We start from the raw sequence: 72,089 nt of genomic DNA, 5'->3' as shown, positions 1-72,089 counted from the left end.
AAAGGATTTGACAGTAGATTGTTAACTTGATTCATGATGACTGATAGCTTAATTTTTCTAAGTATGATGTTGACATGATCCTTCCAATCAAAGCTACTGTAGATATAACGTGATTTGACGTAATTTTATCTGTGGCCACTTGAGCCATCTTGAATGGGCACTTCTAATGTAACTCTATAGCAGCACCCAAGGGGCTTGAATTTTCCAGCTCTAACCTTAGACTTGGCGGTGACTTAGTGTCCCCATGAGTGACAGAACATGGAGCCAATCACGGAGCAACGCCCCATATTTTCTGCTGGCTTGCCCCACTACCACAGAAAGCACTGAGCTAGGCAATTTTTGGGGGGCAAAAAATGTGTGGCCCACCTGCCCTGAATGTGTGGCCCACACCACTCTTGGTGTGTCATCATAGTGGTCTATGACTGTGGTCAGACTGGCTCAGGTGGAACACACTTAAATGTGTGCCCTTTTTCAATGCTGAGTTGAATGTTATTGAGAAAACAGAGAAGTGTCAACAATTTTTTTTCGCAAACATCCTTTCTGAATTTAAAAGTAATCCCCGAAGTAATCATCTAGTTTGTCAAAAGTGTCTGTATTCCTATTACAATATTTTAGCTGGTAACGTAACGGATTACAGTTCCCGTTTTTTGTAATCCCTTCCATGTAACGGTACGTGTAATCCGTTACTCCCCAACCCTGGTCCTTAATTAGAAGTGAGACAGAACTTACAGCTGGACAACATGCTGCCAATTGTTACCATCATTGATTTTTGTGTCTTATTAGTTCAGTGGTTTTCCAGATGGTCCATTGCACCCAAGGGACTAACCAATCATTAAAACCCAGAAACTATTGCGAAACAAGCAGTTGTAATTCTTCTAACATTGCTTTTATTAGTCCGACAAGGGTCTGTAATTCCCTTTGAGCTAACAGTGCCTTGTGTCAGCAAAACGTCTGATTAGCTAGGGACAATTTACAGCTAGTTAGGAACCTGGAGAGAGAGCGATAACATTAAGTTAAATTTCCCTTTACCTAGCAATCTATAAAATGTTAGCTGACATGGCCTAATTTAATGACTGCCAGAGGAAAACTGTTGATGCACTACCAAAGTAACAATAAGTTGAGACCCCGACTGACCACATCCAAATCTTCCACTTTTCTATTCATTTCCTTTTCAAATAAAAATATCTTCAATTAACTGACAAATAATAATAACTCTGGCTCCACCTACATTTCAGTAGCTTTGTGGAACCCAGATATATACATACTGTAGACGTGGAATACCTGTTAACAAACTGACTCAACACACATGCCTCAACACACATGCCACTGCCTCAACACACATGCCTCAACACACATGCCACTGCCTCAACACACATGCCACTGCCTCAACACACATGCCACTGCCTCAACACACATGCCACTGCCTCAACACACATGCCACTGCCCAAACACACATGCCTCAACACACATGCCACTGCCTAAGCACACAAGCACACTGGTTCCAATATGATCCATTGCCCTTTAGACGTACTTTCCATCTTTCATTGATGTGTCTGGCAAAATTCCCAGTGCTTTAAAGGGACAATCCACAGTTGAAACAATTACACCTGGTTTCAATTCCTTTAATTACTTGTTGTATATTTAACCCTCTGCTCCCCCCCATGTCTTTGTGTGGGATTGTTTATTGTAGTGCTTGTGCACGTTCCCCGTGAGCGCACGACAGGTTATTTTTGTGCCTATTTATCTTGTTGTTCTGGATGCCGTTGGTTTTGCATAATACATCTCCGGTTATCACCCAGTTCTGCTCTCCTGCGCCTGACTTCTCTGCCGCCAATTACGCACCCGCTACAGGATTGGCCTTTTAAAATAAACTAACAGAAGTAATGCATTCCAATGTAACTTGACATCAGAACAATTTATTGTCCTTGGTCATGAAAACTTTTATGAGCAGAAAACCGAGAGTACGCAAAACGGTTTTGTTTACTCTGTTGCTAAGCAAATACCATTTTTGTTGTAATGGCCAACTGTTTTCTTTGTTTTTCCCCACAGTGGTGTGCTGTGCAGGCAATCATGCAGGTATGGTGTAATAATATCAGATATTGTGATTATAAACTGGAGCATTATATCTACTGTGGAATGAGTCACCGTATTACACTTGTTAGGAACTGTAAATGCAATTGCTGTAATAACCAGGACAGGATAGTATATTATGAATCACTTCCTGGTTGAGATGCCCTGGGGGAAAGCTAGGTAAATCATGTTTATTTTCTAGATTACATATTTAGAATGGAAGCACACTGGAGAGATAGATGAGACAGCAGAATCTACATAATGCTCTGGGACTGATTTAAATTTCAGGAGGATGCTGGAGAGTCCATGAATAGGACAGGATGCCTACTGTATGTATTGCATAGGCAGCATACCCATGAAAAGCTCATTTGAATTCCCCACACTTCGGATGGTAAAGTAAAAAGAAAAGGTCCCCCTTTTGCATTTTTAGGCTTTATTCAGATAGTAGAGGGGGGGATGGAAGTAGAGCTGGAAAGGGGGACAGGCTAATTTTAAAGACTGGAATGGAACAACAATTACAAGGTGCCCGTCCTCTTTTGCTCCTCCCACGGGCCTCCTCTGGTGAACACTGGTCCCCAGTGTCATACATTTGTGTTAGAACCAGGTGTGTTGCTACTAGATCCCAAGCTCTGCACAAAATAAAGTTAACTTAACTTGAATTGGCCATATGATGGATTCAAGAGCTGTTACTTACATTTGTATCTTCTCATGAAGTGAGAATAAAAGTCGTAGAACAAACGTCAGTAAATGGCTGTTTTATGTAAAGTACAAATTCAACCAAGTTGAACCAAAGTGGGAAGAGAAGGAGAGATTAATAGGCCTCCAGCATCCTGAGGCTCTTGTCACGGTGATGGACTGTGCACCGACGCAATGTTCAGACCACCAACAATTCTCAGACTGCTCCAGTTTCCCTGCACTGAACTGGAGAGAACTTCAGCGAGCCATAAATCCATTTAGAGTATTCAGTCCGTTTGATCGTCAACTGTGGATCAGTGTTCAGTAGTGACAATGGTTGAGTAAGCAATGGTTTGAGGCTGTTGTCACATTTTCACAGGGGATCTAGGCTAGCATGGGGCAGAAAGGGATGAGATCCAGTATCTGCTCCAGTGAACATTCACTAAAGAAATTAAAGTGTGTCTGATGTTTTCAGATCTCAAAAAAGGTCTAATGTCGAGTTCATGCCCCCATGCCATCTGTTGTGTATCTCCAGCTACGTGCTCCAATCCCAAATGAATTGGACAGAAACACACCATCTAATTACATCACATTGTGCAGTCTCAGTACATGACATCTGCACTGAAGTTCAGACTCATCAGAAGGATGGTCTTTTCACCTGAATGTTGATTTTGCACTCAACAAGACAACACATTGGATCTACCTACAGTCGGCAAACTTAATTCTTCCCCTGTGTATTTTAATTCATGGAGATTTCCATGACCTTGTACCTAGTCCACTCTGTCTTTGCTTATGGGCTTAGGGACATTTTGTTTAATAGAAATAGTAATAAAATCTATGACTATTGACCTCTCTCGGCCCCATGGCAAAGAACCTGTTTGCGCTTGATCTCTGAGGACTTGGCCTCTATTTAAAAGGTATTAAACATGCTTGATAGTTTCAGCAACAATTACATTAACTGCTATTAGAGTAATTCATTGCATAAGCTATACCTGTATATTGGTTTGAATAGAAATGCCCTGCAGCCAGACAGATATATTAACCAGACCTGGGTTTACATACTATTTAAAATAATTAATAATACTTTATTTGGGCTTGATTGAGCTTGCCTTTTGCAATTGAACTGATAGAATAGTTGTGAAAACCCCACCCATCTGGCACTCCAGGCAGACTAGAGCAAACACTAAAAGTCATGTTTTTATGCTGTTTTTCTGCTTTTCAGCCACTTGGGTTAGAATAGAATAAACTACATTGTCAGGATGCAAGGATATGTTTACTTGATTTTCCCAACAGTTTACACTATAATGGTGTATGACAATGTATGGATTTCTTACATTTTCTCTGAGATGATGCTGCTGGCATCAATGTCACCATTACACCAGCAAACAATCATAATTCAGCACCCAATCAAATCTCTTGGCCAAGCCAATAATGTGTGCAGTACTTGGGGCTCTATCACCATACATGAGACAAAGCGACTTGGTGTTGCCAAAATAGCACGTCACATCATTACAGTGGAGCCTAGATGGATTAGATGGATTTGACATTAAAATCATCACAGTTCTTCAAATATGTTTCTTCACATGTTTTCTTATACAAGAAGACACACAATATGGGAGACCTCTCCATGTCACCAATTTACCTTCATACCAGCTGGGGGAAATAATGACTACTCTCCCACTGGGAAAACACTGGTTGAATCAAAGTTGTTTCCACATCAAACTGCACGCCAAACTGAGGTGGCAGATGCTGGCTAATCAATGAAGTAATCCAAGGAAGTAATCAGATTAAGTTACTCATTTAGAGTATTCCAATGGTACTCTTAGAAAAAAAATGTGCAATATTTGAACCTAAAAAGGTTATTCTGCTGTCCATATAGGTGGACCATTTGTAGAACCCTTTTTGGTTCCACAGAGAACACTTTTGGGTTCCATATATACTGAACGAATATATAAACACAAATGCAACAATTTCAACAATTTTACTGAGTAGAAGGAAATCATTCAATTGAAATAAATTCATTAGGCCCTAATCCATGGATTTCACATGACTTGGAAGGGGCGCCACCAGATCCACCGTACCCGACATCACCATAACTGATGTTTTGAATGGTATCGGATGTGGAACTGCGTTAGTGCTATCAAATCCACAAGCAGCATTATACCTAAAGCGGACATTGCCATTGGCTGCACAGAGTCGCTGCTGTGAACACTTGAATGTGAGATGCAGATAGAAATACTCATTATTTCGTTTAATAATTTTCAATTTGAGTGTCATTATTTCTATAATTTCTCGTTCTGAACTTCTAGTGAGAGTGAGATGGGTGTGGATGCGTGACAATTATCAAGAGCACCTGCTCACTGATATGACAGCCTTATTCTAAAATTGATTATATTACATTTCCCCTCATGAATCTACAAACAATACCCCATAATGACAAAGCAAAAACATGTTTTATGAATTGTTGCAAATTTATTAAAAATAAAAAACAGAAATAACTTATTTACATAAGTATTCAGAAACTTTGATATGAGACTCGAAATTGAGGTGAATTCTGTTTCCATTGATCATCCTTGAGATGTTCCTACGACTTGATTGGAGTAACCCTGTGGTAAATTCAATTGATTGGGCATGATTTGGAAAGGCACACACCTGTTTATATAAGGTCCCACAGTTGACAGTGCATGTCAGTGCAAAAACCAAGCAATGAGGTCGAAGGAATTGTCCATAGAGCTCCGAGGCAGGATTGTGTCATGGAAGGGTTCTGGGGAAGTGTACCAAAAAATGTCTGCAGCATTGAAGGTAACCAAGAATTTTCCATCATTCTTAAATAGAAGTTTGGAACCACCAAGACTCTTCCTAGAGCTGGCTGCCTGGCCAAACTGGCCAAACTGTGTTCTTCAGGGAGGTGACCAAGAACCCGATGGCAGAGCTCCAGAGTTCCAACCATCTCTGCAGAACTCCGCCAATCAGGCCTTTACGGTAGAATGGCCAGACGGAAGCCACTCCTCAGTAAAAGGCACATAACAGCCCACTTGGAGTTTGCCAAATGGTACATAAAGGACTCTCAGACAATAAGAAACAAGATTCTCTGGTCTTATAAACCAAGATCGTAGCTAGCTACATAGCTAGCTACATAGCCATCTTTGTATCAAAGATAATTGTGTAGTCTAGAGCGATTTTCTAGGTTAGCTAGCCAGCTATTGTCGTTCTTTTAACGCAACGTAACGTAATCAACACTGCTAGCTAGCCAGCTAGCCACCGAATAGCAGCACTGTAGCAGCACTGTAGAAACTATTACACTCAACGGAACGACTTGATTAGTGTAGTGTCAACAACGCAGCCACTGCCAACTAGCCTACTTCAGCAGTACTGTATCAGTTTAATCATTTTAGTCAATAAGATTCTTGCTCCGTAAGCTTAACTTTCTGAACATTCGAGACGTGTAGTCCACTTGTCATTCCAATCTCCTTTGCATTAGCGTAGCCTCTCCTGTAGCCTGTCAACTATGTGTCTGTCTATCCCTGTTCTCTCCTCTCTGCACAGACCATACAAACGCTTCACACCGCGTGGCCACGGCCACCCTAATCTGGTGGTCCCAGCGCGCACGACCCACGTGGAGTTCCAGGTCTCCGGTAGCCTCTGGAACTGCCGATCTGCGGCCAACAAGGCAGAGTTCATCTCAGCCTATGCCTCCCTCCAGTCCCTCAACTTCTTGGCACTGACGGAAACATGGATCACCACAGATAACACTGCTACTCCTACTGCTCTCTCTTCGTCCGCCCACGTGTTCTCGCACACCCCGAGAGCAGCTGGTCAGCGGGGTGGTGGCACCGGGATCCTCATCTCTCCCAAGTGGTCATTCTCTCTTTCTCCCCTTACCCATCTGTCTATCGCCTCCTTTGAATTCCATGCTGTCACAGTTACCAGCCCTTTCAAGCTTAACATCCTTATCATTTATCGCCCTCCAGGTTCCCTCGGAGAGTTCATCAATGAGCTTGATGCCTTGATAAGCTCCTTTCCTGAGGACGGCTCACCTCTCACAGTTCTGGGCGACTTTAACCTCCCCACGTCTACCTTTGACTCATTCCTCTCTGCCTCCTTCTTTCCACTCCTCTCCTCTTTTGACCTCACCCTCTCACCTTCCCCCCCTACTCACAAGGCAGGCAATACGCTTGACCTCATCTTTACTAGATGCTGTTCTTCCACTAACCACATTGCAACTCCCCTCCAAGTCTCCGACCACTACCTTGTATCCTTTTCCCTCTCGCTCTCATCCAACACTTCCCACACTGCCCCTACTCGGATGGTATCGCGCCGTCCCAACCTTCGCTCTCTCTCCCCCGCTACTCTCTCCTCTTCCATCCTATCATCTCTCCCCTCTGCTCAAACCTTCTCCAACCTATCTCCTGATTCTGCCTCCTCAACCCTCCTCTCCTCCCTTTCTGCATCCTTTGACTCTCTATGTCCCCTATCCTCCAGGCCGGCTCGGTCCTCCCCTCCCGCTCCGTGGCTCGACGACTCATTGCGAGCTCACAGAACAGGGCTCCGGGCAGCCGAGCGGAAATGGAGGAAAACTCGCCTCCCTGCGGACCTGGCATCCTTTCACTCCCTCCTCTCTACATTTTCCTCTTCTGTCTCTGCTGCTAAAGCCACTTTCTACCACTCTAAATTCCAAGCATCTGCCTCTAACCCTAGGAAGCTCTTTGCCACCTTCTCCTCCCTCCTGAATCCTCCTCCCCCTCCCCCCCCCCCTCCTCCCTCTCTGCAGATGACTTCGTCAACCATTTTGAAAAGAAGGTCGACGACATCCGATCCTCGTTTGCTAAGTCAAACGACATCGCTGGTTCTGCTCACACTGCCCTACCCTGTGCTCTGACCTCTTTCTCCCTTCTCTCTCCAGATGAAATCTCGCGTCTTGTGACGGCCGGCCGCCCAACAACCTGCCGGCTTGACCCTATCCCCTCCTCTCTTCTCCAGACCATTTCCGGAGACCTTCTCCCTTACCTCACCTCGCTCATCAACTCATCCCTGACCGCTGGCTACGTCCCTTCCGTCTTCAAGAGAGCGAGAGTTGCACCCCTTCTGAAAAAACCTACACTCGATCCCTCCGATGTCAACAACTACAGACCAGTATCCCTTCTTTCTTTTCTCTCCAAAACTCTTGAACGTGCCGTCCTTGGCCAGCTCTCCTGCTATCTCTCTCAGAATGACCTTCTTGATCCAAATCAGTCAGGTTTCAAGACTAGTCATTCAACTGAGACTGCTCTTCTCTGTATCACGGAGGTGCTCCGCACTGCTAAAGCTAACTCTCTCTCCTCTGCTCTCATCCTTCTAGACCTATCGGCTGCCTTCAACACTGTGAACCATCAGATCCTCCTCTCCACCCTCTCCGAGTTGGGCATCTCCGGCACGGCCCACACTTGGATTGCGTCCTACCTGACAGGTCGCTCCTACCAGGTGGCGTGGCGAGAATCTGTCTCCTCACCACGCGCTCTCACCACTGGTGTCCCCCAGGGCTCTGTTCTAGGCCCTCTCCTATTCTCGCTATACACCAAGTCACTTGGCTCTGTCATAACCTCACATGGTCTCTCCTATCATTGCTATGCAGACGACACACAATTAATCTTCTCCTTTCCCCCTTCTGATGACCAGGTGGCGAATCGCATCTCTGCACGTCTGGCAGACATATCAGTGTGGATGACGGATCACCACCTCAAGCTGAACCTCGGCAAGACGGAGCTGCTCTTCCTCCCGGGGAAGGACTGCCCGTTCCATGATCTCGCCATCACGGTTGACAACTCCATTGTGTCCTCCTCCCAGAGCGCTAAGAACCTTGGCGTGATCCTGGACAACACCCTGTCGTTCTCAACTAACATCAAGGCGGTGGCCCGTTCCTGTAGGTTCATGCTCTACAACATCCGCAGAGTACGACCCTGCCTCACACAGGAAGCGGCGCAGGTCCTAATCCAGGCACTTGTCATCTCCCGTCTGGATTACTGCAACTCGCTGTTGGCTGGGCTCCCTGCCTGTGCCATTAAACCCCTACAACTCATCCAGAACGCCGCAGCCCGTCTGGTGTTCAACCTTCCCAAGTTCTCTCACGTCACCCCGCTCCTCCGCTCTCTCCACTGGCTTCCAGTTGAAGCTCGCATCCGCTACAAGACCATGGTGCTTACCTACGGAGCTGTGAGGGGAACGGCACCTCAGTACCTCCAGGCTCTGATCAGGCCCTACACCCAAACAAGGGCACTGCGTTCATCCACCTCTGGCCTGCTCGCCTCCCTACCACTGAGGAAGTACAGTTCCCGCTCAGCCCAGTCAAAACTGTTCGCTGCTCTGGCCCCCCAATGGTGGAACAAACTCCCTCACGACGCCAGGATAGCGGAGTCAATCACCACCTTCCGGAGACACCTGAAACCCCACCTCTTTAAGGAATACCTAGGATAGGATAAAGCAATCCTTCTGACCCCCCCCACCCCCCTTAAAAGATCTTGATGCACTATTGTAAAGTGGCTGTTCCACTGGATGTCATAAGGTGAATGCACCAATTTGTAAGTCGCTCTGGATAAGAGCGTCTGCTAAATGACTTAAATGTAATGTAAATGTAAGATTGAACTCTTTGGCCTGAATGCCAAGCGTCACGTCTGCAGGAAACCTGGCACCATCCCTACGGTGAAGCATCGTGCTGGCAGCATCATGTTGTGGGGATGTTTTTCAGGGGCAGGGACAGGGAGACTAGTCAGGATCGAGGGAAAAATGAACGAAGCAAAGACAGAGAGATCCTTGATGAAAACCTGCTCCAGAGTGCTCAGGACCTCAGACTGGGGTGAAGGTTCACCTTCCAACAACCCTATGCACACAGCCAACACAACGCAGGAGTGACTTCGGGACATGTCTCTGAATGTCCTTGAGTGGCCCAGCTAGAGCCAAGACTAGAACACTATCTGCAGAGACCTGAAAATAGCTGTGCAGCGACGCTCCCCATCCAACCTGACAGAGCTTGAGACAATCTGCAGAGAAGAATGGGAGAAACTCCCCAGCTACAGATGTGCCAAGCTTGTAGCATCATACCCAAGAAGACTTAAGGCTGTAATCACTGCCTAAGGTGCTTCAACAAAGTACTGGGTAAAGGGTCTTAATACTTATGTAAATGTGATATTTCAGTTTTTATTTGTAAAACATTTGTCATTATGGGGTATTGTATGTAGATTGATGAGGGGAAAAACTATTTCATCAATTTTAGAATACAGCTGTAATGTAACAAAATGTGGAAAAAGTCAAGCGGTCTGAATACTTTCCGTATGCACTGTACAACAAAATCTTGACAAAAACATTTCGGCTCAGTGTCAAAAACAGTAATGTCCCTAGGCATCTTACTGCCAGAGCTACAATAGTTGGGCAATAGTTAACTTCCTAGTGTGAAAAAAAACTCCTATTCAAACTAGTTACATTTTCAGAGCTTGTAGACACCTTTACCTCATTTCCACTTTTAATACAATTTTACGAGTAACTTTCTAACGCTACCTTAAATAACGATGACTGTCGTGGTGTAAGAGAGAGAGAGGTCCCGTGACTAAAAATATAGATTTGCTAATTTTCTATTTAACTCAGAGACTTAAACCTGTTATGGCTGCAGGGGGCGTATTGAGTAGCCAGAAAATATGTGCCCATTTCAAACGGCGTAGTACTCAATTCTTGCTCGTACAATATGCATATTATTATTACAATTGGATAGAAAACACTCTCTAGTTTCTAAAAACGTTTGAATTATTTCTCTGAGTGAAACAGAAATCCTTCTGCAGCACTTTTCCTGACCAGGAAGTGAAATGTCAGAAATCTATGCTCTGTTCAACTGCATGCCTATACATGGGCGTGTGACGTAGGAGTCTACAAACACTTTCTACGCCTTCCCCTGGTTGTCAAGATGCAGTGAGAGAAGAAATTTCGTGTCTATCTTGGTCAGAGGTGGAATAAAAGGTCTTTGTTTGACGTGACCGTTCATTTCCTGTTTCTGGAGCGCGCAAAAGAGGACATTGATATGGCTTCTGTTTAGCTGTCGTTATGAAATACGAACATCTCCGTCTTAAATTTGATTTGATACATGTCACCATAGCATCGTAACGTATGTTTTGTCAATATAGTTTAATCAGATTATTGAAACTTTTTCGGGAGTTTTGCCGTGTTCCGTTTCCTAACTTTGTTGACGTTGGAGTAATCCGTGTCACTTGGCAAGTGCCCATGGTAAATGAAGAGGGATATTTGCCGTTCCAGATCAAAACAACGACTATTCTGGACAAAGGACACCTTATCCAACATTCTGACGGTAGATCACCAAAAGTAAGAAACATTTTATGATGCTATTTCTAATATCTGTCGTGCATGTTGACTGGTCGTGGGCGCCCAAGTGTTTCTGGCTATTGTGGCTATGCTAATATCATGCTACATTTTGTTTTCGCTGTAAAACATTTAATAAATCGGAAATATTGTCTAGAATCACAAGATGCCTGTCTTTCAATTGCTGTACACTATGTATTTTTCAGAAATGTTTTATGATGAGTAATTAGGTATTTGACGTTGGTGTCTGTAAATATTATGGCTGCTTTCGGTGCAATTTCTGATTGTAGCTGAAATGTAAACTATGAATTATACCTGAAATATGCACATTTTTCGAAAAAAAACATATGCTATACAATAAATATGTTATCAGACTGTCATCTGATGAGGTTGTTTCTTGGTTAGTGGCTATTTTTATCTTTATTTGGCCAAATTTGTGATAGCTACTGATGGAGTCATAAACTGATGGAGTAAGAATATTGGTGTCTTTTGCTAACGTGATTAGCTAATAGATTTACATATTGTGTCTTCCCTGTAGAACATTTTAAAAATCGGACATGTTGGCTTGATTCACACGATGTGCACCTTTCATCTGGTGTCTTGGACTTGTTAATGTGTGAAAGTTAAATATTTAAAAAAAAATATCTTTTGAATTTCGCGCCCTGCACTTGAGCTGGATGTTGTCATAAGTGTACCGGTGTCGGGCTGCAGCCATAAGAAGTTTTAATCCATCCATTGAACTACTGGAACGCTCACTTATCTCATTTTATTGTCTGACACATATAGGTCAAGGATTCACACTGGGTTCATTTGGCTGGTTAGGAAACGATCCGTGGCCTTAGGAACATTTCTCTTCTACTGTAATTTGAGCGCTGTCTGTAATGAGAAACTCAGGAACACTGTAGGATGTTCCTAGGGACCTACATGCTTGGTGTCCTGAGGATCTCCCCTCCCTGTTAAAAATTCATACATCTGTTTTTTTTTCAATACTGGAGACTCCTCTCGAGGTTGTTTTCATCAATTGAAATTGTGTTTTCAACTGCAGTTTTCATCCCAGACATCTATAGCCTACTACTACTACTACTACTACTACTACTACTACTACTACTACTATTACTACTACTACTACTACTGTGCATCATTGAGCCAAGAATACATATCTTGTCGCAACACAATGTGTATGGTCCTCACCCAACACAATATATATGGTCACATGAAATGCATTTCATCAGCTTGACGTATTGCACCGTGGATTTTTATGCACTCTTCTCTCTATGCATATTTTGACCTTGAATTTAAGCATGAAAATAGCGTTTTATTCACCTTCGTTTTGGTTGGAGATTGAATAAATGAAGGTGTGGCGGAGGTGTGTCTCCATGCACTGTAATTAATAACTTGATTAGAGCTATTGATAAGAGCTACAGGAGGTAAATGAGTTATCCGGTTGGATAAGGGAATTGTAAATAAAAATGACAGTTGTTTTAGATATATTTTACCTTATAATCGCTGGAGACAAATGTGAAACCATTCATATAGCAGCAAACTGAAGCATATCTACATATTAACTTTCCCACAGTAAAGTTTATGAAATGCTGTTCCATTATGCAGGCCTTTTAACTAGCAGGGATTGGCACTCTCGAATGTCTTAATGATAGACTACCCTGACTTTCTCTGATTCCTATTTCTATCATGTAGGCCTAATAATAACACATATTTAACTGTTTACCGTTAGTTCCCTTCAGTTGGTATATGCGATATTATTATTCCATTTGTTTACATTGTTTTGTTTACCTTCATTTGCTTCCTCTGGAAACACTGTCACGGCCACGTGGTTGTTACTGAGGATCATTAGTAACGGTTTATCACATAAAAAAATACATTTAGGCTAATTAAATCTTTATGCAGTGGAGCGCAGACAAATCCGTAACAGTTTGAACCCAACGCATGGCACAATACTTGGCTGTATCACACAGTTCCATTGTTAGTGCAGGCATTAGACCAGGGTACTATACTATACCAGTATATACCAGTATAGTACACTATTCTACCTATTATAATTCTATGTACTCTAATCTTCCAACATTTCCATGGGTTAAAGAACTGAATTTGGCAATTTTCAGAATGAATAAAACCAACGTATTTTTGATTCATCAATATATTTAGTGTGTAAAGGCTCCCCAAACCAGTTTTTTTATTTTTTATTTTTGATACATACATTTCTAACCCAAAAATGTTCCTAAATAATCTATAAAATCTGAGTATTTTTTAGTTTACCAGTTGGTGTTGAAATGGAGACGAATATGTGTGTATTTAGATGCCTTTCTTTCCTTGATCCCTATTTTCTTAACCCTTCTCTTGATGTATTCTAGTCTGTCCACAGAATTCTAATTAAAGGTCCACATTATTTAAATGGGTGGCTTAAAAGAAAACTCCACCCAAAAACTATATTTTGGTATTTATTTCCATTGTTAACATACAGTAGTTCAAAAATGTTTGGCTTGTCAGCAATCAAGTTTTCAAGATATGTAACTTTCAAAATACAGAAATCATCCCATATTCACATGTTTTTACATTTAACTAGGCAAGTCAGTTAAGAACAAATTCTTATTTAAAATCATGGCCTACCTGAACGACTCTGGGCCAATTGTGCGCCGCCCTATGGGACTCCCAATCACGGCCGGATGTGATACAGACTGGATTCAAACCAGGGACTGTAGTGACACCTCTTGCACTGAGATGCAGTGCCTTAGACTGCTGCACCACTCAGGAGCCCATGTGATGTATTTTGCATCATATGATGCTGCTTTTTATATCATATGATGCTAAAGGCATAATACAGGGATGATTTCTGTATTTTGAGTTACATATCTTGAAAACTTGATTGCTGTCAAGCCAAACATTTTGAGACTATGTCAACAATGGACTAATGAAACAAATACCAAAACATAGATTTTGGGAGGAGTAAATGTACTGAAAACCCTATTGAGTGAAAAGTCCAGGAGAAAATACATTGGCCAGCAAGCCGTTGAATTACATTTATTCAGCACAAGAGCACTTCAGCACTTTAAAAAAAATGTATTTAACCCTTATTTTACAGGGGAGAGGAAGGGAGATGAATGTGCCAATTGGAAGCTGGTGATGTTTAGGTGGCCATAATGTTATGAGGGCCAGATTAGGAAGCCAGGACACCAGGGTTAGCACCCCTACTCTTACAATAAGTGCCATGGGATCTTTAGTGACCACAGAGAGTCAGGACACCCATTTAACATCCCACCCGAAAGACTTCACCCTACACAGAGCAATGTCCCCAATCACTGCTATGGGAAAAACAATTCAACCAGAGGAAAGAGTGCCTCCTACTGGCCCTCCAACACCACTTCCAGCAGCATCTGGTCTCCCATCCAGGGACCCACCAGTACCAACCTTGCTTAGCTTCAGAGGCAAGACAGCAGTGGGGTACAGGGAGGTATGCTGAAAGCCTGTTATACACCTGCATAAGGTAAATCTGAATACCAACTACTGAGAAGTGCATAGGAAAGGCATGGATAAGAAAGGCATAATTTCTGAATCGGGCCCTTGGTGAAAAGCCAAGTCATCATTTCGAACTTCACTCAAATTACTGTAATCAATCAAAACCTGTTCTGACAGAATATCACTTTTCCTCAGCACTGCCTTCAGAATATTAGCGTTGAGTGAATATTAGCGTTTTGCGGCCTGTACGGTGTCCCTATTAGGAAGGCCCGAGTCTCAGCAAGATTTATACAGGACACTGTGTACAGCTGAGTATGGGGAGAGGAATGTATATGCCTCAGTCAAAACTATAGAGGGAGCTTTAGTAAAACCCAAGAAACTGGACTGGAGAACGGGATCTACTGCTCAACATAGAGAGCACTTTAAACTAGGCAAAAAGAAAGGCTGGAAAGGAAATCAAAGAGATGGAAATATCGAGAGAGAGAGAGAGAGAGGGCCAAGGATAAAATAAGATGGGCTAGAGGTATAGAACAAAAAGAAATAGAAGGGAACGAGAATAGAACGAGAGCGCAAGGAAGCTTGAAGAGTTTGAAGAGGCTGTTCTTGTGAAGATGTCTCTGGTGTCTTCTGATTGGCTCCATTATGGTGTTTGACTGTGTACACTGCTGCTGATCAAGCACCAAAGTGTTTCTGGGACAGACATTTGGATTCCGTTTTTCCTCTGTGCCGTCAGATTTAGCTGAGTGCTTGATGTCACAGCTCTACCCTTTCAACTGATATTGTGTGATGTGAGAAGCAAAACAATGGAGACATCAAAAGGGAGAGAGGCCTCTATTGTACACAGACAGTCCCACAAGCCTTAAAAAGTTTGTTTCTTACCTCAATTTAGATCAACACGAAAAAGTATCTTTAGAACACCAACTTGCAGAATAACATGATGACAATCAAGATCAGACAGTTAAAGGGAAGCCAAAGAATGACCCGGCCAGGCCAGCCCAGTAGAGACCCACCAAAATATTCAGACTAGGGTTAGGTTGCAGGTTGTCTTTACTGCAGTCACGCTTGGCATCCAGGTGTTGTGAGATCTGATCAACTGCACAGACAACCTAAAACGAGACAAGGCATTTTTGGCGGAAGGGAAGGGGGGGCAGTAATGGGCAGAGAGGCATTGCAACAAGGTAGGCAGGTCAGCTTCCGTGCCAGGATAGTCCTAATTTAAAGGAGCAATCCGCAGTTGAAACATTTACAAAGTGTTCTCCCAGCCACTGTTAAGGTAAAAAGCTAAGGGAAATGTAATCCTTCTCAAAATCAAAGACATCAAATTCAAAGATGCAAAGACTGACCATCCATGATATCAAAAGTATAGTTTTAACCATGCTTTCAAGGGGGAAATAAAAATAATGAAACAAAAATCCACATTATATCTAAAATTATAACTTTGTTACACACATCACCAAAATATCTAAATCAGGACAGGAAAGTATTGACCACAGGCAGCCAGATGCCAGCGGTATGCCAGGTAGTGATTAAAAATCCTGGATAGTTGGGTTCAAGCATCACCCTAAGATGTTAGCGTTCAAACTAGCACTCACAGAATGGTTTAGTTAATGTATTGATTGATCTCAAGGGTCACTGAATGGGAGACACTCAGTAATAATATGATGTAGGTTGCAAACTGAGGATTGACAGACCCTGCTCGCCATTGACAGCCAAGGGTCGTCAAGTCTAGTAAATCACAACTAGCATCAGGTGTTGTTTCAGTTTTATTGGATTTCCTTAGGAAACAGGTAATACACAGTTCTTTGCACAACACCTTTCACTGTTACAATCCCTAAACCATTTTTACAAATCATACTGAAATAGATTCAACTTAGATCACCAACATTTTGATCAATAGACCTTCATCAATGCTTTTAGAGATATATTCTAAAAATAATACTCAACACAGGCCTGCCACTGGTGTCAAGTTGGTTAATATAATTGACAGGTCAAGAACTCCAAACAAGAGGTGTAACTAGCATTTACCGTCTTTCTTTACGCTTCATTGAGCAGTTTTATTTTATTGGATGTTAGCAAGCACACAGTGTGTTTTGAAAGCCTCAGCAATCTCTTCAGTCTGTTCTGTGACAATAAAAACTATTCTGAGGATCCTTCCAAGGAGAACAAAATTAAAGCTGAGGAGATAACAAAACTCCAACTCGAGGGAACTTGAAAGAACTCATAAATCCATAGAGTAGCCAGACAGTGAAATTTAACAGAGATGTTTTGGAGACTGTGTCGGAACTACTTCAGACATACAGAACCAGTCAAAGTTTGGACACACCTACTCATACCAGAGTTATTCTTTATTTTCACTATTTTCTTCATTGTAGAATAATAGTGTAATGAGTTCGTGCTGGTGGCAGGGAAGTCGGGCGCAGGAGAGTGAACTTGGTATAAACGGAACAGTTTAATAAATGCTAAAAAAACTCAGAAAACCAATATAAACATTAATAATATAAAAGGGTACAAAACCCGTCGCACCCAGAACATGACTTGCACAAAACATACAACAAACAATCACTGACAAAGACATGAGTGGAAACAGAGGGTTAAATACACAACATGTAATTGATGGGATTGAAACCAGGTGTGATGGAAGACAAGACAAAACAAATGGAAAACGAAAAATGGATCAGCGATGGCTAGAAGGTCGGTGACGTCGAAAGTCGAAACACCGCCCGAACAAGGAGAGGGACCAACTTCGGCGGAAGTTGTGACAAATAGTGAAGACATCAAAACTGTGAAATAAAACATGGAATCATGTAGCAACCAAAACAGTTATATTCTATCTTTGAGATTATTCAAAGCAACCACCCTTTACCATGATGACTGATTTGCACCCTTGGCATTCTCTCAACCAGCTGGAATACATTTCAATTAACAGGTGTGCCTTGTTAAAAGCTAATTTGTGGAATTTATTTCCTGAGCCAATCAGTTGTGTTGTGACCAGGTAGGGGTGGTATACAGAAGATAGCCCTATTTGGTTAAAGACCAAGTCCATATTATGGCAAGAACAGCTGAAATAAGCAAAGAGAAATGACAGTCAATCATTACTTTAAAACAGGAAGACCAGTCAATCCGGAAAATTTCAAGAACTTTTAAAGTTTCTTCAAGTGCAGTCGCAAACACCATTAAGCGTTATCATGAAACTGGCTCTCATGAGGACCGCCACAGGAAAGGAAGACCTAGAGTTAAATCTGCTGCGAAGGTTAAATTCATCAGAAATAATGCACCTCAGATTGCAGCCCAAATAAATGCTTCACAGAGTTCAAGTAACAGACACATCTCAACATCAACTGTTCAGAAGAGACTGTGTGAATTAGGCCTTCATTGGTGAATTGCTGCAAAGAAACCACTACTAAAGAACACCAATAAGAGGAAGAGACTTGCTGGGGCCAAGAAACACAATCAATGGACATTAGACTGGTGGAAATCTGTATTTTGGTCTGATGAGTCCAAATTTGAGATTTTTGTTTCCAACCGCCGTGTCTTTGTGAAACGCAGAGTAGGTGAACGGATGATCTCCACATGTGTGGTTCCCCCCATGAAGCATGGAGGAGGAGGTGTGATGGTGTGGGGGTGCTTTGCTGGTGACACTGTCTGTGATTTATTTATAATTCAAGGCACACTTAACCAGCATGGCTACGACAGCATTGTGCACCGATATGCCATCCCATATAATTTTTGCTTAGTGGGACTATCATTTCTTTTTCAACAGGACAATGACCCAAAATGTATAAGGGCTATTTGACCAAGGAGAGTGATGGAGTGCTGCATCAGATGACATGGCCTCCACAATCACCCAACCTCAACCCAATTGAGATGGTTTAGGATCAGTTGGACCGCAGAGTGAAGGAAAAGCAGCCAAGTGCTCAGCATATGTGGGAACTCCTTGTTGGGAAAGCATTCCTCGTGAAGCTGTTTGAGAGAATGACAAGAGTGTAATCAAGGCAAAGGGTGGTTACTTTGAAGAATCTCAAATATAAAAGATATTTTGATTTGTTTAAAAACTTCTTATGGCTGCATCCCGCTACCGGGATCGATATGACAACCGCCAGTGAAAGTGCAGGGCGCCAAATTCAAACAACAGAAATCTCATAATTACAATTTCTCAAACATACATGTGTCTTATATCATTTTAAAGGTAATCTTGTTGTTAATCCCACCAAAGTGTCCAATTTCAAATATGCTTTTCAGCGAAAGCACTACAAACGATTATGTTAGGTCACCACCACACCACAATAATCACAGCCATTTATCCAGCGAAAGATAGCAGTCAGAAAAAGCAGAAATAGAGATAAAATGAATCACCAAACTTTGATTATCTTCATCAGATGACACTCATAGGACTACCTCTCCTTAATGCAACCGCTGTGTCAGATTTCAAAAAACTTTACGGAAAAAGCAAATCATGCAATAATCTGAGACGGAGCTCAGAACAATAGCCAAATTAGCCGCCATGTTGGGGTCAACAGAAACCAGAAAATACATGATAAATGTTTCCTTACCTTTGATGAACATCCCAGGTCCACATTAAATGCTTGATTTGTTCGATAATGTCCGTTATTTATGTCCAATTAGCTACTTTGGTTAGCGCTTTTGGTAAACAATTCCAAAGTCACAAAGAGCGTCCACTATAACGTGACGAAATGTCCAAAAGTTCCGTAACAGTCAGTAGAAACATGTCAAACGATGTACTGAATCAATCTTTAGAATGTTGTTAACATACATCTTGAATAACGTTCCAACCGGAGAATTAGATTGACTTCAGTTGAGCGGTGGAACGGGGGTCCTCCTCATGTGAACACGCATGTGAAAGCGCATGTGAAAGCATGGTCAGCTCGTGGCAGACCTGACTAATTCCGGTCTCCTTCGGCACCCCTTCACATTAGAGTCATCAGACAAAGTTCTATTGACTATTGACATCTAGTGGAAGCCATAGGAAGTGAAAACTCATCAATATCTCGCTGTAATTTCAATGAGAGCTTGGTTGAAAATCTGCCACCTCAGAAAAAATTCAAACAGGAAGTGGAACTTCTCAGGTTTTTGCCTGCCATATGAGTTCTGTTATACTCATAGACATCATTCAAACAGTTTTAGAAACTTCAGAGTGTTTTCTATCCAAATATACTAATAATATGCATATATTAGTAACTGGGACTGAGGAGCAGGCAGTTTACTCTGGGCACCTCTGTGCACCTTTCATCCAAGCTACTCAATACTGCCCCTGCAGCCTTGTCACAACACAACCGATGGACTCAAAAGCATTAAGAAGGAAAATAGATTCCACAAATGAACTTTTAACAACCCACACCTGTTAATTGAAATGCATTCCAAGTGACTACCTCATGAAGCTGGTTGACAGAATGCCAATAGTGTGCAAAGCTGTCATCAAGGCAAAGGGTGGCTACTTTGAAGAATCTACAAGTTTAACACTTGTTTTGGTTACTACATGATTCCATATGTGTTTTTTCATAGTTTGGAGGTCTTCACTATTATTCTACAATGTAGAAAATAGTAAAAATAAAGTAAAAACCCTGAAATGACTAGGTGTGTCCAAACTTTTGAATGGTACTGTATGTCTATTTTATAGACATACAGTACTGTTTAGCTGTTATTGCTTTTTTAAATGTTTATTAACAATTTGTTCATTTCAATCATTTTTCACAGCTGTACTGATCCAAGTGCTGTGCATCACTCTGTGCATCAACATTTTGCCAAAGTCATTAATTTGCATAGCAATTACAACTGTATCCATCTGTGGTTTTATGATATTGCAAGAAGACATTAGAAAGCCTTGATTAATGCCTCTGGGCCAGATATTCAGACTGAGAGCCGCTGTTAACAATGAAATAACTTACCAAGACAGCTACACAGGGGATAATGGGGAAGAGGAAAGCTACATCATGGTTCCCAATCAGAGGCAGCTGTTTATCGTTGTCTCTGATTGGGGATCATATTTAGGCAGCCATTTCCCCTTTGTGCTTTGTGGGATCTTGTTTTTGTGTAGTGCCTGTGAGCACTGCATTTTCTTCACGTTTCATTTGTTCGTTTCTTGTTTTGTTTTGCTTTGAGTTTCACATAGAAATAAAATATGTGGAACCCAGATCCCGCTGCGCTTTAGTCCAGTTATTATGATGAACGTGACAGAAGATCCCATCAACAACGGACCAAGCAGTGTGCCCAGGAGGAAAGCCAGGAGTGGAGGAAATCCTGGACGTGGGAAGAGATTATGGCAGGAGACAGAAGCCTGCCATGGAAGCAGGGGGAGTCAGCGAGGGAAAAACAACGACAACACAGGGGTTCGCGGCCACGACGGAAGACCGAGAGACAGCCCAAACATTTTTTGGGGGGGGGCACACAGAGTGGTCTGCGACGCTGAGGGGTGAGACAGAGACCGAGGAGGAATATTGGGACAGATTGAGCGAGGAGTGGGCGGCGAAAGTTGAGGGGATTGAACCAGAGCCAACTCCCCGTACTCACTGTGGGGAGCGTGTGACCGGTCAGGCACCATGTTTTGCGGTGAGACGCACTGTGTCTCCAGTGCGCATTCAGAGCCCGGTGCGTTCTTTGCCATCTTCTCCCACTTGTCGTGCTAAAGTGGGTATCTGTCCAGGACGGGTTGTGCCGATTCAGGTCGCCTGGTTTCCAGTGCCTGGTTTCCAGTGCGCCTCCTTGGTACAGGATATCCTGCACCGGCTCTACGCGCTGTATCCCCAGTGCGCCTTTACAGCCCAGTGCGTCCTGTGCCAGCTTCCCGCACTTGCTGTGCGAAGGTGGTCATTTGTCTAGGACGCATTGTACCAGCTCTACGCTCCAGACCTCCAGTGCGCCTCCACAGTCCAGTACGTCCTGTGCCTCCTCCCCGCACTCGCCCTGAGGTGCATGTCACCAGCCCGTTGCCACCTGTACCAGCCCCACGCATCAGGCCTCCAGTGCACCTCTACAGTCCAGTACGTCCTATGCCTCCTCCCCGCACTCGCCCTGAGGTGCGTGTAACCAGCCCGGTGCCACCTGTACCGGCCCCACGCATCAGGCCTCCAGTGCACCTCCTCAGTCCAGTACGTCCTGTGCCTGCTCCTCGCGCTCGTCCTGAGGTGCGTGTCACCAGCCGGGTACCACCAGTGCCGGCCCCACGCACCAAGCTTCCGGCGACAGTTCCCAGTCCAGAGCTTCCGGCGACAGTTCCCAGTCCAGAGTTTCCGGCGACAGCTCCCGGTCCAGAGCTTCCGACGACAGTTCCCAGTCCAGAGCTTCCAGCGGCGTTTCACAGTCCGGAGCTTCCGGTGGCGTTTCACAGTCCGGAACCTCCGGCGACGTTCCACAGTCCGGAACGTCCGGTAACGTTCCACAGTCCGGGAACCTCCTATGACAGTCCACAGTCCGGTACCTCCTACGACGGTCGGCGGTCCAAACCCTCCAGCGACGGTCTGCGGTCCAGAGCCTCCAGCGACAGTCTGCAGTCCAGAGACTCCAGCGGGGTTTCTCAGTCCAGAGCCTCCTGCGATGATCTACGGTCCAGAGTCCCCAGCGACGAACCACGGTCCACGCCCTGACCATAGAGAGTTTTTTATTCTCTATGTTGGCTAGGTCGGGGTGTGTCTAGGGTGGGTCATCTAGGTAATTATATTTCTATGTTGGCCTGGTATGGTTCCCAATCATAGGCAGCTGTTTGTCATTGTCTCTGATTCAGGATCATATTTAGGCAGCCATTCCCCCTTTGTGCTTCGTGGGATTTTGTTTCAGGTAGGAAGGTAAGACCCAGATGCAGACCACGTCGAAATAACAAAGTTTGAGAAAAGAGAGCCTGGGAAACTACAGGAGCTGAGAAACAAAACAATGGTTGACTTGACAAACAAGACAAACTGGCACAGACAGACAGAAAACACAGGTATAAATACAGAGAGGATAATGGGGAAGATGGGCAACACCTGGAGGGGGGTGGGGGGTGGAGAGACAAAGACAGGTGAAACTGATCAGGGTGTGACAATTATGTTATTCAATCACTATAGATGAATGGTTTCCCACCTCCCCAGTGAATGAAGCTAGTTAAAAGGCATATACTAATTATTAGGATCGTTAAGGAAACAGAATTGACGTGGAAGGTATTTCAAATCAAATTAAATTGTATTTGTCACATGCACCGAAAACAACAGGTGTAGTAGACCTTACGGTGAAATGCTTATTTACAAGCCCTCAACCAACATTGCAGTTCAAGATATAGAGTTACGAAAAGATTTACTAAGTCAACTAAAGTAAAAAATAAAATTTAAAGTAACACAATAAAATAACAATACCCAGGCTATATATGTGTGTGCGGGAATACAGGTTAGTCAAGGTAATTTGTACATGTAGGTAGAGGTAAAGTGACTATGTATCGATAATAAAACAGCAAGTAGCAGCAGTGTAAAAACAAAGGGGGGGGGGGGGGGTCAATGTAAATAGTCTGGGTGGCCATTTGAATAATTGTTCAATAGTCTTATGGATTGGAGTAGAAGCTGTTAAGGAGCTTTTTGGATCTAGACTTGCCATGCGGTAGCAGAGAGAACAGTCTATGACTTAGGTGACTGGAGCCTTCCTCTGACACCGCCTAGTACATAGGTCCTGGATGGCAGGAAGCTTGGCCCCAGTGATGTACTGTGTCACGCCCTGACCGTAGAGATCCTTTTTATGTCTCTATTTTGGTTGGTCAGGGCGTGAGTTTGGTTGGGCATTCTATGTCTAGTGTTCTATGTTGTCCTTGTTTTGTATTTCTATGTGTTTTGCCTGGTATGTTTCCCAATCAGAGGCAGCTGTCTATCGTTGTCTCTGATTGAGACCATACTTAGGTAGCCTGTTCCCACCTGTGTTTGTGGGTGGTTGTTTTCTGTTTTGTGTGTCGTCACCTTACAGAACTGTTCGTTTGTCGGTTTTGTTGTTTTGTTCATTGTTCAGTTTATTGATTAAAATATGAACACTCTCGACGACAATCGTTACATACTGGGCCTTACGCACTACCCTCTGTAGCGCCTTACAGTCGGATGCCAAGCAGTTGCCATACCAGGCGGTGATGCAACCAGTCAGGATGCTCTCGATGGTGCAGCTGTACAACTTTCTGAGGATCTGGGGACCCATGCCATTTATGTGCTGCCACTAGTATTGCTATATATTCTAAATCAATGTGTACATGTGGCATACAAGCAATTTAGAACAATGTAAACACTTTTATGTAGATGTATGGTAGTGTTGTTTATGATTGCTCTCAGTGCTAAGTAGGTGAGCAGTAGGCTGGTTGTAGCCTATTGAGAATTCCTATATTTAGAACATGTCTTCTTCAAGAGATAAGAACATAATTGATGAACATAAAGAACATAATAATTGATGCCATTAAATAATTCACAGTTCGAGTCCTGAATACTGCCCTATTACTGTAATTGTCCTGCAAGAATATACTTATACTGATGCGCTAAGGATAAGTGGTCATCCACTATGTTTTTTTTTACCCTTGAGGGATTAGTAGTATAGAACCCATCCTAATAACCAAGGCTTAAACTACTTATGAGCTTGAGAAGTTACCTATGGCAAAGACATTGAAGGCACAATCTAAACCAATACTTTTCTGCTTCAGCCAAGCATCTTCTTCTAACCATCTCTCAGCTCCTTAGACTTCAATAGTGTCCTTGTTGAAATGAGAGAGGACACTTGTCTTTGCCATCAATGCCAGTTGCCAAGTGGCTTTGATGAAAGTTTGACAGGCTATTCATTAAAGTGTGCTCCGTGATTGAACAGGGTTTTCAATGTAATTTGATGCATATAGGGTAGCAAAGTGTGTTTCTCTAGTTTTGCATTTTGCCTCCAGCACCTTCACTAATCGTTGTTTGGTGTGCGGTAGATTCTGCCTAATATCTACATGGAATTGTTGTCACTTGTAAATAAATTAATGTATATAAAATACAAAATAGAATGACAAAGCAATAAGCATTATCCCAAATTTAACCCATCAATTTAGTGAACACCGTTGGTGTTTAATATGAGGGTTTCAGCATGAAATGTCCTTTATATTTTACACACTTTAACTTATTTTACTATGTCAATATGTCTTTGTAAATGTTTCTGCACCAAGCTGACGGCAGTTAAGAGAAAAAGTCAATAGTTGCAGAGTTTATAGAAAATAATGGCTTTGTGGATTAGATGTTTTTCTACATTAGTTAGGCTATTTTATATTGAACCATATGGTTTATCCACTAAAAACTAATGGAAATGTGGACACAGATATTAAAAAATGAATACTTTATATGAATATATATTTTTAAGATAGTCAAGTATAAATTACCTAAATTACCATACATTGACATTGATCACCTGTTATTTACCAAAATTACAGACAATTACTGTAACTTTGATGAATTTACGGAATGTGTGTCAGGACTATCCGCTACACTACGCTTCAGCACTTGGCGGTCCCGTTCTGTGTGAGTGTCACGCGGGACTAGGTGGGTGAAGGAATCAGACGCAGAGAGTTCCAATTGCGAAAAGTGCTCCTTTACTATAGCACACAAAAAATGATTAAGCCCAAATATTTAGGGCGCAGCGAACAACTTGAATAACCCAAAAACACAGGGTGCCAAGTAATAGAAAAATAAATACACCTCTACCTAAAACACACACAGGTAACATAAAGACAATCCCGCACAAAACAAGGGCGGGTCCACCTACTACATATAGGGAAGCTCATTAACCGAAAACAGAAACAGGTGAAACTAATAAGACAAACGAAAAAGGGATCGGTGGCGGCTAGTAGGACGGTGACGACGACCGCCGAGCACCGCCCGAACAGGCAGGGGAGCCAACTTCGGCGGAAGTCGTGACAGTGAGCTACCACTTCGCAACTAAGCTGTTGTTTCTCCTAGATGTTTCAACTTCACAGTAATAGCACTTACAGTTGACTGGGGCAGCTCTACTGACTTGTTGGAAAGGTGGCATCCTATGATGGTGCCACATTGAAAATCACTGAGCTCTTCAGAGTAAGGCCATTCTACTATAATGTTTGTCTATGGAGATTGCATGGCTGTGTGCTCGATTTTATACACATTTCAGCAACGGGTGTGGATGAAATTGCCAAATCCACTAATTTGAAGTGGTGTCCACATACACTATATATAAATAAGTATGTGTTCTTTATTGTTGGCATTCGAGTTGGATAAATAAGTATTGATCATAGCCTGAGTCAGGGGTTCAAACGAAATCAAAGGGAACTGAAACAGTGCCAACAACAAAGCATTGTGTATCCTGATGGCGTCCCTAACTTATGCATTACAATTCTACTTTAAAATCACTAAGAATGTGTTTTACAGTGGCCTTCATTTCATGTGCATCAGTTAGAGATGCATGTCAATAAGAGTGACATCTGAATACGACCTTAATTAAATGGATGGACTTTACTTCTTATGGCTGCAAGGGGCAGCACTGAGTAACCTGAAAATAGGTGGCCATTTCAAACGGCCTCCTACTCAATTCTTGCTCGTACAATATGCATATTATCATTTCTATTGAATAGAAAACACTCTCTAGTTTCTTAAACCGTTTGAATTATTTCTCTAAGTGAACCAGAACTCTTTCTGCAGCCCATTTCCTATCCGGAAGTGAGATTTCCAAATGCGAGGTCTCTTTTCAAGAGCTTGTCTATAAAAGGGCATGTCACTTGGGACCATAGAAACACGTCATACGCCTTCCCCTGGGTGTCATGCGGAAGTGAGAGCAGAAAGGACTTGAATATCTCGTTCAGGGATTGAATACAGCCTCTTGGAGTGAGAGGACCGCCATAATTTTTTTTCTCCAAGACGCGAAGTTGGACTTTGTATTGCCTCCTGGAAAACTGTTGTTATACGTGAATATAACCTCCGGCTTCGATTTGACTTGATACATGTCACAATATCATCCTAAAGTATGTTTTTTCAATATAGTTTAATTATATTATTTAAATTTATTCGGGACTTTAGACGTGATGCTTTGGAAGAATTGTTTCAAGAAGGAGAGGTTAGCGCCTCACGGCCAGTGTGCTTGCTAATTCAAGAGGGAAATAGTTAGTTCTGGATCCAAAAAAAGACGGTACTTGACAATGGACCCCTTTACAACATTCTGATGGAAGATCAACAAAGATAAGGACCCAATTTGGGATGCTATTTAATATATCTGTCGAGCTGTGCTATCGCTACCGATTACTTGGAATCAATGTTGTTGTGTGTTAGCCATTGCAGTAAGCTAATATAGCGATATATTGTGTTTTCGCTGTAGAACACTTAAAAAATCGGAAATATTGTCTGTATTCACAAGATCTTTGTCTTTCATTTTGCTATACACCATATATATTCTGAAATGTTTTATGATGAGTAATTAGGTTGTTGACGTTGGTGTCTGTATTTACTCTGGCTACTCCCGTGCGATTTCTGACTGTAGCTATGATGGTAGCAGTAATGTAAAACTGATTTATAGCTAAAATATGCACATTTTTTGAACAAAACATAGATTTATTGTGTAACATGTTATAGGACTGTCATCTGAGGTAGTTTTTTCTAGGTTATTTAGGTTGGTTCTAGGTAAGTTAGGTTGGCTTGTGCATGCTACTTGCATCCTACTTGTGCTGTGAAAAATGTCTGTCCTCTTTTTTATTTGGTGGTGAGCTAACATAAATATATGTGGTGTTTTCTCTGTAAAACATTAAAAAAATCGGACATGTTGGCTGGATTGACAAGATGTTTATCTTTCAAATGCTGTATTGGACTTGTTAATGTGTGAAAGTTAAATATTTAAAAACAATAGATTTTGAATTTCGCGCCCTGCACTTGAGCTAGATGTTGTCATAGGTGTACTGGCGTCGGGCTGCAGCCATAAAAGGTTAAAAAGAAAGGAGGACCAAGGCACCTTTCATATAATTACTTAAAATGCCTTTATTAGTACGGCATGTTCAATAGAAACAAAGTTTTTAAAAAACGCCGCGTTTCGGCTAATGGCCTTCGTCAGGGAGTACATCTATTGTTGAGTGGTGTGGCATGCAAGGCTGAAAATATACTAATCACCACTTTTATGTCAATGTGACACTGACATGAGAATATTTTATTTTCAATTATGGCACAAGAGTATGATGTAAAACAACATTAAATAACTGCCAGCCATGTTCTGACTTTTGTACTTTTCTGCTTAAAACCTCTTTGGGAAAGGCGTGCCGCTAGCGGGACACCTCGACAACATCCGGTGAAATTGCAGAGCGTGAAATTCAAACTACAGTATTATAAATATTTAACTTTCATAAAATCCCAAGTGTAATACATCAAAATAAAGCTTAACTTCTTGTTAATCCAGCCACTGTGTCAGATTTCAAAAAGGCTTTACGGCGAAAGCACACCATGTGATTATCTGGGGACAGCGCCCCGCATACAAAACTATGAAAAACATATTTTAACCAGGCAGGTGCGACACGAAAGTCAGAAATAGCGATATAATAAATGCCTTACCTTTGATGATCAATGTTTGATGATCACGAAAGTCCCTCACAGTTTCCGGTCATTTCCTTCCAGCTGGTGTCTAATTAGTACGACTGTTGTGAATGGAGTGTATCGTGGTTAATGGTCAGCATACCCCAGAAGCACAATGATCCCCTAAAACAGGGGTGGACAATTCCAGTCCTCGAGGGCTTGTTTGGTGTCACAGTTTTTCCCCAGGCCCAGCTAACACACCTGACTCCAATAATCACCTAATCATGATCTTCAGTTTAGAATGCAATTTGATTAATCAGCTGTGTTTGCTAGGGATGGAGAAAAAGTGTGACACCAATCAGGCCCTCGAGAACTGGAGTTGCCCACCCCTGCCCTAAAAGGCTTAAGATCAGTGAGCACCTTGCAGGAGGTAATGACACCATATATGACACCATATATTGGAATTTAGAATATAGGCCTGTGACATCATAGAAAACAAGAGGCCAACTCATGATCAATGTAAAACAAGAACCTTCCATTACAACTATAAGAAATAAGGGTCATCCTACATTTCTTCCTTAAAGGTGGTCGCTGACCCTTGACCTTTTGAGGGAGCAACATGCTGTTTGTATTGTGACACCACATCCAACAGGTAGTGTACAATGGTTGTGAATGTGTATGGTCGCAAATGTTTTCATTGTTGATTAGACATTGCTCAATCCATTCAAGCATTTCAAAACATGTTAGTTGAATGATGGTGTTGTGGGAAACGCTAGAGGCCAGGCCATTTCTTTAGACACCTTGCTGGGTTGAGGTTAAAAATGTCAGCAGTCAGATGTATTGAGGATATGACAACTCATTGATGATATGGTCACTCTGTCCAAAACCATGGGATGTACAACAATTTGCAACTGTTTTCAGTCTCGAAGTATACAGCTTCTTTGAGGATGTTTAATGTGCACGACCCACAACAATAGAATATTCCTTAGCAGTGTGTTCAGATGATTTTTTAAATTTTGAAATGTAATGCAGTGTCTTTGAAGGCCTATGAGTTAACTTTGCATTGAATTCTGTCGTTGGCAAAAAATAGATTTTTCGTAGTGGAAATCATCCACAGCATGTATCAGGGTTGTGAGGATGGCTTCCAAATCCTCATGAAGATTTCTGAGCCAAAATTTTGGTGAAGGAACCTATTAAAAAATTCACTGTGTGAGACATTCAATTATTATTATTTTCCTGGGCTTCCCAGTTCCTACCCACAACAAAGCCTAGAGCTAGAAGAGATGTAATGGAGTGGTCCAACTGCCTCTGGGAAAGTGGACGGCAATTTCATACCTTTAATGACCACTGGAAATGCTTGAGTGAATCATGAGGCTTGTAGAGACAGAGAGGAGAGACGCACGGAGAGGTATAAACACTTGAATGAATCACAGTGCAGGGGAGAGGAAAAGCAAAAGGAGAGAGAGAGAAGATGAAGGAATAAGTAAGTGAGGAAACTGACTACAGCCGTCATTCGTTGTGCTGCAGGTCTAACTTTTAACTGTCATGTTCAATCCAGCACCTTTGAATTTCAACAGGTAAATACTTACCATGAGTAACTAAACAAAACATAATAACCCTTTTCTCCAAATAATTAGAAATGTTATTCAAATAATAAGCCAATACAGTGACTACATAAATCTTTGCATGTATATATATATACACACTACATGACCAAAAGTATGTGGTCACCTTGTCGAACATCTCATTCCAAAATCATGGGCATTAATATGGAGTTGGTCCCCCCTTTGCTGTTATAACAGCCTCTACTCTTCTGGGAAGGCTTTCCACTAGATGTTGAAAATTGCTGCAGGGACTTACATCTATTTAGCCACTAGCATTAGTGAGGTCAGGCACTGATGATGTTTGGCGATTAGTTCCAATTCATCCCAAAGGGGTTGAGGTTAGGGCTCTGTGCAAGCCAGTCAAGTTCTTCCACACTGATCTCAACAAAAATGAATGTATGGACCTTGCTTTGTGCACGGGTGCATTGTCATGCTGAAAAAGGAAAGGACCTTCCCCAAACTGTTGCCACAAAGTTGGAAGTACTGTCACGCCCTGGCCTTAGTATTCTTTGTTTTCTTTATTATTTTAGTTAGGTCAGGGTGTGACATGGGTATTTATGTGGGTTTTGTAGTGTCCAGGGTGATTGTAAGGTTTAGGGGGTTTATTTAGAGTAGTTGGGTTTATGTTTAGTATAGTTGTCTAGCTGTGTCTATGTTGTGTGTAGTTGTCTAGGAAAGTCTATGGTTGCCTGAATGGGTTCCCAATTAGAGACAGCTGGTTTCTGTTGTCTCTGATTGGGAGCCATATTTAAGGTAGCCATAGGCTTTAGTTTGTTGTGGGGAATTGTCTATGTTGAACGTTTGTAGCCTGTGTGTGTGCACTACGTTTATAGCTTCACGGTCGTTTGTTGTTTTGTTAGTTTGAAAGTGTTTTGTTTCGTTTTGCCTTCTTCAATAATAAAAGAAGATGGCTTATTTTCCACATGCTGCGTTTTGGTCCGTCTCACTCCCACACGAACGTGACAGAATTCCCCACCAACATCGGATCAAGCAGCGTGTGCAACAACAACAGGACCCACCTACACTGGACTATTGGAATTGGGAGGAAATTCTGGACCGAGAAATACCAGGAGAATATAACCGCCCCAAAGCTGAGCTGGAGGCATCGAAGGCAGAGAGGCGGAGATATGAGGAGGCAGCAAGGAGATGTGGCTGGAAGCCTGAAAAGTCCGTGAGTACTACCCAAAAATGTCTTGGGGGGGGTTAAGAGGTAGTGGGCCAAGGGCAGGTAGGAGACCTGCGCCCACTTCCCAGGCTAACCGTGGACAGCGGGAGTACGGGCAGACGCCGTGTTACGCAGTAGAGCGCACGGTGTCTCCTGTACGGGTGCATAGCCCAGTGCGGGTTATTCCACCTCCCCGCACTGGTAGGGCTAGATTGGGCATTGAGCCAAATGTCATGAAGCCGGCCCTACATATCTGGCCACCAGTACGTCTCCTTGGGCCGGCTTACATGGCACCAGCCTTACGCATGGTGTCCCCGGTTCGCCTACATAGACCGGTGCGGGATATTCCACCTCCCCGCACTGGTCGGGCGACGGGGAGCATTCAACCAGGTAAGGTTGGGCAGGCTCGGTGCTCAAGGGAGCCAGTACGCCTGCACGGTCCGGTATTTCCGGCGCCACCTCCCCGCTCCAGCCTAGTACCACCAGTGCCTACACCACGCACCAGGCTTCCAGTGCGTTTTCAGAGCCCTGTTCCTCCTCCACGCACGCTCCCTATGGTGCGTGTCTCCAGCCCAGTGCCTCCAGTTCCGGCACCACGCACTAAGCCACCTGTGCGTCTCCTGAGTCCTGTACACACTGTTATTTCTCCCCGCACTCGTCCTGAGGTGCGTGCCCTCAGTCCGGTACCACGCACCGGGCATATAGTGCGCTTTGAGAACTCAGTGTGCCCTGTTGTTGTTCCCCGCACTAGCCTGAAGGTGCGTGTCCTTAGCCCGGTACCTCCAATTCCGGCACCACGCACCAGGCCTACAGTGCGTCTCAGCCGGCCAGAGTCTGCCGTCTGCCCAACGGTGACTGAACTGCCCGTCTGTATTGAGCCTTCAAAGCCGCCCGTCTGCCATGAGCCTACAGAGCCTTCCGCCAGACAGGAGCCGCTAGAGCCTTCCGCCAGACAGGAGCCGCTAAAGCCTTCCGCCAGACAGGATCAGTCTGAGCCATCCGTCTCCCCAGCGCCATCTGAGCCATCCGTCTCCCCAGCGCCGTCTGAGCCATCCGTCTGTCCCGAGCCAGTAGAGCCGCCCGTCTGTACAGAGCCGTCAGAGCCGTTAGTCAGTCAGGAGCCGCTAGAGCCATTCGTCAGTCAGGATCTGCCAGAGCCGCCAACCAGACAGGATCTGCCAGAGCCGCCAACCAGACAGGATCTGCCAGAGCCGCCAACCAGACAGGATCTGCCAGAGCCGCCAACCAGACAGGATCTGCCAGAGCCGCCAACCAGACAGGATCTGCCAGAGCCGTCAGTGAGCCATGAGCGTCCAGAGCCGTCAGCCAGCCATGAGCGTCCAGAGCCGTCAGCCAGCCATGAGCGTCCAGAGCCGTCAGCCAGTCATGAGCTGTCCCTCAGCCCAGAGCGGCTATTTATTCAGAACTGCCCCTCAGTCCAGAGCTGTCTCTCTGTCCGGAGCTGCCTTTCAGTCCGGAGTTGCCCCTCTATCCTGAGCTACCTCTCTATCCTGAGCTACCTCTCTATCCTGAGCTACCTCTCTATCCTGAGCTATCCCTCTGTCCTGAGCTATTCCTCTATCCCGGTGCTGCCCCTTGTGTCGATGTTACCCAAAAGATTAAGTGGGGGTAATATGAGGGTGGTCATTTGTAGGGGGAGATATAAGCTGGGATTGACTATGGTGGGGTGGGGACCTCGCCCTGAGCCTGCGCCACCACCGTGGTCAGATGCCCACCCAGACCCACCCCTAGACTTTGTGCTGGTGCGCCCGGAGTTCGCACCTTAAGGGGGGGGGGGCTATGTCACGCCCTGGCCTTAGTATTCTTTGTTTTCTTTATTATTTTAGTTAGGTCAGGGTGTGACATGGGTATTTATGTGGGTTTTGTAGTGTCCAGGGTGATTGTAAGGTTTAGGGGGTTTATTTAGAGTAGTTGGGTTTATGTTTAGTATAGCTGTCTAGCTGTGTCTATGTTGTGTGTAGTTGTCTATGAAAGTCTATGGTTGACTGAATGGGTTCCCAATTAGAGACAGCTGGTTTCTGTTGTCTCTGATTGGGAGCCATATTTAAGGTAGCCATAGGCTTTAGTTTGTTGTGGGGAATTGTCTATGTTGAACGTTTGTAGCCTGTGTGTGTGCACTACGTTTATAGCTTCACGGTCGTTTGTTGTTTTGTTAGTTTGAAAGTGTTTTGTTTCGTTTTGCCTTCTTCAATAATAAAAGAAGATGGCTTATTTTCCACATGCTGCGTTTTGGTCCGTCTCACTCCCACACGATCGTGACAAGTACAGAATCTTCTAGTATGTCATTGTATGCTGTAGCGTTAATTCCCTTCACTGGAACTAAGTGATTAAGTAATTAATGCAAATTAATTACTTAAAAATCATACAATGTGATTTTCTGGATTTTTGTTTTAGATTCCGTCTCTCACAGTTGAAGTGTACCTATGATAACAATTACAGACCTCTACATGCTTTGTAAGTAGGAAAATCTGCAAAATCGGCAGTGTATCAAATACTTGTTCTCCCCACTGTATATATATATATTTCTTTTAACCTTTATTTAAATAGGCAAGTCAGTTAAGAACAAATTCTTATTTACAAGGAAAAAGGAAAAACATTTTTCCTATAGCCTAGAATAAATACATGAGAGACATGGAATCACCTTAGAGTAGACCACTTTCGCAGCTTCAAAATAACTAACATTTTTTTATTTTATAATGAGTGACACAAAGTAATACAGTAACACTTGACATCAAGTTCTTATACATGTGTAGTGCTTAGTCCCCTCCTGTACTCCTGTACTCCCTGTTCACCCACCGCCTGGTATGCCAACTGCTTGGCATCTGACCGTAAGGCGCTACAGAGGGTAGTGCGTATGGCACAGTACATCACTGGTGTCACTGAGAATGCTAACAGTAACAAAATATGGATATTAAGTGTTGAAAGGAAACTAAATATCGCAAAACTGCCTTCTTGAATCATCTACATCCAAGCTAGGTAGAAAACCATATTGTTTTGTATTCTGAATAAACTATCCCTTTAAATATGGTAGAGGATGTGTTTGAAACAAGAACACCTAGGGCTGTATTCAATTCGTAAAGCTGAACCGTTACAGATTCCGTGCTCATTTCCGATTGAGCCAACATATGCAGCTAAAGCGGGAACATTGCCTTTAAATATCATGCACGCTGTAAAGCTGAACTTCCGAGATGTGGATTGAATAGAGCCCTAACCCTCAGATGAACAGAGAGGTTTGAAATAGTTTTTGCATCCAACTTTCTGTTTGCAATGTTTGCAAATGGCTTTGATTTACTTTGCAGTATGTTCAGATATCATCAATTTTATTGAGCTTTCAACCTTTTCATTGGCATGTTGAAAGAGTCATGCAGTAGTTGAGCATCACAACTTATACTTATATCTGTGCACAACATAATTGGTTAAATGGTTTGAATTGATTATGTACACATGGTGCAATGGACATTCAGGAGAATGGACATTTACAAAATGTTCCGAGAAATGTATTGTGTAGATCAAATATGACTGTCAGATAGATTGGAACAGTACATGATATTACGAGTGATCTATTCATTCTATTTCTATCTTCAACATACAGTTACTTAATATACAACCCTGCCATTAATTAAAGGCAACAATCCAATAGTTTCCAATAATACAAAGATCTGTATTAAAATAGGTTAAAAAAAGTAATTACTTTCTGAGATCTGTATTCAAGTAGTCACTTTCTGAAATCTATATTTAAATTGTTTTTAAAAGTATTCCTTTTCTGGTGTAACGGTCCTGACCTGTTTTATGTTGTTTTTTGTATGTGTTTAGGTCAGGGCATGTGTTTTGGGTGGGCAGTCTATGTTATCTGTTTCTATGTTGGTTTTGGTTGCCTGGTATGGCTCTTAATTAGAGGCAGGTGTTTTGCGTTCTCCTCTAATTAAGAGTCATATTTTGGTAGGGTGTTCTCACTGTTTGTTTGTGGGTGATTGTCTTCCGTATCTGTGTTATGTCTTGCACCATACGGGACTGTTCGGTTGTTCGTTTCGTTTCGATGTAGTCTGTTCCTGTCCGTGAGTTTTACGTTTTAGTTAAGTAAGTTCATGTTCAGGTTTTTTCGTCTACGTCGTTTTCTTGTTTTGTAATTTTGAAAGTGTTTTGTTTTTCGTGTTGCCATCGTCGTGTTTAAATAAAAGATGGCTTATTTCCCGAATGCTGCATTTTGGTCTGATGATCCTTCTCTCCTCTCCTCATCTGAGGAAGAGGAGAGCGACAGCCCTTACATCTGGATTTGTATTCAAATAGTTGTAGTCACCTCAAAGTAACTATTTGTTCCCCTGTAAAAATAGTTAATTTCTACACAGCAAACTATAGTTATCCCAGGTCTGAGAGAGAGAGAGAGAGAGAGAGAGAGAGAGAGAGAGAGAGAGAGAGAGAGAGAGAGAGAGAGAGAGAGAGAGAGAGGAGAGAGAGAGAAGAGAGAGAGAGAGAGAGAGAGAGAGAGAGAGAGAGAGAGAGAGAGAGAGAGAGAGAGAGAGAGAGAGAGAGAGAGAGGAGAGAGAGAGAGAGAGAGAGAGAGAGAGAGAGAGAGAGAGAGAGAGAGAGAGAGAGAGAGAGAGAGAGAGAGAGAGAGAGAGAGAGAGAGAGAGAGAGAGAGAGAGAGAGAGAGAGAGAGAGAGAGAGAGAGAGAGAGAGAGAGAGAGAGAGAGAGAGAGAGAGAGAGAGAGAGAGAGAGAGAGAGAGAGAGAGAGAGAGAGAGAGAGAGAGAGAGAGACCCTTGAGCCTGCCTCCGCTTCTTTTCCAAACCTGTCATTGCAGAACATCAAGACCAACTACCTTTCATATCTCCTCAGCACAGGGAGGGAAGGATGAGCTCCAGCACAGTGCTGAGCCCATATGGTTTCATCAAGGCGAGAGTATGGCACACCTCAGAGACAAAATGAGGACAATTCACAGTATAACTAAACTCCGTTTTATGGGAAGGAAAAAGGGACAGCTGAGGACTCAAAAACTCTGCAGATGCACGCTGAGACAAAAGTCTGGAAGATTTCCCTCTGGGTGATTTTGTCTGAGCAAAGTCTGTCTTTTTTAGAAAGGAATTGTACTTCTGACAGTTAAGACATTAATGGTTGGTTGGCCTGTGATGGTGGCATGTCCAACAATTTTGAGACATTGAACAACATAAAGGTGCAACTTTCTTTATTCCTAAATACCAAAAGAGTATTTAAGCTCTAAACTTAAGATAATTATCCATCTACATCGGTGTAGGTCTATTAGCAGTGTCAATTGAAATTATTTCATGGTATTCTCCTTATTAACTAAGAATTAATGAAATTAGAGATTGCAAATATCAAGTACAGCATTGTTTTCTCGCTAGAGACAAAAACAGGAAGCAGTTCCTTGACTAACTACTTGTGACTCTGAGGCTGTCCTAATATGGTCACTGTAGATGTGTCCCTTTTGATTCTACAAGAACCATTAGAATAAACTGGAATCTCTGCTAGATAGCATTTTATTACAAAATGATGACACACTTCACTGTTTGAATGACAGTATACATTCAATATCATTGTCATTTGTACATTATCAAAAGATGGACATTTGCTGAGGTGAAATGTTGGCTACATCCATCTGACCATGGTCCCACTGTGGAGTTTCACACCAAGTTTCTTAAACGTTTATCATTAACTGGCTATGAGGGAGATGCATAAAGTCAATTAACTAAATGGATGGTGTCTGGTGGACTTCCTAATATGTATGCCATACTTTGGTGCATGGAGAAGGTTGGATTTGTGCATCTTGGCCATTTTATCACCAAATAGAAAGGTAGAATAGCACACAGAGAATAGAACATCCGCTAAGTAATAATTAAGCGTATCATACTTAGCAGGTGTTCACCATAATCAGTCAAATTAAAGTTTCCAACAGTTCCTAATTCGTTTTGAAGCGGTGTGGATTTATTATGGGTAAAGTCAAGCAAGCCTGCTCTATGTGCATAATTCGATTGAGAAGGCTTTGTCTAATGTGTGTGGGCAAATGTTCTGCGCAGTTATGTCTGTGTACGAGCAGAGCGGGGAGAGAGAGAGAAAGTAGACAGACGGACAGAGAGACAGAGACGGACACATAGAGAGCAGGATAGATAGAGAAAGAGAGACAGATACACACAGAGAGAGGGGGAGAGAGAGAGAGAACGAGAGAATGATTCAGCACTTTAAATATTTTGGCCTCATTTAAATGAAACACATTACAATCCTGTAACATTTCCCTTGTTTCAAAACTATATTGCACTCTTTCCCAGAATAAATAAGGCGTTTTAAACAACTGCATGTGATGAACGTGCGTGGTTACACTGCCTTGTAAGGCTTTGCTCCTTTTCCATAGTCTGTATAAGTCTGGCACGCTGTCATTGAGCGTGATAATGATAAGCAGTATAATATCTGAACTCAATAATGGGTACCTCACCGCAAATAGAGCCCACTGTGTCAATAAGAGCAACTGGTTGCATTACACCTGCTGCTCCGAATACATAGAACTTAGAAGCCATAACCTTAGTATAAATTAATAAATATAGACTTTTCTTATGTAATAAGACACCAAATTACGTCACTTTTCAGCATGGGACAACAACACCACATCTCAAATATCTGATTAAAGCAATACATCCTTTTACGCACGAGGTGTTACAAGTGTATTCAATGTAAACCATTGGGGGTGAATGGTGTCATCCTGTCGAGGCTAATATCTGCCTCACAGTCTTCCAAGTCACAAACAGAGTCGGTGACATTTTCATTGTTGTGAGATGACTGTGATATCCTGTCAAACGTGTCCTCGTGCTCAATGCATTCCACTACGTTGGGGATCATATTGACGTAGGCATTCACGATTTCTTTGTGGACAAGGGTGTCCTGGTTATAAGAGACCAGCTCGTTGCTAATGTTTACAGTTTCAACGGGTGTTCTGGAGCAGAAATTACGACAACCCAGCAGACTGGCAAATGCTTTTCTGAACTCTGCGTTAAAAGCGTAAATAATAGGATTCATGGATGAATTCGTCCAGCCGAACCAAACAAAAACGTCAAAAGTTGTCTCGCTCACGCAAGGGAGACCTGCGTCTTTGTCAGTCGGTGGTTTATCACAAAATGGAACTATGCAGTTCAAAATAAAGAAAGGTAACCAACAACACACAAAGACGCCCATAATGATCGATAACGTTTTTAAAACTTTGGTTTCCCTTTTAATAGATGTTTTCAAGGTATTGTGGTGTTGGCACTCGAGTCTGTTGTTGGTCCTGCAACTTGTCGCGTGCTCCGCCGCGCGCTCTAGGGAAGCTATCCTCCTGATTTGGATCTGAGCAATCCGATATATTCTCGTGTATGTCACAATCATAATTGCTACGGGTATGTAGAAACTTATTAAAGATGAAGATATGGCGTATTCTCTGTTGAGGCTAGAGTCACAGTTTTCTTCTACTTTGCCCAAGGAGGCGTTATGGACTCCAACTATTTCGTCTTCGCTGGCTTTGTGCCAGTTCAGTTGGACTGGTATGAATGAAATGAGTACAGACAACGTCCACGTGACGCTTATCATAACGAAGGCAACTCGTTGGGTCATTTTTCTCTCGTACCGGAACGGACTTGATATGGCCCAGTATCTATCCACGCTGATAATGCAGAGGTTGAGGATGGACGCAGTTGAGCACATGATATCAAAAGCCACCCAGTAATTACAAAAAGTACCGAACGGCCAATACCCCGCCACCTCGGCCACAGCTTTCCATGGCATCACCAGAACTGCAACGAATAAATCCGACACAGCCAAAGAAACGATGAAAATGTTGGTCACTTTACTTCGCAGGTGCCGAATTCGGAGTACGGCGGAGCACACCATAATGTTTCCCAGTAGTGTCCACAGGATGAGCAGGGAGAGCAAACAGCCCGTCACTGTCCGGATAACCAATTCCTTTCCGCCGTTGGATGTTGCCTCCGATTCGGTCGAGTTCCACATAATCTCCCCAAGAGGTAACGGGATGGAGTGGCTCTCGTGCACTGAGAGGTATTTCGCGGGGTTCTCCATGTGTCCTCCTCAAGTGGATAGCCAGTCCATGGCTTCATGCGCGTCTGGGGACACAGTAGTAACCAACTCACGGGGCTCTGTCGTCTCCTCAACTGCCATTCTATTTGAAATAATATACAAACGAAAGATTTGAGATTGCTTAGTGAATTTGCAACAAACGTGTTGCGTCAACGCTGAGCAGAACTGGGCGTTCGGTGCGCGAAATCCCCAAAATTGAAACGCGTCGCTCATTGGCGACGGGATGCTATTACCTCTCGTGTCGTCTGACCTTCCTGGCCAAAGTAAGGCAGCCGCACTGAAACTGTTGGTCGGAGATATTTTGAGTTCGTGAGTGTTTTGAGAAGGGAGGGAGTCCCCTGAGCCAACGCGCATACACGCACTTGTACCCACACACATACATCGGTTGTGGAAACACGCACTTGCACCCCATCACAGTGATGTGAATAAATGTATGTGTTAAATTACAAACTATAACCTCATTCAAGGATGGAGGATCTACTTGTCTAGGTAGAAAGCTAACAATGAGCATTCTATTTGATTTATAGTTTTCACCCTCATAGCCTACTCCAGTTGTGGGCTTCTATTCTATATAAAAAAAACAGTCACGGGTCCTTCAAAAGCAACCATTTAATTAGCAAACATTAAGACTGATTGCAATTTTTTATTAATGTTTTATATAATCTACACTTTTCTATAAACAGTGAACAAATTATAGAGCATTTTATTGCTGTGGGGAAAATTAATCACTACTGTATATCAAGTGGTGCTGTCCGTGGTGCTGAAATTGCGCTCGGAACAACTGTCCCCCAGGAATGCGATTTTTATGCACGACACTATGTTTGAGAATGAAGTCTTCTTTTGTGGCTGAAATTATATTGTTAATAGACGTTTTCTGTGTTAAAATAAACATTGCACGTGAGGAAGTTTTGCATTTATAAAGGTCATCACTAGCCTACGTTGTGAGCAATTGAGCAAGCTCTCAAATTATGCACGCGTTTGGAATGAGCGTGGAATGTTTTCAGTTTAATTTCAATTTCAGGTTTCTGCAGACTGCAGCAGGTAGGCCAGAATAACATCCTAGGTGAGTCACTCTCACAATCGTTACGTGTACGTATAGACACAATAACACAATTCGCTTTAACATCTGCATGTGCAGTATATCCTCTTGGCAGTTTCCGGCATTTAAACGTCACATTTATTTTTAGATGCGTCGAAAACATGCCTGTCAAATCGTTTTGACGCACCATCAAAATAACCTCTGTGTCCTGCCAAATTCAATCGAGTACAATCTAGGCTATGTTATGTTAAATTCTGACATTATTTACTGATTTTATTCATGAAATATCGTGTCTATGGTCATCTTTCTTTTTAACTGACTTGCACCTTCCCTGAATAGTGAGTAAGCGTTTATATAGCGTATATACAAATGCATTTGTTCGACTCTATCCTCTACCTTGTAGGCATACAAAGTCATCAGTGACAAAGATTTATACAAATTGTAAATTAAAATGTCTACTATTTAAAATAGGCTAGCATATGCGAATAGTCTAATATAAAGCATGAAATACATTCAGATAATACCCTGCATTTGAAATTGATCGACGTTATAATTCCGATCATTAATAGGCTATATGGGTATAATTTGTCAAATATTTGGGGAATATAGTCACAAACGGTTTGGAATAATTTGGGAATTCCATTTCAACAAACGATGGGACTAGACTATATGACAAAAATGGGTAAAGTTTACTTTGGCTGACCTTTATTGAAGAGTTGAATATAGCAACCTCTGAATTGGGCAACAACCTTTGCAACGTATCTCATTCTGATGGGTTTTTTATGCACTAACGCATAGTCTGCTAGAAAGGTAACATTTGTCGCCACCAGGTGGCCATTGTGGCGAGCTAACGCATCAAGGCGGTATCTCAGCAACTACAATTAAGGAATGGTAAGCAAATTCAAATAATTAGCAGTATAAACTGAGATTGGGGTTGTGAGCTGTATATTGTCTGACTTCTAGACAAATTGATTCTTCTTGTCAAAATATGGTTTCAACTCTAGGCACTTGTGGTGAGAGAAGATGATTTGAACTATGATATAGGCCTACGCTCTGGTGAAGGCCCAGAGTGAAGTTATGAACTTTCTGCTATCGAATGAGAGAGACCAGGAGCCCATACAAACAGTGGGCCTACATCTATAATGTGTTTTATGTGAGCAATGTCTTCACTGTTTATGTGAGTCATGTCTTCAACTTCATTGAAGATAATAGCCCTAATAGCCCTTGAAAATTAAATACAGGAATAGCTAATTTACACAAGTATTCACACCCCTGAGTCAATGCACGTTAGAATCACCTTTGGCAGGATTTACAGCTGTGAGTTGTTTTGGGTAAGACTCTAAGAGCTTTGCACACCTGGATTGTACAATTCTTGCCCATTATTATTTTCAAGTTATTTCAAGCTCTGTCAAATTGGTTGTTGATCATTGCTAGACAACCATTTTTAAGTATTTCCATAGATTTTCAATCTGATTTAAATCAACACTTTTACTAGGCCACTCAGGAACATTCAATGTTATCTTGGTAAGCAATTGCAATGTATTTGGCCTTATATTTTATATTATTGTATTACTGAAAGGTCAATTCATCTCCCAGTGTCTGGTGGAAAGCATACTGAACCAGGTTTTCCTCTCGTATTTTGCCTGTGTTTAGCTCCATTGCATTTATTGTTTATCCTGAAACACTCCCCTGTCCTTACCGTTTGCAAGCATACCCATAACATGATGCCGCCACCACTATGCTTGAAAATATGGCAGAGTAGTACTCAGTAATGTGTTGTATTGGATTTGCCCCAAACATATTCAGGACAAAATGTGAATTGATTTGCCACATTTGTTTTCCAGTATTACTTTAGTGCCTTGTTGTAAACAGGATGCATTTTTAGGAATAGTTTTACTCTTTATAGGCTTCCTTCTTTTCACTCTGTCAATTAGGTTAGTATTGTGGAGTAACTACAATTTGTTTTGATTTATCCTCAGTTTTTTCCTACCAGTCATTAAACTCTGTAACTGTTTTAAAGTCGCCATTGGCCTCATGATGAAATCCTTCCTCTCCGGCAACTGAGTTAGGAAGGACTCCTGTATCTTTGTAGTGACTGGGTGTATTGAGTCACCATCCAAAGTGTAATTAATAACTTCACCATGCTCAAAGGGATATTCAATATCTGCTTTTTTATTTTTTACCCTTATACCAATAGGTGCCCTTATTTGTGAGGCATTGGAAAACCTCCCTGGTCTTTGTGGTTGAACTTGTGTTTGAAATTCACTGCTCAAATGAGGGACCTTACAGATGATTATATGTGTGGGGTGCAGAGACAAGGTAGTCATTAAAACAATTATGTTAAACACTATTAAACACCATGCAACTTGTTAAGCACATTTTTACTCCTTAACTTATTTAGACTTGCCATAACATAGGGGTTGAATACTTATTGACTCAAGACATTTCAGATTTTCATTTTTTATTAATTAGTAAAAATGTCAAAAAACATAATTCCACTTGACATTGTTTCAAACTCAGGCTGTAACACAACAAAATGTGCAAAAAGTCAAGATGTGTGAATACTTTGAAGGCACTGTATAACTATGTTCTGACCCCCTGGCCATCCGCTTAAGAAAATAAATTGTGCCGAGGCTGAATAAATAATGATTGACCCCTGACCTACAGTATGAATTTAAGTTAACTTAAAATATTTGTCATAATTTCACAATCATTTTTATCACAGAGGCTATGTAGGCTACAGTAGCTTTAATCTAGTACATTCAGATATGTACACAGAGGATGTGGTATTGGTACAGGTTTACCAATAAGCATTGACCACAGATTGGCACATACAACTGAGAACAATGTACAGTAGTTACCACCAATGTAGAACTCTGTTTTTTGATATTCCACCACAGCCTCAATATGTTGTTCTACATTTAACTATGCAGTAGCGCTACATTTGAGTAATTCCTCACAACATAAATCAACCACTTCACACGATATGATTCTTTTCAATGCTCACTTTTCAAAACGACATCAATCAAGATAAATGGTTCAGATTCAGAATTGTTTCAGTTTGAACAAACATATTTGCTTTTTGGAAAATGAATGCCAGTCAATGCTGTATATGCTGTACATCTGTGCAAATATTGGATTGTTTCCCTTTTCAATAACATAACAACAGGCCCATCCTTCAGCTGTCTACCAAAAAAGTGGTGTCTGCTTTGTGTGAACGCAGCAAATTGGCTGGTTCCACCAGGCTAAGCTTAATATGAGTCCAGGGGAAGAATCAGTGTGGATTGTGGGAACCTCCACATACACCACGCTGTTTGTTTTTTTAGTCAAATATTGTTCCATAATTGAAATTGTTAAATATATTTTATAAAACCACATCTGTATTGTTTAGGTACATTAGTACAAAATCTAAAAGGAAAGTATTGCCAACAGTCCAATGAACGTTTGCGAGAGATTGTGAGAACTACAGTCCAATACTACACAGAAGAGCATTCAAAGTCTAGTGCTGGCTTACTGTATACTACAGTACATGTAGGACTCTAGACTGTCACCAGCCAAGTAGTTCAAGTGTCTGACACAGCAGTGTTTTGAGTTTCCTGTGTTTTCTTCTGACCAATGAGAACATCCTAAAAATGTCAGAACAAAAAAAAACATTTATGGCTTTTCAAATCATAGTACAGTTCTTTAGTGACATTAAATAACCAAAGCGAGAGCTGCTTTGGCTTCTTAATGATGTTGGAGTAGCATACTGCTGTGAACACAGTGGTTGATTTGAAAAAGGAATGTGGTATGGCACTTTGCTTGGTATAATCATGTTATGCCCTCATAATGCATTCCCACATAGCCTGGCTTACATCTGTTCTAGACCAAAACATTGAACTATTTACATATGCGTCCAATAACACTTGACTTCAACGACACTAGGATGAAAATCATAGGACAAACCCAAACACTTACGATAGACCTAAATCTAAATGTCATTTTATCTTTTTAGTGCAGTAACACACAACAAAGTGATATCAGACCTGGGGATAAATACTATTTGAAATAATTCAAATACTTTGCACGTTTTGCCAGCTCAATCATGCAAAGCTAAAGTATTTGAAATATCCTGAAATACTATTTGAACCCAAGGTCTCATATCAATGTCATTTGTTGTTTAGACCAGGTGCTATAAAATGCTTGTAAAGATGCATCGCTAGAAGGGACATCTTATCTAGTATAAGCCCCCTAAAGTGACAAATGTGTTTTCATGCTTGTTTGGAAGTCAAAGTACATGACAAGACGGCCTCCTGAATGGTTGACCTGTATTGCTATTAATTGCCTATATGGAGCCCTTGGTGACAAGTGTTCTTGTGCATGTTGCCTTGTCTCGTTGGTCCCTCTTCGTCTTGTCACACTCTCCGGAACACTTCGAAGAGGCAGGCCACAGAGTGCATGCGGTAGAAGAGGGTAATCGGCATGGCGAAGTTGAGAACTGTGGTCCATGTGGTGAAGCCAAATGTCTCCTCCTCTAGGCCGTTGTCATACTGGGGTCTGCAGCCAAAGGCAGGAAGGATCCAGAGCTGCAGTAAGGAAACACCAAATAAGGTTAAACTTGACTTGGTATTGTTTTTTTGTGTGGTAAATGCATGTTGTATTTCATAAACTCCTAGCTGCGCAATATATTTCCCAACTTGGACATTGAATGAAAGGTAAATAGTAAAAGTAGCTAGTAGGGTAAGAAAAGGGGGCGAATCATACAGTATGTGTGCTTGAGAGCTAGCTATACCCTATGACAATAACACCACTGCTGACTATTATCAATAAATAAATCATAATAAATAATAAGTAAAGAACAGCAAGCTTACTGAGATGTTGCACATGAAAAGGAAGACGGCGATGTTCTTCAGGATCTGACTCTTCTTGCTCGGGGTCACCTCCACGTTGTTTTCCACCTGACGGGGCACTTCCAAATGTTTCTGTGGGCACCCATTCACCTGTCCACTCTCCTTCTGCACATTCTCCAGCGTGACGCAGCCGTTGTCCGGATTCTCGTACGCCTGGTTGATGATTCCGTTGTTGGGTGGAGACAAGGAGGAGGTCATGGATAATATCTCTGGCGCAGGCCCCGCCACCTCAGCGTCCTCCCTCTCAGCGTCCTCCCGCTGGCGGTAGAGGGACTCAATGATGAACAGGTTCTGGATGTACTTCTCCAGGATGCTGAGCAGCGAGTATATCAGGTTGGTCCAGCGGTAGCTCGGGCTGCTGCGTGAGGCTGACACGGCCACCACGCTGCACCAGGAAATGAACCAGGAGCCCACCGACGAACCAAACAGGAGCTCTGTGTCCAGCTTCCGCGAAGGGTTCTTGGTGGTGTCCATGGGCATGGGGTCGGCACGGTAGATGAGCAGACCCGTGACCCCGGCCGAGCACATGAGCACCAGCATGACGATGCCGTAGTAGTAGAAAATTGCAATGGTTGACTCCCGGATGTCCAGCGACTCTTCCACGTGGATGATGTATACCACCAGTACGCCGATGGTGCTGGCCAGGGCAGCGAGACCCAGGATGGGGCCGACTACCAGCCCCTGGGTCTTGGTAGCCAGCCGTTTCCGGTTGTGCTGGAGGTCAATGGTGCGCCCTATGTTCTTCCACATGACGAAGAGCATTACCGAGACAAAGATGTGGTACTCGATGTTGAAGGGATAAAGGTAGTAGAGGCCGTTGACGAACACGGAGCAGGCACTGATAGTGCAATTACAATGAGGTTCCATATCCACTGAAACACACATTAAAAAACAAAATATTGTGTCAATTTCAAGCCCAGTGCATTCCACTTCTGCCACCATATGTAAATGTATGTACTTTACAAAACAGAGACCTCCAATTTGTGTATACAAGTATACTACACAGAGGTTATAAACTCTCAAGTTATTCAAATATTTATGGCAATAAGGTATATTTCAATGTTTTTTGCATGAGGCTAGTTGTTTTCTTTGGGTCTTATGTAACAGAATTAAACAATCCTATGCCATCAGTCTAAAGCAACAAGGGTGGTAGGAAGGGAATTTAGAGTCTAGTTATTTACCAAATGAACTGACCTTGTGCTGTTTGGGCCTCACAGCTCAATGTCCTAGTCATTTCAGCTATGACAATCTTCATGTAGCAGTGGGTGGTGTGATCAATATCAGCACAAACTGCTCTTCACACGTGTGATGAGAATATCAGATTGGTGGACCAAGTGTATCAACCAACTTTCTCAACACCAATAAACACAATTCAGCACAATGGACTAAAATTACTTTCAGTTTTTCCTCAAAATAATGCTTTCCATGTTGAAGTCCTACCATTTCCTAGTGCTGCCCTCTAAAGACAGCTTCTTAACTCAACCCTGTACCTCTGCCTACTGTACTCACTACCCCCACTCCTCCCAAAAAGGTACCACTATGGTGGTGCTCCATAGGGAACACAGTCAGCCTCACAATCAGACTGATATGAAGGGGCCGGTGGAGCAGCCCTGGCTTAAGATGTATCAGTCACTGTAATTGCAATGCCCTTGGGAGCAGCCTGGCCTGGGACAATGGCGTCTGAGGTAACGCGAACTGGAGTGCGGGTGTTCGGGGCCAGCAACCGTGCGTGTGTCGTGAAACCTTAAAGAGTAGACGTTCAACACAAACAAGATCTGCTGGACTGCCTAATCCATCCCCTCCCCTTCAACCCCCCTCCAGCCGTCTTTCATCCAATTAAGTGAGCTTCTCGAGTGAACTATTGTCCTTTTTTCAAGCAGCCACTCGACCCTGGTCCCCTTACCCATGGTGAGGTTTTCAAAGCCCAGGGCAGTCAGCCTTGTGTTGTGGTGGTTTAGCAAGTGAGTGGCCTCAGACATCACACCGCTGCACCACAGCAGCAGGTTGGTGAAGACTGCATGGATGACGCCAAACCTGACGGCAAACATCCATGAATCAAAATAGAAATTGATTGTCACAATAGTCGTTGTTGGTTAGATAAATAATAGGCTGTAGATTCAACTTTGTGAGTACAATAGTTATAACAGGATAAATAAACTCATCAACTGTTTTATTAAACTGAAAAATGTACATGAGGATAACCTAAACATACAATAGGCCTGAGGCTCACATGGCTTGTGACAATCTCAAAATACAGATTTATTATATTTCACAATACCTTTCAAAGGTCTCAAAGGACTTGATGACGTCTTTGATGTGAAACCAAAGGAAATGCACCTAAAACAAAACTCTAATTAACATTTGTACCAAACTAGCACTGACAAGACACTCACTATATCAGTCTAAAAAACGTTTCTGGTGAAGGCTTTCATTTGGACTGTGAAAATGAATCCCCAGAATGTGAGAACATATCAAATGACCTCTCGACTGAAGGATTACCTCCGCCTGCACTATGTTTTACTCCAATAACATGGACAATGACAGGATTATTTTGTACAGACAACTCTTTTTCTTGCCTGAGAAACAAAGTGTACATTATTCCACTTCAAGATAAAGCTCTATACATTACCTGCTTAAGTGGTATTTTGATACCTTTACTGCATTTCTTTTGAACAGAGCTGCCAGCTTACCTACAATGTTAACACTTTACATATTTAAGAAAATGTATAAGGGGTTTTACATGGTAAGTAAGTTGTTAATTCTTACTTTATACATCTAAAATAAATAGTTAAAATATGTACATTATAATTGAAGGCTCTAATAATAAATTGGTTTAAACTGTGTGCTTGTCATTTAGCTGCTTGCCAAATTCTGAGGTTATGGCTGCACTGTCAATAATAACAGTAATATCAATAACAGGACATCCATATATAATAAGCACATTATTAAGCAAGCTCAAAAATAACACATGTTTTACTTATGTGTTATAACTGTTTATTACAGATTTATATACCATCTATAAATATAATAATCCGTTTAGAAATTACAAACCACTTTATAACTCCTTGTAAGTATAGGCCATATCATAATGAAAAGCGTTATCAAATCAACATAGAATGGGGGTTGTATCTTACCTGTGCTATTGTGTGAGTTGCGTGGATGATGGGGTATACCACGAGAACAGCCGACAGGCATGATCGATAGCCCACAAAATATCCAATATTGAAGGCATCCATGATCAACGAGAGAAGCGCAAGAAGAGTTAAACCACCTATAATCAATGAAACATTCGTTGTTAAGAGGTTGCATTGAAACGAAAAAGTATGCAAAAATATCCTTTAATTGCTTTTGATGTTAATTCAATGTTTGCTTGTTTCTCCTCCAAAGTTTTATAAACCAAAAACAAATATTTTTGGAAAAGTCCCATCAGTTACTTGAGAAGCATTTAACTATACAAAACATTGAAAATCCTTTAATACCATATTATTCTTATTATGGATTGATTACAGCCTCGAGATTTACATTCACAACACCATTTTACACACTGGAAACCTAATCTTCCAAATATGACCGTGCGTCATCTGTACCTTTTATCCAGGAGGTAGTAGCATGCGCATCCTTTTCTGCCTGTAAGTTACTCTGCATGCCTCTCCTCACGATGTACCACATCATCCATAGCAGCTGGACGATTATGAGGGTCGTGATAAACGACAGCAGGTGCTCTTCCTTCACGGATGCGCCATTGTTCCCAATAACCAGCATCAAGGACACGCCGATCAAAAGTAAATTAGTCCCATACTGGCCGCTCAGAATCTCCGCATTCTTCTGCGGATAGTCCTCAGTCAAACTGACTTTCAACTTGGTGAATATTTCACCCTCTTGCTCTGAGCTGGAGGACAAGGTGGAGGAACTGTGACAGTCTACCTTATTTAAACACATACTATGAAGGCCACCGTGCTCAGCCATGGCGCCTAAATATATAACATTTGAGTCCGAAAGGAAGAGCAATGTCAACACTGTGTGCAGTAAGTAAATTTGTGAAAAGGCCAAGTGCTCAACCTGTAGCAATAAGGTCGGGACGCAAATGGATACGAATTTTGCCAACTGCAAGTTGATTCAGTCCAAAGACGGTCTCACTTGTTTCATGCTTTCATTCAGTGTCCAGCTTTACTAATATGGTGGGTTTGACCTATTATTGTCATCCTGGACCATTTAGATGAAATTACTTTATATCACCTTATATAACCGCATGCTGGGTGAATTCAGAGGAATAGATTGAATTCCAGCCATCGGCGACCTACATCCGTAGTCCAGTTGAACCCGCCATACATTTTTATTTTTTGCGAAATTGGTGAACTAAAAGTGCCTATCATTCACATAATCTACTTGATCATGTAATAGCTTAATCTCCAAAAAAGCTTTTTCTTCCACGGATCCTGGTTTCCATGGTCGTTGCCGACTAGCACTGGTCTCAATCTGGAAGTATCTACATGCGACCTCTCGCTATCAGGATACGAATATCGCATAGAAAAGACAAGTCTAGACGCACACAAGTCCCATTGTGTTCTGATTGTGATCAGATCTGGTTGACCACAGGACGTGGGTGGATAGTCTGCGTATTTCTCCTCAGTCTGGATGCAAACAGGCTACCGAAAGCGCATACAGCGCGCGATTTCATCAGATCTCTGCCCACAAGTCTCCAGAAAACGTGTGTTATGGGAGCGAGAGGCACCTTCCCTTTTATTATGGGACACTCTTTTCACAGTATTTTGCCTGGTGGGAGGTACTATATGTCACGGTGGGCGTGGGTTTCAAAGTGCGATACACGTCCACGCTCAACCTATAACCCTCCTCCTGTAGCATGGTTACAAGTCGTTTTAGCTAACATTACCCTCCTTGCCACTCCTGTCATTTGCCAAAAAGTTAGTCCTGGTCATTTACCATGTCTTTGGCAAATGACATGGAGTACAACGAGTGGAATAAAATTGCTGAACAGCAGACTGCAACCAGGTTTCTCTGCCTGTGACCACAAAGCACATTGCATGTTACATGACCTACAGCAAGGTCAAGCAAGTTAATTAATGTTTTGGACTACAAAAAACGAATGATTTAGAATCACAGTTATCACAAGCCTCAAAGAAATCAGGAGCTGCCTCCACTACTCCATGTCACGATCGTGTGGCGGATTGATGGACCAAAATGCAGCAGTTGGAAAATAAGCCATCTTCTTTTATTATACCACGAAGATGAACAAGACACAAAAACACTTTAACAAAACAAGAAAACAACAAAACGACCGTGAAGCTACAAACGTTGTGCACATACAAACAGGCTACAAACGTTCTTACATAGACAATTACCCACAACCAATGAGAGCCTATGGCTACCCTAAATAAGGCTCCCAATCAGAGACAACCGAAATCAGCTGTCTCTAATTGGGAACTCATTCAGGTAACCATAGACTCTCCTAGATAACTAACCAACATAGACAACGCTAGACATATACACTCAACACAAAACCATATACTCCACCCCATAACCCCTTTACCAAATAAACACCCAAAACCAACAAAAACATAAACATTCCCCATGTCACACCCTGACCTAACTAAAATAATAAAGAAAACAAAGAATAATAAGGCCAGGGCGTGACATAACCCCCCCCTTGAGGCGCGAACTCCGGGCGCACCATACACAGTCTAAGGGAGGGTCTGGGTGGGCTCCCCTCCACGGTGGCGGCTCCGGCTCTGGTCGTAGTCCCCACGTCACCACAGTACCTAACCACCTCCTAGGCTTCCTCCAAACGACCCCCCTCCACATTAACCCCATTGCATTAAGGGGGAGTTCCGGACTAAGGGACAGCTCCGGACTAAGGACCAGTACCAGGGTAAGGGGCAGTACCAGGGTCAGGGGCAGTACCAGGATAAGGGGCAGTACCAGGGTAAGGGGCAGCACCAGGGTAAGGGGCAGCACCAGGGTAAGGGGCAGCACCAGGGTAAGGGGCAGCTCCAGGGTAAGGGGCAGCTCCGGACTGAGGAATGGCAGCTCCGGACTGAGGGACTGCAGCTCCGGACTGAGGGACTGCAGCTCCGGACTGAGGGACGGCCCATGGCTGGCTGACAGATCTGGCTGCTCATGGCTGGCTAACGGATCTGGCTGCTCATGGCTGGCTAACTGATCTGGCTGCTCATGGCTGGCTGACGGATCTGGCTGCTCATGGCTGGCTGACGGATCTGGCTGCTCATGGCTGGCTGACGGATCTGGCTGCTCATGGCTAGCTGACGGATCTGGCTGCTCATGGCTAGCAGACGGATCTGGCTGCTCATGGCTAGCTGACGGATCTGGCTGCTCATGGCTAGCTGACGGATCTGGCTGCTCATGGCTAGCTGACGGATCTGGCTGCTCATGGCTAGCTGACGGATCTGGCTGCTCATGGCTAGCTGACGGATCTGGCTGCTCATGGCTGGCTGACTGATCTGGCTGCTCCTGTCTGGTTGGCGGCTCTGGCAGATCCTGTCTGGTTGGCGGCTCTGGCAGATCCTGTCTGGTTGGCGGCTCTGGCAGATCCTGTCTGACGGACGGCTCTAGCGGCTCCTGTCTGGCTGGCGGCTCTAGCGGCTCCTGTCTGGCGGACGGCTCAGTGGGCTCATGGCAGACGGGCGGCTTTGCAGGCTCATGGCAGACGGGCGGATTTGCAGGCTCATTGCAGACGGATGGCTCAGATGGCGCTGGGGAGACGGATGGCTCAGATGGCGCTGGGGAGACGGATGGCTCAGATGGCGCTTGGCAGACGGGCAGTTCAGTCATTGCAGTGCAGACGGCAGACTCCTGCCGGCTGAGGCGCACTGTAGGCCTGGTGCGTGGTGCCGGGACTGGTGGCACCGGGCTGGGGACACGCATCTCAGGGCTAGTGCGGGGAGCAGCAACAGGACGCACAGGACTCTGGGGACACACAGGAGGCTTGGTGCGTGGTTTAGACACTGGTGGTAAAGGGCTGGAGACACGCACCATATAGCTAGTGCGCGGAGGAGGCACTGGTGGTACTGGATTGGGGCGGGGATGTGGCGCCGGAAATACCGGACCGTGCAGGCGTACTGGCTCCCTTGAACGCCGAGCCTGCCCAACCTTACCTGGTTCTATGCTCCCCGTCGCCTGACCAGTGCGGGGAGGTGGAATAACCCGCACCGGCCTATGTAGGCGAACCGGGGACACCATGCGTAAGGCTGGTGCCATGTACGCCGGCCCGAGGAGACGCACTGGTGACCAGATGCGTTGGGCCGGCTTCATGACATATGGCTCAACGCTCAGTCTAGCCCGGCCGATACGTGGAGCTGAAATATACCGAACCGGGCTATGCACGCGTACAGGAGACACCGTGCGCTCTACTGCGTAACACGGTGTCTGCCCGTACTCCCGCTCTCCACGGTAAGTACAGGGAGTAGGCGCAGGTTTCCTACCTGACTTCGCCACCCTCCCTTTAAGGCCCCCCCCAAGAAATTTTTGGGGTGTACTCACGGGTTTCCAGCCTTGTCTCCGTGCTGCCTCCTCATATCGCCTCCTCTCGGCTTTCGCTGCCTCCAGCTCTTCACGAGGGAGGCGATATTCTCCAGGTTGATCCCAAGGTCCATCTCTTTCCAATTCGTCCTCCCAACTCCAGAGATCCTGTGTAGGTAGGTCCTGTTGCCGCCTTCCATGCCGCTTGGTCCTATGGTGGGTAATTCTGTCACGATCGTGTGGCGGATTGATGGACCAAAATGCAGCAGTTGGAAAATAAGCCATCTTCTTTTATTATACCACGAAGATGAACAAGACACAAAAACACTTTAACAAAACAAGAAAACAACAAAACGACCGTGAAGCTACAAACGTTGTGCACATACAAACAGGCTACAAACGTTCTTACATAGACAATTACCCACAACCAATGAGAGCCTATGGCTACCCTAAATAAGGCTCCCAATCAGAGACAACCAAAATCAGCTGTCTCTAATTGGGAACTCATTCAGGTAACCATAGACTCTCCTAGATAACTAACCAACATAGACAACGCTAGACATATACACTCAACACAAAACCATATACTCCACCCCATAACCCCTTTACCAAATAAACACCCAAAACCAACAAAAACATAAACATTCCCCATGTCACACCCTGACCTAACTAAAATAATAAAGAAAACAAAGAATAATAAGGCCAGGGCGTGACACTCCAGCACCATTTCAACTTCAATATTTCAACATCATAAAATCACCTATTCTTAGTCTAATACAGTGACATCTAAAAGATAACAAAAACAATTTAGTCCAATCGATGTAAGATAAATATGTGGCTGTTTGTAGTTCTGATTTCTGTTTATGTGCTTGTAAGTAGAAAAAAATGTTGACTCACCCTACTTGTACAAAAACTCCAATGCCATCCTCCTCTCTCTCATGTTGATGAAACGGTCTATGACTCTGTCACACTATACACCCTTTTATTTTTTGTTGTCCTAGGCTACCTGGCTAAAATGCTTGCTCGCTAGCCTAACTTCCTTTCATGGGCAACGTTAGCTACTTAACATTAGCGTTCTACATCTAGCTACATATTGAACTACCCTCTTCTCATGCCAGTGGCACAATGTATGAATTTATGATTGTATCAGAATCGCCATTATAATCATTGGCAAGTACTGAGAATAAAGTAAAAGCACAAGTCCAAATCCCTATCTCCATCCATGGCTAATTTAGGAAAAGGCCATTTTTAGTAAGCTAGCTTACCACCGGAGGACAACAACACAACAAGATGCAACAATTCAAGCTGTTTTTGTTAATTGTGTATTGCTCTCATGTGATATGATTGGAGGGAAGCGAAATACAAACTGGCTTCTGTTGACACATTTTTTTGGTGAGTCAGGACCATTCAAAGTTGACCTCATTAAGTTTAGCTCTACGCTGGTTGGCTATTATTTTATTCATTTTTTTAATCAAAGGAGGCCAAATGCTTGCTGGCTTCCCTTGCATTCACTTCTATGGGCAGCAAAAATGTCCTACTCTTTTTGACCAGACAGCATCAGATAAATGGCCTACACATACAGAGACAGAGACAGAGACACATACAGAGACAGAGACAGAGAGGCGCCGTTTCGCTCACTCGCCTGCTTTCTCCGCTGAGACATTCAGCTTCTTGTGAATTGAAGGAAAATGATAAAACACAGAAAGGTAAATGGAAAAAAACAAAGCCAGAAGAGGACTGGCCACCCCTCAGAGCCTGGTTCCTCTCCTCTCCATTCTCCTTCAGATCTGAAATTGGATGGTGAAACTTGCCAACCAGAAAAAGCAAGGCGAAGCAATTCAGGCATTCTTGAAAGTCAGGACAATCCTTGTCCTGCAGAAACATTATTTTTATAGTTGAAAATGTTTTATGTTGCAAGCAGTAGGAATTTAGAAATACATGTGAAATGGAGTTGTATAGTTACTCGTGACATCATGTGCCCCACGTACATTCGGCAATCGACATTTATATAAAATAAACACCATTAGCATATGTCACAATGAAGAAAGTTCGACCAAAGAAAAATCCACCCGTCGAACAGATAAAAATGTTGTCGATCTTTAAAAAATGTCTCCTATACCTGTTTCAATTAAACATGTCTGTTACGGTGGTCCTCCTCCTCTTCAACCGAAAAGGAGGAGTAGTGATGGAACCAAGGCGCAGCGGGTTGTGATGACATATTTATTTACAGAAAAGACGAAAACACGAACTTGACTATAAACTAACAAAACAACAAACGGAGAAGACAGACCTGGACGACGAACTTACATTAAACACGAAGAACGCACGAACAGGGAAAATAGACTACACAAAATGACGATGTACAAAAACAAACCGAACAGTCCCGTATGGTGCGACAAACACTGACACAGGAGACAACCACCCACAACGAACACTGTGAAACAACCTACCTAAATATGACTCTCAATTAGAGGAACGCCAAACACCTGCCTCTAATTAAGAGCCATACCAGGCAACCCTTAAACAACATAGAAACAGAAAACATAGAATGCCCACCCAAACTCACGTCCTGACCAACTAACACATACAACAAACTAACAGAAATAGGTCAGGAACGTGACATAACCCCCCCCCCCCCCTTAAGGTGCGAACTCCGGGCGCACCAGCACAAAGTCTAGGGGAGGGTCTGGGTGGGCATCTGACCACGGTGGTGGCACAGGCTCAGGGCGAGGTCCCCACCCCACCATAGTCAATCCCAGCTTACATCTCCCCCTACAAATGACCACCCTCATATTACACCCACTTAATCCTTTGGGTAACATCGAGACAAGGGGCAGCACCGGGATAGAGGGATAGCTCAGGACAGAGGGATAGCTCAGGACAGAGGGATAGCTCAGGATAGAGAGGTAGCTCAGGATAGAGAGGTAGCTCATGATAGAGGGGCAACTCCGGACTGAAAGGCAGCTCCGGACAGAGAGACAGCTCTGGACTGAGGGGCAGTTCTGGATAAATAGCCGCTCTGGGCTGAGGGACAGCTCATGACTGGCTGACGGCTCTGGACGCTCATGGCTGGCTGACGGCTCTGGACACTCATGACTGGCTGACGGCTCTGGACGCTCATGGCTGGCTGACGGCTCTGGACGCTCATGGCTGGCTGACGGCTCTGGACTGAGGGGCTGGCTGACGGCTCTGGACGCTCATGGCTGGCTGACGGCTCTGGACGCTCATGGCTCACTGGCTGCTCTGGCAGATCCTGTCTGGTTGGCGGCTCTGGCAGATCCTGTCTGGTTGGCGGCTCTGGCAGATCCTGTCTGGTTGGCGGCTCTGGCAGATCCTGTCTGGTTGGCGGCCCTGGCAGATCCTGTCTGGTTGGCGGCTCTGGCAGATCCTGTCTGGTTGGCGGCTCTGGCAGATCCTGACTGACGAATGGCTCTAGCGGCTCCTGACTGACTAACGGCTCTGACGGCTCGGGACAGACAGGCGGCTCTAATGGCTCGGGACAGACGGATGGCTCAGACGGCGCTGGGGAGACGGATGGCTCAGATGGCGCTGGGGAGACGGATGGCTCAGATGGCGCTGGGGAGACGGATGGCTCAGATGGCGCTGCGGAGACGGATGGCTCAGATGGCGCTGCGGAGACGGATGGCTCAGATGGCGCTGCGGAGACGGATGGCTCAGACTGATCCTGTCTGGCGGAAGGCTTTGGCTGCTCCTGTCTGGCGGAAGGCTCTTTAGGCTCATGGCAGACGGGCAGTTCATGTGGCGCTTGGCAGACGGACAGTTCAGGCGCCGTTGGGCAGACGGCAGACTCTGGCCGGCTGAGACGCACTGTAGGCCTGGTGCGTGGTGCCGGAACTGGAGGCACCGGACTGGAGACACGCACTTCAAGCCTAGTGCGGGGAGTAGGGACAGGGCACACTGGACTCTCAAAGCGTACTATATGCCTGGTGCGTGGTACCGGCACTGGTGGCACCGGGCTGAGTGCACGCACATCATGACCAGTACGGGGAGAAGGAACAGTGTGTACAGGGCTCTGGAGACGCACAGGTGGCTTAGTGCGTGGTGCCGGAACTGGAGGCACCGGACTGGAGACACGCACCATAGAGAGAGTGCGTGGAGGAGGAACAGGGCTCTGGAAACGCACTGGAAGCCTGGTGCGTGGTGTAGGCACTGGTGGTACTGGGCTGGGGCGGGGAGGTAGCGCCGGAAATACCGGACCGTGCAGGCGTATTGGTTCCCTTGAACACCGAGCCTGCCCAACCTTACCTGGCTGAATGCTCCCCGTCGCCCGACCAGTGCGGGGAGGTGGAATAACCCGCACCGGGCTATGTAGGCGAACCGGGGACACCATGCGTAAGGCTGGTGCCATGTAAGCCGGCCCAAGGAGACGTACTGGTGGCCAGATATGTAGAGCCGGCTTCATGGCACTTGGCTCAATGCTCAATCTAGCCCTACCAGTGCGGGGAGGTGGAATAACCCGCACCGGGTTATGCACATGTACAGGAGACACCGTGCGCTCTACTGCGTAACACGGTGTCTGCCCGTACTCCCGCTCTCCACGGTTAGCCTGGGAAGTGGGCGCAGGTCTCCTACCTGCCTTTGGCCCACTACCTCTTAGCCACCCCCAAGAAATTTTTGGGTGGTACTCACGGGCTTTTCGGGCTTCCGTGCTAGACACGTCCCCTCATAACCCCGGTTCCCTTCTCCGGTTGCCTCTGCTCTCCTCAGTGCCTCCAGCTGTTCCCATGGGAGGCGATCCATTCCAGCCAGGATCTCCTCCCACGTGTAGCAACCTTTACCTTCCAAAACATCGTCCCAAGTCCATTCCTCCTTCTTGCGCTGTCCCTTCCTCCGATTACACCGCTGCTTGATTCTGGATTGGTGGGTGGTTCTGTTACGGTGGTCCTCCTCCTCTTCAACCGAAAAGGAGGAGTAGTGATGGAACCAAGGCACAGCGGGTTGTGATGACATATTTATTTACAGAAAAGACGAAAACACGAACTTGACTATAAACTAACAAAACAACAAACGGAGAAGACAGACCTGGACGACGAACTTACATTAAACACGAAGAACGCACGAACAGGGAAAATAGACTACACAAAATGACGATGTACAAAAACAAACCGAACAGTCCCGTATGGTGCGACAAACACTGACACAGGAGACAACCACCCACAACGAACACTGTGAAACAACCTACCTAAATATGACTCTCAATTAGAGGAACGACAAACACCTACCTCTAATTAAGAGCCATACCAGGCAACCCTTAAACCAACATAGAAACAGAAAACATAGAATGCCCACCCAAACTCACGTCCTGACCAACTAACACATACAACAAACTAACAGAAATAGGTCAGGAACGTGACAATGTCACAATGCTCATCCTGACATGACCCTCCAGCATGACAATGCCACCAGCCATACTGCTCGTCCTGTGTGTGAATTCCTGCAAGACAGGAATGTGTGTTCTGTCATGGCCATCTCAATCCTATTGAGCATGTATGGGTCCTGTTGGATCGGAGGGTGAGGGCTAGGGCCATTCCTCCCAGAAATGTCTGGGAACTTGCAGGTGCCTTGGTGGAAGAGCGGGGTAACATCTCACAGCAAGAACTGGCAAATCTGGTGCAGTTCATGAGGAGATGCACTGCAGTACTTAATGCAGCTGGTGGCCACACCAGATACTGACTGTTACTTTTGATTTTGACCCCCCCTTTGTTCAGGGACACATTATTCAATTTCTGTTAGTCACATGTCTGTGGAATTTGTTCATTTTATGTCTCAGTTGTTGAATCTTGTTAAGTTCATATAAATATTTACACATGTTAAGTTTGCTGAAAATAAACACAGTTGACAGTGAGAGTATGTTTCTTTTTTGCTGAGTTCATACATCAACAACCAATTAGTAGACAATTAGTAGGTAATGCCTACTCACAATTGGTCAAAACCACAATGCACATAATTGGAAACACTGATCTTCCTCTATATTTTTTAGTACAAATAGAAAGACACCATTTTCACATACAGTATGTTGATGTTGGGGTGGTGCTGGAGATGAATATGAAGTTGAAAAATGGTGCAGTTTCCCTTTAAAAGTTCCTTTTTTAACCTTATATTATCCTAAAGGATCATCAGGGAACCTAGTGGTATATATATCCCTAATCTTTGGTTTAATATTGTTGGCATACAATGACGAAAGGGAAGTTGGAACCCCACCATGCATGCCCAACAAAATAGTTTGGCAATATGAATAGTTTGGCGATATGAACAATGAGCAAAATGACTGCTTCCAATCGAATCTAAATGTTCAGAAACATTTTCCATATGTAACAGTATAACTTTAAACCGTCCCCTCACCCCGACACGGGCGCGAACCAGGGACCTTCTGCATACATCAACAACGGTCGCCCACGAAGCATCGTTACCCATCGCTCCACAAAAGCCGCGGCCCTTGCAGAGCAAGGGGCAACACTACATCTAGGTTTCAGAGCAAGTGACGTAACTGATTGAAACGCTACTAGCGCGTACCCGCTGACTAGCTAGCCATTTCACATCCGTTACACTCACCCCCCTTTCAACCTCCTCCTTTTCCGCAGCAACCAGTGATCCGGGTCAACAGCATCAATGTAACAGTATAACTTTAAACCATCCCCTCGCCCCGACACGGGCGCGCACCAGGGACCCTCTGCACGCATCAACAACGGTCGCCCACGAAGCATCGTTACCCATCGCTCCACAAAAGCCGCAGCCCTTGCAGAGCAAGGGCCAACACTACATCTAGGTTTCAGAGCAAGTGACGTAACTGATTGAAACGCTCCTAGCGCATACCCGCTGACTAGCTAGCTATTTCACATCCGTTACACATATGCAGAAAAAGCTTATTTCTCCAATTTTTGTTTCCCTTGGATTGACGTTTGAGTGTTTTCGATTGAAGGCCAACAATAGTTGTACATTAAAAAACACGTTTCCATCCAGTTTTTATACGAGTAAAGTTATACCGTATAACAAACACAAACCTGGACAGCTGTGACGGAATTTCATAAACTCATTAATAATTTGTTATTTCGACATGGTGGGTTATTTTTGTCTGTAAAATGTATTACAACTAATTATTGATATAATAGCCATCATATCAAAGTAAACTTGGAGTCCCACTACGACTCGGAAAACCAGGCTGTTTATTAGGCTTCAGATTAAATTAATTCTGTTGAACTTCACTGGGTGGTGAAAGTACTTGGTGATCTTGATGCTCCATTCCGAGGGTCTTATTCTGGTGACATGATGATCGATGCTTGACTGCAGTTCGACAAATAAAAATATTATTGCTTTTATCCATAATAATCTCATCATGTAGACTAGCCTACCCACACTGTATATGCTAACTGTTGGTTAGATCGCATGTGCCAGGAGGCACATTTGCAATTTAACGCACATTTGTGTGACAAAACTATCGCTTGATTTGAAAATGCAATGGAAACACATTGAACTTTAGATGTTTGTTCAGTAAGCCTATATGAAAACTTAGGCGTCAAAGTACATTTTGTGTGCACTACCTTGACACGCACTGATTTTTAATGATAAAAAGGCGGCAGGGTAGCAGGGTAGCCTAGTGGTTAGAGCGTTGGGCTAGTAACCGAAAGGTTGCAAGTTTGAATCCCAGAGCTGACAAGATACCAATCTGTCATTCTGCCCGTGAACAAGGCAGTTAACCCACTGTTCCTAGGCCGTCATTGAAAAAAATAATTTGTTCTTAACTGACTTGACTAGTTAAATAAAGGTAAAAAAAATTGGTGGAAACATCACTGGTGGGAAAGAAGTTTGTTCAGACCCATTATAAACACAATGTTACCAAAGAAAGAGACTTTAATTCATATCAATGACTTTGAAGGTTAGTCTTTTTGCCAACAATAGAGGAAAACAAGGTTGACATTAGCAACAATGCACTTATATAACAAAAAGTTGTAAAAATATTTTACAGAATTTAAGCAGACACATTTACACTGTTCATAGCACAAAAGCTTTCTGAATCACCAAGAAAACCAAACATTTATTCAAAAACATATACAAAAACTATTAAAGCACTTAAAATGCTTTGTTAATGAATTAAATATATATGCATGTAAAAAAACATTTTTTTTAAATCAGTCAAACTGTAGTCATTCACTTTATGTTGAGGCTTTAGTACTGTAAAATAAACAAAAATAACTGCATTCCGAAGTAGGTACTTAAGTTATTATTGATTCTTAAGCTCTCTGAACAAACATATGAACGCAACATGGTACAAATTCAACGATTTTACTGAGTTACAGTTCATATAAGGAAATCATTCAATTGAAATGAATTTGTCCCTAATCAATGGATTTCACAACTGAGCAGGGGTGCAGCTACGGGTGGGCCTGGGAGGGCATCGGCCCACACACTTTAGGAGCCAGGTCCCACCCAATCAGAATGAGTTTTCCCCACACAAGGGCTTTATTACAAAAATAAATACTCCACAGTTTCATTAGTTGTCTAGGTGGCTGGTCTCAGACAATCCCGCAGGTGAAGAGGCCGGATGTGGAGGTCCTGGGCTGGCATGGTTACATGTGGTCTGCAGTTGTGGGGCCGGTTAGAAGTACTGCCAAATTCTTTAAAATAAAGTATAGTAAAGAAATTAACATTACATTCTCTGGTGGACATTCCTGCAGTCAGCATGCCAATTGCACACTCCCTCAAAATCAAAACGAGACATTGTGTTGTGACAAAACTTCATATTTTAGTGGCCTTTTATTGTCACTAGCACAAGGTGCACCTGTGTAATGATCATGCTGTTTAATCAGCTTCTTGATGTCAGATGGATGGATTATCTTGGCAAAGGAGAAATGCTCACTAACTGAGATATAACCAAATATGTGCACAACATTTGAGAAATAAGCTTTTATTGCATATGGAAAATGTATGGGATCTTTTATTTCAGCTCATGAAACATGGGACCAACACTTTACATGTTGCGTTTATATTTTTGTTCAGTATAATAATATAATTTTGAAATTAGGGATAAGTATTGGAATTAACAAATACTAACAATACCAATTCTTACATAATAAAACTACATTGAGATTCATAGGATTCAAACATGTTTTATTCCATCTGGATTTGCATTATGGAGAGATAGAAGGTATTGGGATTTAACAACGAACAATATTGTTTATAATAACAATTCTTACACAATCTATATTGTTGGTTCATAAGAGCATCTTTATTTAAATGTTGGCATCTTACCTTAACATCTCACCCAAGCATTGATATGAGCATAACAACTCCCATGGACTGGGTAAACAGGAGGACGGGGGTGAGGAATGACCACACAGGCCACAGTGCTATATTAAAACTGGGGAGAAGAAAAAACAAATGTGCTTGAGATCAAGATCATTCTGCATTGGAGAGATTGTAAAATAGGCTTACAACTTACTAACCGAAAGCATTGTGTAATTAGCTAGATATTAACTCTAAAACCCTTATTATCAGTAGGGTTTTCAGCGGTTAGCGTCACCCACAGTTGGCTGCGTGTGAGCTACAATTCCAGCGCTGTGTTTTAACGTTTAGAAGCGTCAATAATCATTGTTTGCATATGCCCCTTTATCTTACATATCAATGAGAAAGAATCTTCCAAATAAAAAAGATACACTTTCTGTAGCAGCTTTACACAGATCCACAAGCTGTGTGCCTCCAGTTGATGAACTACACTTCCTCCACAGTTACGCTCACAGGTGTTCGGAGCACCCTAGATAGCTCATTAGCACAGGCAGCCGCCGATGTCTTCTGTTTGTCTTCCGTAAACAAGCGCTGTAACCTGGAGATATTGCCGTGCGGGAACACTATCCCTCAACCTATTAAAAGGTGTGTAACGTAACCTTTTGTTTTTTGAAAATGATTTATCACTGACATGAAAGTTACGTTCTTTATGTTTCCAAAACCGTACCTCAAGCAATGTGTTTTAATGTTCAGAACGAGCGCCGGGGGTCTTAACAAAACTCCACCGGCCAGAAGATACTATTGTCAATAGGCGTTAAAGGTACAGTGCTTTCAGAAAGTATCCATACCCCTTGACTTATTTTCAATGGTGTGTTGAGGACATAAAATAAAAACCAAACATCACAGCCATCATAAAACAAATTATTAAAGTCAATCAAAACAATTGCACACCTCGGTGAACTCATTTCTCATCAGGGTTTTAAACTGCCCTTGTGATTCCAAAAATGTGGAGTGTTTAAACTAAAACCAGATTTACCTAGTTCAGTGGAGACTAGAGAAAGAGTCAGTGGAGACTAGAGAAAGAGTTAACCAACCCTGTGAACGGGTTTTGTATTTCATGCTCTTACAATTTAACAATGAAGTTAGGTAAGTCGGAAGCTTGTAGGGCGGTGTAAACAAAAAAGGCAGCAATGAAGTGATCTACGGGATTTTAAAGAGGACTGGCCAACCTTTTGATATGGAATGCAGTGATGCGTATTAAAACATCACTTGTGATAAAGCAAAGGCCGCTATGGTAGACTGCATCCAAAGGTTTAAGAGTAGTGGCTATTAAGAATTATGTTACAGCTAGAATAAAAATATTTATTAAATTGATTTTTTTTCTCGCCCATCTACACACAAAACCCCAGATGTCTTATTTTACCAGGTGACAAAGTATTTTACTATAATGACAAAATGAAACATGTTTTTTGAATTTTTTTGAAAATGAAATACAGAAATATCTAATTTCTAAGTGTTCACACCCCTGAGTCAATCAATAAATGTTAGAATCACTTTTGGCAGCGATTACAGCTGTGAGTCTTTCTGGATAAGTCTAAGAGCTTTGCACACCTGGATTGTACAATATTCGCACATTATTATTTAAAAAAAATTATTCAAGCTCTTCGAGACTTATCCAGAAAGACTCACAACTGTATTCTCTGAAAAAAGTGATTCTAACATTTACTGACAGCCATTCTCAAGTCTTGCATTAGATTTTTTTAGGCCACAAAGGAGCATTCATTGTCATTTTGGTAAGCAACTCCAGCGTATATTTGGCCTTGTGTTTTAGGTTGTCCTGCTGGAAGGTGAATGTCTGCCAGTGTCTCTTGGAAATCAGACTGAACCAGGTTTTCTAGGATTTGCCTGTGCTTAGCTCTATTCTGTTTCTTTTTATCCCCCCCAAAAAAACTCCCTAGTCTTTGCAGATGAAAAGCATTCCCATAACATGATGCAGCCACCACCATGCTTGAAAATATGAAGTGGTACTCAGTGATGTGTTGTATTGGATTTGCCCCAAACCTAACGCTTTGTATTCAGAACATGAAGCTAATTTCTTTGCCACATTTTTGACAGTTTTACTTTAGTGGCATTTTGCAAACAGGATGCAAGTTTTGGAATATTTTATTCTGTACAGGCTTCCATCTTTTCACTCTGTCATTTAAGATAGTATTGTGATGTAACTACAATGTTGTTGATCCATCCTCAGTTTTCTCCTATCACAGCCATTAAACTCTGTAACTGTTTTAAAATCCCCATTGGCCTCATTGTGAAATCCCTGATACATTCCTCTCTGGCAACTGAGTTAGGGACGATGCCTGTATCTTTACAGTGACTGGGTGTATTGATACACCATCCAAAGTGTAATTAATAACTTTACCATGCTCAAAGGGATATTCAATGTCTGCTTTATTATTATTTTTACCCATCTACCAATAGGTGCTCTTCTTAGCGAGGCATTGGAAAACCTCCCTGATCTTTGTGGTTGAATCAGTGTTTGAAATTCACTTCTCGACTGAGGGATCTTACAGATAATTCTATGTGTGGGGTACATAGACGAGGTAGTCATTCAAAAATCATGTTAACTTATACATTTTTCTCCTGAATTTATTCAGGGTTGAATGCTTATTGACTAAAGACATTTCAGCTTTCCCTTTTGTATTCATTTGTAAAAATGTCAACAACAAAAATTCCACTTTAACAATATAGGGTATTGTGTCTAGGCCAGTGACACACAATCTTAATTTAATACATTTTCAATTTAGGCTGTAACAACATGTGGAAAAAGTCAAGGGGCATGAATACTTTCTGAAGGCGCTGTAGTTAGCGTCTATGAATGTGTTACCATGTATCCATGTATTACCTGCATGACGCAGCGAGGAAGGCTGCTGTGGTGATAGGGGGAATAGCAGGGTACTCATGATCATAGTGCTGTATTCCCTTAAACCACTCCAGGTATACAATGCAAAACATGGCCAAAGTTAGGCATATTCCAAGCAGTATCACACCAACATTGAACCACCAGCTGGAAAACAATACAAAACAAAGACATAAGCAGCAAATATATGACAGGAACTTGTGGTTTGGTTCTTTCATGAAATGCCATCATAAATACTTTTCTGCAAGCAGATAATAGATAATCCTGCATGAATAAAAACCTGCCTAACCAAAAAGGAACAAATACGCACAATATTTGGTACTTTTCCAATTACAGTGACCAATCTACCCTTTAGTAACCTAAGACCAAACAGAATGTTAGTTATTTTCTGGCCAGTGGAATTCACTTCAATAGGAGCAATTCAAGAATACAATAAAATAAAATTATCCATTCTGGATCCAGGCTGACGACCCCTTTTGATTACTAATCACAGATGACCTACTGCAAAGACCTATACACACACACACTTGTCCCCTTTTATCTTCAATTTAGCTGGATTAGTTTGAGTACAAAAGGTTTTTTCATCATTACAACACCTTCTGATATCGCCATTCTCCGTGATGACGTGGATGAAGTCGAAATAGTAAGTCAATCCAACAGAAGCCACAATCCAGAAGATGGAATGGCGGTTGATCCGAGGAAGTGGTTTGGAATCTTTCTCTTCTTGACCTGCAAGTTTGAGACAATATTCCATGGTCATTGGGAATGCAGTAGGCCTGGTCCTAAATCATCACTTGTTCACAATGGAGTAGATTTTTCATTTCAAAAGAAACACAAAAGGCCTAGAGACCGTGTGTGATTATTTGCTCCCACACATTTTGTTTTGGGATTTGTTGAAGGGCGCTACACAATCTAGCTAGGCCTATGTATGATGATAGCCTAGGCTACAGCCTACTAATCCGCATCATTGAGTTAAATACTGAATATTGTCTGCCTGCCAAAGACCTGATCACCACTAATGCAACAAGACAAAACTGTACAAAGAGGCTATGAAACCTGATAGAATTTACACCAGAATATGAGAACAGAAGTTGCACAATCCGCCGCACCTTTTAAGGTTCAATACATTTCAGTATTAAACTGCCCCTCATGCTATAAACATACTTTTTAAAAAGCCTATTTATTCATCTCTAATTTACAAAAATGTACTCTAGTTGAAATCAGACCCACCAAGCTGCAGCTGTCAGATTACTAGACAATTAAAATAGCAATTTAAAAGGTAATTTAATAGTATAAAAAAGGAGTAAATATTTCACATTAATAATTTAGCAAAAAATATTGTCAGCGTAAAAGAATAGCCTGGACTGGATCATCCAGCCAGCCAATGATGAGTCTGCTGTTTCTTTTAGGGGGGCACTCCGACGAGTTAGGCGCACATACAGTAAATGGAACGTAATTCCCTTTGCACTTTTCTCCCTACGCATATTCTTACCATGAACTTAAGAATGAGAATAGCATGCTACGGGCCTCCCAAGTGGGAGAAGCATCACTACAGATCCGGGTTCGATCCCATCTGTCACAGCCGGCAGCGACACCCATGAGGCGGCACACAATTGGCCCAGCATCGTTCTGGTTAGGGGACGGTTTATCCTTGACCCTTTGCTTTCTAGCGACTCCTTGTGGCGGCCGGGCGCATGCATGCTAACTTTTGTCGCAAGGGTACGGTGTTTCCTCCGACACATTGGTCCGGCTGGCTTCCGGGTTAAGCAAGCAGTGTGTCAAGAAGCAGTGCGGCTTGGCGGGGTCGTGTTTCGGAGGATGCAAGGCTCTCGACCTTCACATGTGCAGAAGATGTGCAGAAGATGCATGTGCAAGTAGAGATACTGGGGTGCAAAGGAGCAAAAAATAAACAACAATATGGGGATGAGGTAGTTGGGTGGGCTATTTACAGATGGGCTGTGTACAGGTGCAATGATCGATAAGCTGCTCTGACAGCTGATGCTTAAAGTTAGTAAGGAAGATATGAGTCTCCAGCTTCAGTGATTTTTGCAATTCTTTCCAGTCACTGGCAGCAGAGAACTGGAAGGAAAGGCAGCCAATTGAGAGTTGGCTTTGGAGATACCCAGTGAAATATAGCTGCTGGAGCACATGCTATGGGTGGGTGCTGCTATGGAGACCAGTCAGCTGAGATGAGGGGCTTCACCTAGCAAAGACTTATAGATGACCTGGAGCCAGTGGGTTTGGCAATGAATATGAAGTGAGGGCCAGCCAACGAGAGCATACAGGTCACAGTGGTGGGTAGTATATGGGGCTTTGGTGACAAAACAGATGGCACTGTGATAGACTACATCCAGTTTGCTGAGTAGAGTGTTGGAGGCCATTTTGTAAATGACATCGCCGAAGTCAAGGATGGGTAGGATAGTCAGTGTTAAGGTATGTTTGGCAGCATGAGTGAAGGATGCTTTGTTGCGAAATAAGAAATTAAATCTAGATTCAGCTTTGGATTAGAGATGCTTAATGTGAGTCTGGAAGGAGAGTTTACAGTCTAGTCAAACACCTAGGTATTTGTAGTTGTCCACATATTCTAAGTCAGAGCCGTCCAGAGTAGTGATGCTAGACGGGCGGGCAGGAACAGGCAGCGATCAGTTGAAGAGCATGCTTTTAGTTTTATTTGCATTTAAGAGCAGTTGGAGGCCACGGAAGGAGTGTTGTATGGCACTGAAGCTCGTCTGGAGGTTTGTTAACACAATGTCCAAAGAAGGGCCAGAAGTATACAGAATGGTGTCGTCTGCATAGAGATGGATCAGAGAATCAACAGCAGCAAGAGCGACATCATTGACGTATACAGAGAAAAGAGTTGGCCCGAGAATTGAACCCTGTGGCACCCCCACAGAGACTGCCAGAGGTCCGGACAACAGGCCCTCCGATTTGACACACTGGACTCTGAGAAGTAGTTTGTGAACCAGGCGAGGCAGTCATTTGAGAAACCAAGGCTATTGAGTCTGACAATAAGAATAGGGTGATTGACAGAGTCGAAAGCCTTGGCCAGGTCGATGAAGACGGCTGCACAGTATTGTATTTTATCAATGGCGGTTATGATATCATTTAGGACCTTGAGCGTGGCTGAGGTGCACCCATGACCAGCTCGGAAACCAGATTGCACAGCGGAGAAGGTACGGTGGGATTTGAAGTCGTCGGTGATCTGTTTGTTAACTTGGCTTTTGAAGACTTTAGAGAAAGGCAGGGCAGGATGGATAAAGGTCTATAACAGTTTGTGTCTAGAGTGTCTCCCCCTTTGAAGAGGGGGATGACCGCGGCAGCTTTCCAATCTTTAGGGATCTCAGACGATACGAAAGAGAGCTTGAACAGGCTAGTAATAGGGGTTGCAACAATTGTGGCAGATCATTTTTAGAAAGAAAGGGTCCAGATTTTCTAGCTCAGCTGATTTGTAGGGGTCCAGATTTAGCTGATGTTCTGATAGAGCTGCAATCTGGATTGGGTGAAGGAGAAATGGGGAGGCTTGGGCAAGTTGCTGTTGGGGGTGCAGAGCTGTTGACCGGGGTAAGGGTAGCCAGGTGGAAAGCATGGCCAGCCGTAGAAAAATGCTTATTGAAATTCTCGATCATCATAGATTTATCGGTGGTGACAGTGTTTCCTAGCCTCAGTGCAGTGAGCAGCTGGGAAGAGGTGCTCTCATTCTCCATGGACTTTACAGTGTCCCAGAACTTTTTTTGTTTATGTCTGTTTTCTTTTTCTTCTTTTTTTTTTGCCCGAGAACTTTTTGGTTTCTTTAGCCATGCACAAATGACAGTATAGTGGCAAACCTACCGAGTTGACTTATGACTTCTAGAATGTTTTAATTATATGCCAAGACTTTTCACTGTATTTTTGTATCGTGTTAAATATTAGCCACTATCGGTAGCCACCGTCAGTTATAACCACATACATTTATAAATGTCACTGACTTTAGTGTTAGTTTCCATAATTCCATTACATAATTGACCTTTCTTTCCTGTCACGTTCCTGTGGTTGTTCCTGATGATCGCGAGCAAAAGTAGATCATAGACTAACGTATTACAAGTTGTGAAATCATTTGGGGCATGTAGCCTATTTGAAACATTATGGAACGCAGACCATATGTAGCAGTTTAAACCTGGAGCACTATTCATGACGACTGGATCGTTGTCATCACAGTTCCATGATTAGTGAGGATTGTTAGGGTAGCTTTATAGGACTACTGTTCAACCCCTATTGTACACTTTCCTCACCGTCCAATATTTCCTGGATTAAACAATTGAACATGGCAACTTTCAGGATGAATCAAACAACTATGTTTGATTCACCAATATATTTTGTGCGTAAAGGCTCTCCAAAAAATATACAAGAGAGTATTTTTCAATCTACCAATTGGTGCTGAAAAGGAGACCAATATGTGTGTATTTACATGGCTTTCTTTCATTGATCCCTAATATTCTGAACCGTTCTCTCCATATATTCTACGGAGTCTGTCGAGAAAATTCTAATTAAAAAAGGTACACCAAATTGAAATGGATGGCTTTAGATAAATGTACTTAAAACACTACTGAATAAAAACTCCACGAGAGTTTAATTACATTTATTCAGCACAAGCAAGGGACCCACACCTGCAAATCCCGTTACACACTTGCATAAGGTAAGTATGAAGAGGGAAGAAGGGAACAATACTGGGAGCAGCAGGAAATTGGCAGAAGTTAATGTTTGTTTGAATCCGATGGCTTGTCGACTGGAGATGAGAGTGAGGATTAGATTACAGTGGCGAATGCAAAAGGAAATAAGAGAAGTAAAGTGGTAGTGGAATCTAGTAAATCCAAACCTAGTTATGATTATTTTTCAGTCGGAGTAAGGGTTTTAGATCAATGTTGTTACCTGTGAGATCCGATTGAAGTATCTATAAACAGGTTGTTGATCAGAGTAATTATTTACATTTTTTGTGTATCTATGAGACAGAAGGAGTGTACTCTGGGCCTCAAGAAAATATCAGATTGGATTGTGTCGCATGTGAATCTTCGAAGCAGGGCGCCTATCAAGGGTGTTTTCTCTGGGGTGGCACTAGAAGTAAAAGCAAAGGATATACGTGAAGAATTGCATCAAGTGGTTGTTGCACACCGACTGACCCGCATGGTCCATTCTATAGTTTTTTGATGAAGTCTCTTCCTTCTCACATGTATTTGGGTTTTATGAGATACCCTGTGAGAGCCTTCGTGCCCAAACCCATGCAGTGTTATAAATGCAAAATATTTGGTAATGTATCAACTGTATGTAGACGGGAGAGGTATCGCATGCCAGCTGAGCCTAAATGCTGCAATTGTGGTCGTGGAGCATGTTAGGGTGAAGAAGACTGAGGTGGTAAGTATAAGGGCTTTCCCGCATGTCTACTATGTGGAGGCGGTGAGAAGAATGGAAGAAAGGAGTGAAGTTGAAGAACTAATGGTAGTAGGAGTAGAGACATTAGATAATATTCCTTGTCAACAGAGGGATCCTGACATGTTGCATGTTAAGGTGGACTTTAATTGCATTGGTTATTAACTACACAGCGCAAACAAAGAGGACATCGGAAATAGGCATCATTGTGAGTACGGCTACGTTTTTTTAGGGAACTCAGCGATTTTACAGAGGCATTACAAGTAATCCTGATGATGAATGCTCCATCCTCACAGGCACCTGAGACTGTTTAGGGATGTGATGTGAACTGTGGTTGAAGGGGTGTCATGGATTTTGATAATTTTTTTGTATATTGTCGGGTCAACCCCCTCTTCCTGCAATGGAATATTTTTTGCTTCAATACCCCGTACAGTAGGGGGCGGCAATACACCAATAGGTGTAGTATGACATAAAATCTTAAAGAAGAAGAAGGTAAGTCTGAATACCAACTACTGAGAAGCGCTTAGGAAAGGTGTACATTTCCTAAGTCTGAATCGATCACTTAAGGCATATCGGTTTAGGGAGACACTGGGTTAAGTCTCCAGTACATAAGTATAGTCTGAAACTATCGTGTTGCTGCAGTGCTGACACAGCGTTTGAAAACAATCAACAATCAGTGGCATACTGCCCAGTTTAAGCCCAAAAGTTAAGACAAGTGTTCTGTTGTCAAATCTGCCTACTGCACCTCCTGTTTGATGGCTATATCAGCCCATACTTCATGTGCCAGCTGTAAAATAAATGCAGGCAGAAATGTAGCTAACGTTACATTCGAGACAATCATTAACGTTAGCTGACGTTAACTATAGGATTTTCCTTACAGTTCTGTAGAGGCGTAGAGCCTCAAATTTAGCAAGCTAGCTAGTTAACTTTATATTAATAGCAATAAGAAATTGAATGATAAGCAACGACACATACCAAATAAGTTATTTACGTCTCATTCATTGATACGTTTACTATTTTTGAAATTCAGTTCTTTGTGCTAGCAACTGAGGGCAGCAAACGAAGGAATGTTCATGGATAAAGTATACCGTTGACTTACTCTTTTCATTGCTGTCACCTGCTGAAACCCTTTGCATGAGAAGTTCAGCGTCTTTCTTAAATCTATTTCGTAGATTTAAAAATGGACTATCAGCAAGCATGTTTGTATCAGGGTGTTAGTCTTAGCTGACTGGCTAGCTAGCTGTGGCTAAAGCTTCCCGGTCCCTCGTCCACTGACTTCTTCATATTATTCGGTGCTTAACGGCGGTTGGCATTTAATATAATGTTACATTATCGCCACCAACTGGACCGGATAATACAATCCATTACACTTTGTGATACAAAAATGTGAAAAACGAAATGAAAAATGACCCTACTAACTATTGACCCTAGACTTATTTAAAAAACACCACCACATTCCACTATTTTAACCCCATCGAAATCCTACACCAGGCGATGGGACACACCATTCAACACCCCCTGCAATGCAGCAGTAAAATCTCGTAACCCGAAGTACTTCTCTGCTGCTGCCGCAAAAACAAATATTTTCTGTTATTTGCATTCCATTCCTACTGTACAGTTGATAACCATGGCAATGAACGCTAAAAAGCCAACCTTACTGAAGCACATTTAATTCGTAGGCCCTGTACTGTACTGGCCTCTCAGGATCCCTCCCCCTTGACCCATCTTCCTGTACTTTCTTCACTGCCTCAGCATATGACACCTTCTGTACAACTCTGATCCTGGCAACCTAAATCCGCCTCTCTCGCACCGGATACTTCTGATCAGGGATGTCACTAGAAATTCATGGAAAGGGGGGCTAGGCCTCTTTTAGGGGGGTCTGGGCATACTCCCCCAGATTTTTTTTTTAAAGCCACCAAAACGTCTTTGCATCATGTATTTTTAGAGTAACAACAGGTGTAAAATCTATCAAAATAAGGTTGTATTTGGTCAAGGTTGGCTAAAAGTATACCTGTCTCATAGTTTGTGTGAGACAGGTATCTGAATTATTGGGTTAATTTTTAGCAACAATTAACAAAAGGGTGAAACTTAAATAAATATTTTTTCTAATGGTATAATATGTCTTCTCAATTCACTCTCTTTCTCTCTTTCAAAATAAAATCCCCAAAGTATTTTGGCTACATAGTACAGCCATTTTTGTTC

The 72,089-nt window shown here is 43.1% G+C and overlaps 3 protein-coding genes across 3 annotated transcripts; all 3 read right to left on the bottom strand.

Moving 5' to 3' along the window:
* Window positions 1-36,314: 36,314 nt before the first annotated feature.
* Window positions 36,315-39,231, bottom strand: LOC129815202 (D(1B) dopamine receptor-like). Its single transcript, XM_055868715.1, has one exon. It carries the CDS (start codon window positions 38,888-38,890, stop codon window positions 37,511-37,513), a length of 1,380 nt encoding a protein of 459 aa, XP_055724690.1. The 5' UTR covers window positions 38,891-39,231; the 3' UTR covers window positions 36,315-37,510.
* Window positions 39,232-42,391: 3,160 nt separating this feature from the next.
* Window positions 42,392-49,567, bottom strand: LOC129815201 (proton channel OTOP1-like). The gene is made up of 6 exons (XM_055868714.1): window positions 48,424-49,567; window positions 47,971-48,107; window positions 47,115-47,173; window positions 46,740-46,870; window positions 44,798-45,708; window positions 42,392-44,512 (listed from the first exon to the last, which is right to left on the bottom strand). The coding sequence occupies exons 1-6, from the start codon at window positions 48,800-48,802 to the stop codon at window positions 44,342-44,344; spliced, it is 1,788 nt and encodes a 595-aa protein (XP_055724689.1). The 5' UTR covers window positions 48,803-49,567; the 3' UTR covers window positions 42,392-44,341.
* Window positions 49,568-60,181: 10,614 nt separating this feature from the next.
* On the bottom strand, window positions 60,182-71,182 carry LOC129815200 (transmembrane protein 128-like). Its single transcript, XM_055868712.1, has 5 exons — window positions 70,987-71,182; window positions 65,084-65,216; window positions 64,473-64,634; window positions 61,598-61,706; window positions 60,182-60,963 (listed from the first exon to the last, which is right to left on the bottom strand). Exons 1-4 carry the CDS (start codon window positions 71,084-71,086, stop codon window positions 61,607-61,609), a joined length of 495 nt encoding a protein of 164 aa, XP_055724687.1. The 5' UTR covers window positions 71,087-71,182; the 3' UTR covers window positions 60,182-60,963; window positions 61,598-61,606.
* Between the last annotated feature and the right edge of the window lie 907 nt (window positions 71,183-72,089).

The sequence above is a fragment of the Salvelinus fontinalis genome, chromosome 18, assembly GCF_029448725.1.
Source record: "Salvelinus fontinalis isolate EN_2023a chromosome 18, ASM2944872v1, whole genome shotgun sequence".
NCBI lineage: Eukaryota > Metazoa > Chordata > Actinopteri > Salmoniformes > Salmonidae > Salvelinus > Salvelinus fontinalis.
The sequence above is the reverse complement of the archived record's forward strand: the minus strand, read 5'-3'. Positions and strand labels throughout refer to the sequence as shown.

Excerpts from the sequence above, each read along its gene's own strand:
- LOC129815202 (XM_055868715.1), bottom strand. The coding sequence starts at position 38,890 with ATGGAGAACCCCGCGAAATACCTCTCAGTGCACGAGAGCCACTCCATC.
- LOC129815201 (XM_055868714.1), bottom strand. The coding sequence starts at position 48,802 with ATGGCTGAGCACGGTGGCCTTCATAGTATGTGTTTAAATAAGGTAGAC. Across the intron at positions 45,709-46,739 it reads CTTTGAAAACCTCACCATGG|TGGATATGGAACCTCATTGT; the intron begins GTAAGGGGACCA and ends TGTGTGTTTCAG. Across the intron at positions 44,513-44,797 it reads TTTTCATGTGCAACATCTCA|CTCTGGATCCTTCCTGCCTT; the intron begins GTAAGCTTGCTG and ends TCCTTACTGCAG.
- LOC129815200 (XM_055868712.1), bottom strand. The coding sequence starts at position 71,086 with ATGCTTGCTGATAGTCCATTTTTAAATCTACGAAATAGATTTAAGAAA. Across the intron at positions 64,635-65,083 it reads GAGAATGGCGATATCAGAAG|CTGGTGGTTCAATGTTGGTG; the intron begins GTGTTGTAATGA and ends ATTGTTTTCCAG. Across the intron at positions 61,707-64,472 it reads TTCCTCGCTGCGTCATGCAG|TTTTAATATAGCACTGTGGC; the intron begins GTAATACATGGA and ends TCTTCTCCCCAG.